At 36.9% G+C, this 72,089-nt stretch overlaps 5 protein-coding genes across 5 annotated transcripts; 2 read left to right on the top strand and 3 right to left on the bottom strand.

Annotated features, from left to right (window-relative positions):
• Positions 1-42,700: 42,700 nt before the first annotated feature.
• On the bottom strand, positions 42,701-49,321 carry LOC130630349 (uncharacterized). Its single transcript, XM_057443818.1, has 2 exons — positions 48,518-49,321; positions 42,701-48,437 (listed from the first exon to the last, which is right to left on the bottom strand). The coding sequence occupies exons 1-2, from the start codon at positions 49,033-49,035 to the stop codon at positions 47,885-47,887; spliced, it is 1,071 nt and encodes a 356-aa protein (XP_057299801.1). The 5' UTR covers positions 49,036-49,321; the 3' UTR covers positions 42,701-47,884.
• Positions 46,092-47,268, top strand: LOC130630023 (uncharacterized). The gene is made up of 2 exons (XM_057443420.1): positions 46,092-47,020; positions 47,067-47,268. The coding sequence occupies exons 1-2, from the start codon at positions 46,092-46,094 to the stop codon at positions 47,266-47,268; spliced, it is 1,131 nt and encodes a 376-aa protein (XP_057299403.1).
• LOC130630022 (inhibitor of growth protein 5-like) lies at positions 47,361-47,711 on the bottom strand. Its single transcript, XM_057443419.1, has one exon. The coding sequence runs from the start codon at positions 47,709-47,711 to the stop codon at positions 47,361-47,363; it is 351 nt and encodes a 116-aa protein (XP_057299402.1).
• A 4,454-nt stretch (positions 49,322-53,775) lies between the features above and the next one.
• LOC130630021 (ubiquitin carboxyl-terminal hydrolase 2-like) lies at positions 53,776-55,047 on the top strand. The gene has a single exon (XM_057443418.1). The coding sequence runs from the start codon at positions 53,776-53,778 to the stop codon at positions 55,045-55,047; it is 1,272 nt and encodes a 423-aa protein (XP_057299401.1).
• A 7,525-nt stretch (positions 55,048-62,572) lies between these two features.
• Positions 62,573-63,337, bottom strand: LOC130630020 (uncharacterized). The gene has a single exon (XM_057443417.1). The coding sequence runs from the start codon at positions 63,335-63,337 to the stop codon at positions 62,573-62,575; it is 765 nt and encodes a 254-aa protein (XP_057299400.1).
• Between the last annotated feature and the right edge of the window lie 8,752 nt (positions 63,338-72,089).

The raw sequence follows: 72,089 nt of genomic DNA, 5'->3' as shown, positions 1-72,089 counted from the left end.
GCGAGTTCTTATTTTATTCACTCGCCTTGTGGTGTTCAAAATGGCGGAACAAAAACGAGCACAGAAAACGTTTTAAAGAATGGTTAGCTGAAGTGAAAAAGTGAAAACAAATACAAAATCTATTAGTCGTACTGATTTAACGGAAGTAAAAAGATATTTATTGTCATGTCGTGAGGGAGGTGGATATTCAATCAGTCCAGTTATGAAGAAAAGAATAAACCGAAATCGGTTTACTAAAGCGAACTTCCCAAGCGAAGTGAATTGTGTATGCGTTTTAGATAGAGCGAAGGTAAGAGTAATTACATTGTACTTGGATTAAAAACAGGACGCAGAACAAAATAAACAAAGTTAGCTAATACGACTTTCTTAAAGTCATATTAGCTAACTTTGTTTATTTTGTACTTATTCTTTTACTTTACTTTTCTGTCTTTTGGCGTTTATTTTGTAATTATTGGTGCGCATTATATGCTGCATTAATTAAGCTAAGCTAAAGGCACATGTTAGGCCTTCTTTGCTAATGTATTTAAAAATATCTCTTTAGAACTGTTCAGAAAACACTGTTCAATTAGCTGAAGTGAAACGCGTAGCTGCTAAGGAGGATATATTTGACATCCTGCACAGGGTACATTACTTGCAGATGAATCATTCAGGATACCTTAATACATTTAACAAGGTACGGTTGGCAATTCTGCTTACCTTTAAAATGCTTAATATGAACTTAAACAATAATCTAAGATTTTTTGTTTTCCAGTTGAAAACTGAATACGCAAACTTGCCTTGATCTGCTGTTCAGAAGTTCGTTCAACTTTGTAGTACATGTACATTAAAACATTACCAAAACATTGTTGCACCTTTGAAACCGATAATTTCGAAAGGGTTTCTACAACGTATTCAGGTATGAATGACTCTGAAGACAATGTTTTTGATCAAGAACCATATGTATCATGTGTTGTAACATATTATTAAATCTAATTTCGTTTCATTTCAGATCGATTTAATTGACATGTCAACCTCAGCAGATGGTAGTTTCAAATGGATTGGACATGTTGTTGACTATTTTAGTAAATTTCATGTTCTTTTTCCAATGGAGAAAAAAGAAGCGTCTGAAGTTGCTTCCAATGTGGTAGTTCATGTCTTTACGTATTTTGGCCTCCCATACATAATCCATTCAGACAGAGGAAAGGAATTTGTGAACGAAATTATTAGGAACTTAGTGGAGCAATGGCCAGGCAGTTGCGAGTTGATAAATGGCAAAGCACGATCTCCTTGGGTGCGAGGATTAGTTGAAAGAACTAATGCCTGTGTCGAGGACATGATATCATGCAAACAACGGGACCTTCAAAGCAACAAATGGGCGTCTTGGCTACCACAAATTCAATGTAATTATTTCCTGTTATTTATTTAGCAGTTGGTCAACATGGTTTGACAATTAGTCAACTTGGTTTGACAGTTACGCAACTTGGTTTGGCACTTAGTCAACTTGGTTTGATAGTTAGTCAACTTGGTTTGACATTTAGTCAACTTGGTTTGACATTTAGTCAACTTGGTTTGACATTCAGTCAACTTGGTTTGACATTTATATCGTTTTACTGTGACTTGATAGTTATTCTTTTTCTTAGATTCACTGAGTACTCGCTCATCGCGAGCTACAAAAAAAGTCCATTCGAAGTGGTTTTTGCGCAACTCCCTAACACCATGGAAAGGTTTCCAATCAATTCGGTCGATAGTGTATTACAGGAAGAGGATATCCCTGACTTTCTAGAAGAAATAGATGAATTGGATGAGGCAGATAATGAAATAATACATGTTGATAATGACGGCGATGGTGGTAATAAATATAGCGCTTCTTCAGTTCCTCCTGTTCCTATGCCAAGACCTGTTCCACGAAGAGAAAAAGCACCGATGAAAAAACCGGTACCTGCCTCACGGAAAGTAACAACACTGGTAAAAAGACCAGTGCCTGCTCCCAGAGTGCGAAAGCACTCAGAGGCACAAGAAACAGACTTCTCCACAGATAGTGACATCGACTTTTTACCAGAGTTTGTTTTGGGCGAAAATCCTCAGAAATCATCAGAAGGTAGTCCTCCAAAGAAAATGAAACTTGAAACGCTTCTGGAAGAAGCAAAACAATGGGATGAACAAGTCAAACCCATACCTCAGAGTGTTTCTTCTAACGATGAAGCAGACGATGCAGAAAGCGATAGAAGTGACACTGATAATAATAAAATAATAGTGATCAATCCAAACCTGAAGAAAATTGACGTTGACATTGATGAACTGAAATCCTATGTGAAGGATAATATTCATCAGATTCTTAGCCTACCGTATGAGAAGGACAGCTTGCGGGATGATGTCGAATTACACGATTACTTGTTGCTGTATGACCAGGAAAGTGAAGTTATAACATCATTAATTTGTGAAAATCAACCTGCATTGAAGGTGTACAATACCCTTCTCATGGACAAGCTTTTGTATTTATCAGGTAAAGCATTGATGGCTTTTCTTGAGTTTAAAGAAACTGAAAAGAGCATTATAGAAGAGTTAGAAACATCACCACGTAGAACGGAGATCCGCGATGAAGTACGAAAAAACACTAACATCAACGCAATAAGAATGAAAAAACAGTTCTCAAAGAAAAAGCGGATTGTTGTTCGGACATTTGAAGTAGGTGATAATGTTGCTGTGAAAGTCCCTAAAATTGATAGGGCGAAAGTAGCAATGAAGAGAGTAGCTGCAATGATTGTCAAACTTAAAAACACAACACCGCCAATGTACAAAATCGCTTGCCAGCATGGCACAATCAGAGGATATTTTTCCATATCTGAAATTGTTTCGTACCCTGGGAAAGTTGTAATTTCAAATGAAAATGAGGAGATTTCATTACGCGAAGCCGCAAGACGTGACTCGATAAACCAGGACTCAATAACGTTTTGTAATCGCAAAAAAATGTGTGTGACAAAATTGTTTCTCTGTAAAAAAAAAAGAAAAAATATGTCACTCCAGATGTCAGCAGGGGAAGAAATGTGGAAACTCGGTTTCAAGTGAAGAAAAAAATAATGGATCAGTATCGCAGAAAAAACCTTTATCTAATCTCCCTACATTTGGTGGATCATCTGTACGCGACAACGAAAGAGTTTATCTTTCAAATACTTGTCCAGTTGACAATTGGCTTGCTCTTATAAGCATTATAAGTAGAAGCAAAAATATTTTGTTTAATAATTAGTTGGAATACACTTCTCTGCGATGTAAAGAATTGGCCGAAGTGTTAGAGTTAGCAGCACTTAATGATTTCATGCAATCGAAAATAAACCTGGCAGAGATGTGTGGAATTGAGGAATCGAATGCTACGTTAGACTTTTTTGGCGACGAAACCACCCGATTCACACGATTTCTGAAGTTTCTTTTGGATTATGACATCCAGTCCAAATGCAGTAGTGAGTTTTGTGAGTCAAAGAAAATAATTTACAAAGAGGTGGCAAGCCACCACAATGATGAACCCAACCTGTTAGGTCTTTGGAAATAAGCTAGAGGTTGTACTCCTCTAGAGAAAATGCCTCTAAAAGCACAATTCTCCTTTGTACAAGGATTTATTTGAAAAATATAAAAAAATAACATGTTAAACATTTGAAAAGATGAACAGAACTTTAACCAAGGGCAAGTAGGTTTCGACACATATTTCTGAACCTAAGTACCCTGGATGTCTAGCTGGGTCACCTCGAAGAGGTCCGCGGGCGGCCATCAGCAGAAACTAGACATCCCTATCTTCCTAAAGTAAACTTTGACCACTTTCTGTTCAACTGTGCTATTCTTTTTTTTTAACTCAGGTAATAAGTGGAGTCGTTACTCTCCAAAGACAAGACTGAGTGTAGTCAAGCCCCCTTGCTGACTCATTCGGTTAAAATATTCTTACCTGAGTTCTTCTAAAAAGAAAACAAATCACTCGTGACTGTTAATCAGGCGGTCATCATAAAAAATTACTGCTCTATCGTTGCAATGTATCCACCTGTGTACCATTTGGTCGAAGGCTATGGTTGTGTAGTGACCATTATTTAAGTTGCCGCAATGGTTGATAATAGCCCTTAATTGAAAATTTTTACGAAATTTCACTTCTCCATCTACGGTTAAAGGTATGGAAAGGATACCAGGGTAAGCAGTAATACGAGAGGCAATTTTTGACACAAGGCCGTTGGCACAGGCAAAACGTTTTAGCTGTAAAATGAGATGGGAACCGCACGACACTACCTCTTTTTCAACTAGAGCAGTTTGATGAGCGTTGCAAACATGGCATAAGTAGGCATTGGTGTCTGACAACTCCTCGCTTTTAAAGAAATTATCTAAGGAAGATTGTAACGTAGGGTGCAGAGAAAATTGGATGCATGGTGTTATAACTTCTGAGGAGCTGGTAATATGACATGAATTGCAAGTGGTTGATGTCTTGATGCCAATACTAAAAAGACTTCCAAGAAATGGAAAGTCTAATGACAGACCAGGTAGAAGATATTCAAGAACCTCGGTGACGTCGTGTTGAGCAAAGATATTAAATTCACTTCCATTCGCAGCTGAGATAAGATATTGCATAGCAAGGAAAAAATGGGAGGGATCAACTGGACTTCTAGAAACAGCCAAACTTTGAAGAACACCTACAAATGCTTCGCCTAACTTTGAAGTTATTTTCCTGACAGAAATGGCTTCTTTAACTTTTGGAAGGTTATAAAAACATTGTAAGATTGAGTTTTCATAACACGTGTTTCCCAAGTTTTTTAGACCGCTATTCCTAAAATCAGGGTTAGATGGCAATGCTACTGTTGTTTTGGAAGACCTTGAAGCAAGTTTTTCGGATTTTTTGATTTTACAAGATTTTGTGTGACTTGCGGAAGATTTCTCAGGGGTTTTTGATTTCTTATATTCCATATTTGTAACAGAAACTTCAAGAATGATTGGGGCCTTTTCAGGCTCAACCCAAGTAGTAGAATTTTGAGACATCCAGATGTAAAAAGAAGCACTCATGGAGGTAAAAGTTAGGTATTTTAATAGGGAACGTAAAGGCTTGTTAGGGAAACCAAGGCGACGAAAACAGGTCCTTACTGATTCTGAACAGAAACCCCTTGCACCCACCTCAATGGCAAAGAAATGCACGATCCATCCATTGTTTTTCATAGCATAACAGAGTGAAGAATATTTGTAAAGCTTTCGTTTGTGCCAATATTCCGTGTTCTCTTCAAATGGACAAGTCAGTTCTACCATAATTACAGTTTTGGAAGAACTGGATGTTAATTACACGTGTGGGCGTAGTTGTGTTATTGCAATGTATGGTGGAACAACTAAAACGGAATCTAAATCTGACAGTATTTTCCAATCGGAAGCAAGGTGAAGAAGGCCTGGACACTTTGTATGCCTCTTCTTAGATGGTGATTGACCGGCCGGAATGAAATTAATTTTGTTTCACTTGGAAACCTTAAGAGGTTCATATGATACCAAAAACTCTTTTAATGCCTTAACTAAAACTAATAAAACCGAGTCGTGACGGTATGTGTAAGGGAGGTCCTACAGGCACCCAATATGTGAGAGACATTTGAGGATGGTTTCTTGCACAGAATGCAACTTTTGTCTTTCTCAATTCAGCGGCAGCGAAAGAATTGTTCTCCAAGATAAATCATTTTTCACATAAGAGCAGCATTTCGTCCAATTGCCTTGCAAATGCAACTGTACAGCTCTGGCATGGTAAATATCTTCTTCATTTTCTTCAATGATATTGGACACAAGCTTTCGGTAAGCATAAATGCCTTTTGGTGGTATATTCTTGTGGTCTAAGGGCCCTAAGCCAGCTCGACCAGTCTGATGCAAGCCTAAAATCCTTTTGAAATTCAGCTGACTATCCGCCGAAAGAACTGCCTCACTAACTTTCCAATTTCCAGCTTTCAAATCTGGTACGCACTTAGACACACAAGGGTCGATAGAATCTCTTAGTAACAGATGTCCACTGATTTTGGCAGATTTGAGAACAGATGCAAGACTTTTCAGGGGAAGAGGACAAGGCGATGTCAAGGATTATAAGGAAATGTTAGAAATTGAATGATGTAGTTTTAACCATTTCCTAATGAAAACAGAAAATCTTTGCTCTAGTTTTGTGATAGTAGATAGAGAAACTTCATAAATTAATAATGGCCAGCGGATTCTGGGAATTAACAGATGGTGTAAAAACCAAACCTTATGGACCCCTTTATGAAGGGACCTGTCTATAGCTATAAGTTTGTCTTCGGCATCATTTAGAAATACTTGTATTGCAGCAGAATCAGACAAGGATGAGTTTATTGTTCTGCCTAAAAAACTAATTGGATTAGAATGAATGGATGGAATTTTTTCGCTGCCAACTGTAAACGGTGAACTTTGGACGACTTTTCCCTTATCAATAACAATGCTGCGTGATTTAGAAGGCCTAAACGACATGCCTACCGAATCAAGAGCTGTTGTACACCTGTTTAATAAATTTTGAGTGCTTGGAATAGACGTGGACATTAAGAATATATTATCCATAAAAGCTTTTATTGGGGGTTGGTCGGGGATTTTGTTTTTATTACCTTCAGTATCAATAAGGCTGGGGGTAACAAGCACATATTCAATATTAACGTTTATAGCTGCAAGAAATAGTATAATGGAAAGAGTACAGTTATGTTCTTTTGATTATTATTGCAATGGAACGAACTCGAGACACTTGTTTTGAGATATGACCATTTGACACGATGAAACGTTTTAACTGAATTATAAGGTGTGAACCACTGTTCATAAATTCCGTCTCTCGTGTTGCTGTTTGATGGGAATTATACAGAGGGCAAAACCACTTGTCATTTTCTGTCACAATCTCGGGTTCTAAGAGTAGGTTCAATGACTCTTGAATTGTGGGTCTTGGCTGCAATTCAAGAAATAGAGACATTTCATCAATAGAGTGCAATTGGAAACATGTGTCACATGTGATTGTAGTTCTAGTACAAAACTGGAACATGGTGGTAGTAAAAAGCGAGTCTGTAGCAAGTTCGCTTAGCACTTTTATTGAAACAACCATCAGCAAGTGGAGCAATTTAACTGGCATTGACTGGATCGAATTTTTATCCGAAAATGCACCTGAACACAGAGAAAAAACTATTATGGACTGTGTTAAACAAAAAATGACAGCTAAAGCTCCTATCTAAAAGAATGTCAACAGTAACAAGCAAAGTGATACTGAACAATCACCGTCTTCCTCTCCTCCGGCTATTTTGATTAGTAACGCGGGTACTAGTGGTATTTTAAATGTAGCCGATATTGACGCTTTGGACCTGTCGTGGAGATTGGAGAAGCAATGACATAACGACTTCTGAACACTGACTTAGGCATTTACCTTACTTGTATTTGGATTGGAGTCGTACTATTTTTCACTCAGTTTTAAATTCGCGCACCCCAAAATGTCTACTCTCGTTAAAAACTCTGCATATTGTTCTAAAACGATGGTCGAAATGTCTTTCAATTGAAATTTATTCGTCAAACTAAAGCAAACGTTGCAAATCAAAGGAGATTTTAAAAGCTATTAATTACAGTACAGTTTGGTAGATCTTTTCTTTTTCTTCAAACAGTTCTTTTCAACAGCATAAAAAATAATACAAAAATTATTCGAAAGGGTCCTCTTTGTGAACTTGCTCTCTAAGTGCATCGATGATTCCCGATCTGCGCCAACCGTTTATTATGATTTCTTTTCTTGTACGAATATGATCATAGTATTTGGTGACCCATTTAGCATGTAGAGGCTTGAGAATGCTGATTTTCAAGTCGACAGAAACATTTTCTGGTGCAATTCCATTAGCGATCTGGGCTTGCACTTGTTCAGCATACCACGTCTGTGCTTGGTCACGTAAAAATGATTACATGATCGATTGACAGTAAGGTCAAGTGGTTGGAAGTAATTTGTCATATTATGAGGAACTGGAACCATCTTTCCAAGATGTTTTTCGACTAGATCTTTGACCTTGTCAGTCCATTGTGCTTTGAATACATCTGCAATCAATAGCCATTTCTTTGATGAACGAAAACCAAGCTCTTTTTCCTTCTTTTAGACGTAAGGTACGAGAACCTTGTTGATGAGCTCAATTGATTTTTCTTCGTTTGACCAATGATTAATGCTATGTGTAATATTGAACTCTTCGGGAAAGTCGAATGTAGGACGGCAGCGGGCTGTTTTACCCTGGTAGATTATTTGCATCGGTAGGAAAACTTCAGAGAGACTGATTGAGAAAGTCCCTGTTACTTGACGATAATCAGCAGAGTTAGCTATCGGTACTAGCTTTTCGTTTTTCTTATCCATTGTATACTTGCTGAGTAAAATAAATGGCAATGGTGTCTGGTCAATGTTTATCACTAGATCGTCAGGTATATCGTGAGCATCGACGAGTTCTTTAATAGAACGATGAAAAGAAAATCCCATCTCTTTCAAAAAACCGGGAGACACGGGCTGTTTTGCTGTTGTTGCACGTCGCTTTGTAAAACCAATCCGTCGGAAAATTGATTGACACCAAAAAAAATCCAAGTTTATTTGACCTCCATTTTCCTTCAACAGCGAACGGTCATTTGCCAAGACAATCCCTTTTCCAATGGCTATAGCAATATTGTAATTCACTGCGCATCCAGCTTTTCTAATGTTTTTGATCATCTCAAGAACTTTTTCATCGATTTCGGCTGGAAGAAGGGGTTTAGCACCACGATGCTTTCTTGGCAGTTCTCTCATTTCCCCTTGATCTGTTTTGGCTTCTTTGTAGCTTTTGACGATACCTCGAACCGTAGATTCAGGGACTCCAAACTTTCTTGCAGCAGGTCGTATGCCATAAACTATAGCCCATTTCCCAATCTCTGCACGCTGCAGCTTGTCATAATCGCCATATTTTTGCCTTTTCTTTTTTGGTTGGGGCTCGCTGATCATCTGCAACTGTTTTTGAACCTCATTTTGTTCAGAATCTCCTAGACCACTAGCTTGTGCACTCTCTGAGACAGTATCTTCAATTTTCTTAAAATACTTAAAAAGTGCCATGATTACGTTTTCAACAGAGATCTGTTTTAGAAAGACAAAACCATAACACAAACATATCAATGCAATGACATCTTACGTTCGAAAAGAAATTTTCGTTCGATTTTGCAATGCAATTGCATCCTCGGATGAAAACAATCACGTTGCATTTTGACAAGTGATTTTAAAAATGGCTGAGGGAAACTGCGTCGGTTGTCAAGCTATGACAAAATATCTCTGCTTAAAGTGTGGTGACTTTGCCTGTAACAGAAGTTTAAATTGTTCTGTGCCAACATCTGAAAGTTACCCTGGGTGGACAGAATGCAAAGTCGCACTGTGCATGAAATGCGAGAAAGAAGAACATGCCTCTTTTTATCAGGATCACCATCTTGAAGATGGAAAAGATTACAATAAAAGCGAGGCTCAAGACCAAAGTGAAGTTGAAGGAGCACAGGAACTCGAAGACTTACATTTGACTTCAGATGATCATGATCTTGTTATTGATTGTGCTTCCAGAGGATTTCACGAGTACCGAAAGATTTGGTTACCAAAGTTAGGACAAAGGCTTACCGTGAAACGGGATAAAGCTAACCTTTTTGACCCATATTCCATAGGACTATACTGTCAAATCAAAGGAAAGATCGAGAAACTTTCAATTGTAGGGCATCTTCCTCGAGAAATTTCCCGCTTTTGCAAATTCTACCTTGAATACAACGGTGTGATCAATGCAACAGTACGAATGACAAAGTTCCGCAAAAGTCCTTTACCTCAAGGGGGCTTGGAAATACCAATTAAATTATGTGTTGGAGAAGGAGATTCAAGTAACGAAGTCTTCCGAAAAATGAAAGGGTTCATGCTCGAAAATTACCTTGAGCCAGAGAAAATCCCGCTGGAGATAAAGGTCGAGGAGGAAGACGAAGACGAAGAAGAAGAGGTTTCATTGTAATTTTAATTTTATTTAAAACAGAAAAGAAGTCACTATACCAGCTGAAAACTATCTCAAATTTTTACTTACAAAAACTGTTACTAAATTACATATCAATTTAGGGTTTCTTAAGCGACTTCCGAGTTTGTGATAGGAAAGCTATTCGCGCGGATTATTTTTCGCTCAGTCTTAATTTCGCGCACCTTAGGTCTGCGCGAATTCTAGTACAGCGCGAATTTTAATACAAGTAATGTATGTAACTTTTTTACAACAATGTTTGTGGACAAAACGACACTATGATGATGCGAACCAGCCAAAGAACCTTGGAAAGTGTCATTTCCGTCCAAAGAAAGTCTATTTTTGTTTTATAAAATAAGCAATTACGAATTAGAGACTTTCATGTTCTATGTTTGCATACGGTCCGCATTTGAATTCGATGTATGTCACGCCACCTTCTGAAGCCTGTCTTTGTTAACTCGTCAGAAAAAGTCTGCAGGTATACCCTACTTTTTTATTTCGATTTCAAGAGAACTTTATTCATAATTAATAGTGGTCAAATAAAATCAAGTTATATATATATATATATATTTTTATGCGTTCCTTATATTCAGGACATACACAAAACTCCGACAAAGAAACGCCGCAGAACGAACAATGATATGTTCAGGAAACGGAAAGACGATGGGAGTAAGAACAGTGACGAAGAAGAAGATTCTTGCGCGTCGAAATCGTTTAAAATTAAAGATGGAAATGGTGAAGAGATACCTGGGGTCTTCTGCGACTCTTGTACACGATGGTTCCACACATTATGTGTTGGCTTGGATAATTCAACGGAGGATGAATTGGTGGTCATCAACTTTGAATGCAAGGAATGTTCTAAGAAGAAATAAAGTTAAAATGAAATAGGAGTGACTACATCGCAATGTAGATATAACTAGCCTTTTAAGACAGAGATGTTAATGAAAAAAGGAGGTTCCTCTCCAAAGAATAAGAAGCAACTGGAAAACTACTGTATTCTCTTCTTTACAGGGATGTTCGATTAGATTTGATAAGAAGCCGCTAGAGAACTTCTCCATTCTCCCCTTAACAGGGATAATCGGAAAGCTAATGGATTTCGACTGTACTGAAACAAACACCTATTATAAAGGTGGAAACATGAGGATTAGTGAAATTCACTCATGCTTGGGATCTGGTGCGGGCCCTTGAGTAAGCATCCCCTGGCTATAAACAAGACATAAACTTTGAATCAAGTGAAACGTTATTATCATTTTATCTACTTATATCTCATTGATTTTAAGATCAAAAGATCAAAGCGGTATATCAAGAGTGTGAAAAACTGGACAGAGGATGACATGACTAACACACTGGCGGAGTTTTCTACAGGGCAGTACTCGAACCACCAGATTGATTCGAAATACGGGATGTCTGAGGGCATCCTACGACATCGCATGAAATTGAAAAGAGAAGGAAAGGAGATGGTTGGTTCAGGCTGCAAGTGTACATTTACCGAAGACGAGATAAAACAACTCGCTCGTTGTATTGGCTCAATGTGCGAGTTAAAATTTAGTCCGTCAAGGTGCGAAATAAAGGACTTGGTAAAAAACTACGTCACGAAACATCAAGTGAAAAACCCGTTCAAGAACGGTAGACCCGGTAAAAATTGGCTAAAGGGGTTCATGAAAAGAAACAATTTATCTCTAAAAAAGGCGAATGTGATATGTGCTGCCCGAAAGTCACCCACTGCCAGCCTATTTGTCATATATATTCTTATGACATCTTGGAAGATATCATTACGAAAAACAACCTAACTGCTAGCCAGATATGGAACTGTGACAAACGTGGCTTCCCCAGTGATCCTCAAAAATGTAAGGAAATGGCAAGTTGCTTACAAAGTAACTTGCAGTGCTGGCAGGGATAATACAACCACATTGGCAGTATGTAATGCAGCTGGACAGGAGCAAATTTCCTAAAGAAAGGCTGAACGCTAGACTTTGCAAACGCTACGAATTATGAAAGTCATTGTGGAAACCGGCAGACCTGTTTGATGACATGCGTTGTCGGTGTGTACGCCACAAAAAGGCGAAGGCTGTCTCTGACAGTAATTTGGATGATGATAATACAGATACTACCCTGACACCAAGCGCAAGTACACATTTTGCTGACACACCAAGCGTTAGTTTTGTATTTCCGCTCCTGACACTTCAACACCAACAGCACCAAATTGCGAGTGTCAAAAGCTAGGTTCAAAACCACTGCCTGTACCAAGTCGAGTTTGGGTTCCGGGCTGGACTCTCATTGAAGCACCCCTGGAGAAGGAAAAAGCGATTTGAAAAGTTGTTTCAAAAGAAGAATATCTGAAAGCTTTAAAGGACCAAGGACCACCGAGTGAAACACATGAAGAGATAGAGGAGGAAAGCAGCAGCGATGTTGAGGGAAGTTAGGCAAAGGGTCTAATCGACACATAGAGAAAGATTAACCCACCAAACAAAGAGGAAGAAGTAATACAGAAATGGTATGGCGCAATATACTGCACAAAGAATAAGACGTATCTGTATGTTGGAAAAGCATTGCACCGATTTGTAGATGACGAAACTAAGGTCGCTACCGGTCTTGAACTGGATTGTCTACAGCCACACATTAACACTGGTAACATTCTAGAAGAACATCCTGCTCAAACCACACGCGATATTGATATTTTTTCTATATTTAACATCATTGATGGTCTTCTTCTCGTTGATCCAATGAAAGGCGGTAAATGGAATATACCTCACTACGTCGAACTAAAAGAAAAGTTAAAGAAATTGCGCAATGAGTAAATCATCGGGCCGCGTGCGAATTTTTAGTGGTTTTGGACTGTATAAATTTCGCGACTACTTTATGAAAAAGGTTTACAATACAGCAAGCTGCACTGAAGTTTCTTGTCTACAAAGACGGTACATGTAAATAAAAGTGGGATTAGGCTCCCAGAAGAAGGTGCTGAATACACTTTCTTGCTTATTAAAAAGCATGAGTACTGTCCAACTTGGACCTATAACTATTCTCTGAGAAAATCTTAAGGAGAAAAAACAATCTTTCAAACATTACTACACAAGACAGAGCTAACAACATAAACGGACTGGTTACAGAGCAAACACAAATAGAAAAAATGTATATCTGAAAAATATATAATATAAAAAAGAATTAAATAAAAACACTCCTATGCGCCAAAACTTGTGACTCTGGCTGTAGCTTTCAACATGTGTTACAGGACCCCAACACACAGCCTTACACAGAAGGTTGTCATCACAGCACCAGCCTGTACATATTTTGACTAAGGACAATAGGGTTGTCAAGCCTGAAGACCAAGTTAGTAAACTTGGGCACCTTACTGAACTGGGGTAATAAGTGAGGTCGTTACACCCAAAGACAAGCTGAAAGCAAACCCCCTTGCTAAGCTTCTTTTACCAGAGAAGAGTGAGCTGAACTCTTTACCCTTTGGGTATTGACGCTAAACTGGTTCCAATGAACTAGCTGGGGTAATACAAAACCGCTCGGATTTACCTTTTCCTTCCCCATAACACTGGAAGTACAGGTTTTATAAACGTAATGATAAATGTAAAAGAAAGAAAGAAAAAGCGGATCAAAGAATATAACATGAATTGTTGTAGAGCATTTGCAAACCGCTCTATCGTTGCAGTGGTACCAAGGATTTGTGGCAGGATTCTTAACATAAGCCCAATAATGAACTGCGGTCAACGAACGTAATGAGTAGTTCTGATTAAACATTGTATCCGTGTCACTGACGAGAGTCACGTAAAGAAACACATTCAACAACTCTGTTGTCTTTCACCAGATGTTCACCATGATTCAAAAACCTTTTAAGATGCAGAAATAAGATTTGACTGCTCCTGCTGATTTGTGTTTCTCTAGTACTCTCTAGTACTATGTGCAAAGCATTGCTTACAAAACCACTTGTTTCCATCGGTTGGAATTTCCGATTCTAAAAATTTGCTGACACAAGATTGGATTTTAGATGTCATTGGCAGTGTTAAAATGTCCTGCATTTCGAAATTTACCGAGGTGCACAGGCATGTATTACAGCTTACAGACATTGAGATTTCAGTTTAGATTTTTGTCTGCAGCAATCGGGGAAAATCCCTTAAGTGCGTCCAAAACCACGAACACAATCTCTGCTACATTTTGCTGAGTATTAAATTGGAAGTCCACTTTTTCATCAGAGTGCATTTGACGTTCAAGACGTTTTTCTCTAGGCGCCCAACAACAGGCATCAAAACCTCGTATATTAACAGTGGCCACTGAATTCGCGGGAGCAAAAGATGTTGCAAGATCCAAAGTTTCCTGTCTGAGATAATCAATAATCCAGCCTAAAAATCGCACTGGCGAGCCATGAATAGATCGAATATAATGTGAGAAATCAATGTCGTTTTCAGAGCTACCTACACTAAAAGGGGTGCTATTGATAGATCTTCCCTTGATGACCACAAAACTACGGGATTTTTCAGCGCGAAATGTCATACTGGCCCAACTTAGAGCTGTGGTGCACCTGTTAAGTTGTACTTGTGTTCCAGCATCAGACGAAGACATGATGTTGATATCGTACATAAAAGCCCTTATTAAAGGGAAGGAAACTCTGCTAGAGGTGGTGTAGCATGACACAGATGTTGCCAGCGTATACTCCAAAATAACATTTATGCCTGATAAAAACAAGACAATAGACAGGATGCAGCCAGCGAAGATGCCCCTAAAGTGTTGGTGCCAATTGCTTGGAGCAGATTTGGAGAATGATTTGCTGTAGAGCCTAGAATAGTAATCCTTTACAATGGCAATCCAACTAGGAGATATACCATACCTTTCCAATGCAAAAAAGATTAATCTATGTGGTATTGAGGGATACGCACTTGCCATATCTAACCAAGATCAGTTCTTGCAGAGCGTGCATCTTTTAAAGCTGTCTAGATTGACGACATGTGTTGCCAACAGCCAGGGACATTCGCCATGCATCCATTTTGAACGGACGTGTTGATAAACTTATTGTTATGGATGACATGTGTTTCTAGTTGTCTTGAAAATATACTAAAAAATAATTTTCCTTCGACTATGTCGAAAATTTTGTAGGTTAGATGGTACAGGAGTTTTGGATTTGGGAATATAAATTTCTTTGGCATGACCTCATTGAAGAGGCACAACACAATTTTTAAAAAAACACTTAAATACATTAAACAAGAAGGATAAACTTTTCGTACATTTTTTGTACACTCTGTAAGATCTGCCATTTAGCACAGGAGCTGAGGCGTTCCTACGCGTATATAGAACACTTGCAAAATGAGAAAACTTGAAAGATGTGGCTGAGAAAGCTTTCTTGATCTGCAGAGGTAGTGGAAGACCTGGAAGAAGGGGAAGAGATGCTCGAAGGATGCAAGTTGAATGAATTTGCGTAAATTTTCGCTGCCTTGACTATATATTGTAAATAGTTCAAATAAGATGACATTAAATTGTAACGTTCCTATCTCAACTGACGATTGTTAAAGAAATACATAAAACTCTGAGTCTTGAGATTTAGGAGTTTTTCTTTCTTTTATTAAAAATCAATATTGCTCTACCCATTCAAAGCGGAAGGAAGTCACACGTGAGTTTCCCGTCGCCCGCTCGCATGGTTCTGGAGCACCGCTCGAAAACTTCCATTATTTTAAAAAAATTATTATTTTACAGAAAAATTAGAAACCTTCGCAAAAGAATGTGGACAAAGAGTTCTGTCGGCATTATATCGAAAAAACATCACATCGACCAAGCCACCACTAAATCACACTTGACTATTTACAGTAAAAATATACAGTATATTTACAGAAGAAAAAAAATTAGTGTCGGATTTTTCCCAAGTTGCGTTGAAACTTGAATTAGACATGTTCAATACATAAAAAAATCGAAAACGTGAAAAGAACATGAAACGAACACATTCTATGAATGAAAATGATTGATGATGACGTGACAAAACAGTAGGCTGTAATGATAATACTTGTCTAATGACAAACGGTAGTAAAATGTAGAAGTTTTGCATCTAAGCAAAATCTCCCTTATTACAAGGATTTTTATTAAATAAACCATTAACCATAGCAATTCGAAATATACCGGACACAATCACAAGCAGTTTTTATAGTGGGTCTTTCTATGTTGGTTTTAAGGACACCATTTATGAAGGTTCTACAGTTATACGTCATAGCATAGAGATATAATAAAAGAGAAAGAGACACAATGACTATTCATGTTATTGTACTAAGGCGCGTCCTTAGAACAGGTCGTGCATTCATGAAAATTTAAAGTTTCCGAAGCTGGATTGTTTCCTCTAATCCAATCATGTCAAAGAAATTCTTTCGATTGTTATTTCGCCCAATCAGGGTTGATAAATGTTCGCAAAATTTAGTATTTTGTATTAATTAACTGCACTGCATTAATTTTATTTTGAGCCATAGATAGAAAAGGATTTTTACCACATATAATGTAAATGATTATGAGATAAAAAGACAGCAAGCTGTGATGATGGAACTGGTCTAACGACCCTTGAAGTTAAAATTGTAGAGGTTACACCCTAAGATCAAAACGCAGTGCAAGGTTTCCCTTTTTGCAAGGATAGTCTGTAGATTCAAGGTAATTGAACCAAACAACCCCCTCTACACAATACAATACGTACAACCAACGGTTGGTACACAAAAACTGACAACATGAAAGCAGAAGACAGACATAATGACAACAATACAACAAAGAATTTAGTATAAAGATAAGTAAAAAACTATAAATATGAGCAGACAACCTCCCAAGCACCAGGACTTGTGAACCTGGCAGTAGCTTTCCATATGTGTTACGGGATCCCAACACTTAACATTACACGGGTAGTTGTCGCTTTGGACCAGCCATTTGCTTCGGACCAGCCGTAGGTCAGGACCAGCCTGAAGAAGGTGGAGTAATCTTTGTGGATGTAATGTCACGGAAACAAGAAAGATAAAAGAACCTTACATAGCTTCTTCCTAACATCAGGTAAAGCAGGATCGTTAACCTTGTAGACTAAGTGAGGCAACTTAGCCTCCCTACAGAACTGTGGTTATAAGTGGAGTCTTTGCACCCAAAGGCAAAGCAATTGCCAAGACCCCTTGCTAAGCCTCTTATAATTACTTTCTAGGAAAGTGGCAAGTGAGCCAACTCGTGCTTAACGGTAAACTGTATCTGAAACACACAACAGGGGTAATTTAAAACCGTTAAGAAAAAAGATCTCTCCGCCTTTTGATATAATTTACTCCTGTTTTCGTGCGTTATTCAGGTCAGCTGGCTTGACACTAATCACTGCCCTATCATCACATTTTAACCAGGTATTGACACTCTGATCTTTTATGAAGGCCCAATAGTGACCAGCTGCCAGTGTGCCGAATGATTATAGTGGTGGTTAATTTATATGGGTTTGGGAATGATAAATCATCCGCAGGAAGGAATGAACTTTCAAGGTGTCGCCACCGTTGGGCGAGGCAAGAAACATATTTATTATTTTTCACAGATCTTCCTTGGAGGTAGTTGTACCTCTTCAGTTGGATGATCAATATATCTCCACATTGGGCGAAGGCAGTTTCTCGGGTACTGTACTGTCTTGATGGAAAGAGGTCTGTGGACACATCTATGTGTCATTTCAAGACATGTATTCTGGTTGCAAAATACAATTAATGAAGTCTGCTATATTGTTTGAAATAGGGGGTGGCACAATGGGCATACTTTCCTCCCTATTAGAAGACATGAAGAGGCATGAATTACATGATATCGTTGTAATTACTATGTTGGTAATGATAGCAATAACTGATGGCGGTGTTAACTCGTTCAATACATGGTGTAGAATCTCAGGAACATCCTGCTGAATATTGATATTGAATGGGTTGCTTCCATCATTAGACATCTTTTGTTGTAAAGCTCTGAGAAAGGTGGAAGGGTCTACCACACCATGGTGGATTCAGACAACAGGCCGGCATGAGTTGGTTTTACTGGAGTGCTGTTGGTAGGTGATTCTGGGTCCGGGCGTAAGCGACCTTTAGACACTATTGGCTTGAAAAGCCTCTTCGTTTGGGAAATCCAATCTTTTTAAACAAATGGCAAACAACCGAGAGAAATGTCCACGCGCACCCACTTCGATTGCGAACAGATATACCTGGCACCCATTGTGCTCGATGATATTAACCAAAGGTTTCCATGTTTTCCTCACACGGGCAAGTAAGTTTGATTAAAATAATTTGCTGTTGTTGGAATACAGTACAAGATCTGGTCTATCCGATGTTATGGCAAGATTCGAAGAGAAATTAGTCCACTGTTTAAATCTGAATGAAATAACCAATGGCAAGATGCAAAAGGCCTATTGGTTTTGATTTCTTGCTAGAAGTGTGCCTACCGGTTGTAACAAATTTTATAATATTTAGGTGCTTTACAGGAGAGGAAATAGATTTAGAAAACGTAGTTATTAACTGTGAAAGTTCGCACAAGACGGAGTCGTGACGAAACTAGAATCTACCCCGGTTTTGCAGGCACCTAAATTGTTAGCTGTAGTGCAGACTTGTTTTTCACACAAGAAACAGAAGGATTTGGTACATATAGGCGAACGCCTTAAATTACTTGGCGAAGAAAGAACATCGTAGGTGGAGGTTAAACAGAACGACAACAGTTTTGGTGTTATGGCAAGCAAAGATTTCCAGGAGGAGTTGTTCCTAATATAATTGGCCGATCTGGTCGAACTTTCTTCCACCTGCAGTTGCAAAGCTCTGCCCGTATCCTTTTCTTCATCGATTTCTTTTGCAGTCACTGATACTATTTTCATGTAAGGGCGAGACTGTGTAAGAGAAGGTACCTTAGGTTTAGAATAGAGACCTAAACCGCCCTTACCTAGGTGGGGTGAACCCATATTTTCCTTATCTTCAATACTGCTTTAGCAATTCTAATTGATTTAGACACGCTCCATCTATCGGCCTTTCACGTTGGCACAGCCGTTAAAACCAATGGATCTTTCTCCTTTAGCAGCAAGTGTGCACTGATCTTAGTGGATATTTATTACCCTAATATTTTTCCGATGGAAAGAAAAAAAAGAAGAAAATAATTTACAAAGAGGTGGCAAGCCATCGCAATGATGAACTCAACCTGTTAGGTCTTTGGAACAAGCTAGAGGTTGTACTCCTCTAGAGAATATGCCTCTAAAAGCACAATCCTCCCTTTTTATAAGGAATTAAAAAAATATATATAAAAAAAATAAATAAAAAGGACACAACACATTTGAAAAGATGAACAGAACTTTAACCAAGGGCAGGTAGGTTTCGACCCATATTTCTGAACCTAAGTACCCTGGATGTCTAGCTGGGTCACCTCGAAGAGGTTCGCGGACGGTCATCAGCAGAAACTAGACATCCCTATCTTCCTAAAATTAACTTTGACAACTTTCTGTTCAACTGTGCTATTCTTTGTTTTAAACTCAGTTAATAAGTAGAGTCGTTACTCTCCAAAGACAAGATCATGTGTGATCAAACCCCCCTGCTAATATTTTTTTATATTTTTATTTATTTATTTTTTTTTTTTTTAACTGGGGTAATAAGACTCTCCAAAGACAAGACCTAGTATGATCAAACACCCTTGCTAACTTAATTTTTATTTGACTTTGTTTTATTTTGACTGGGGTAATAAGTGGAGTCGTCACTCTCCAAAGACAAGACTGAGTGTAGTCAAGCCCCCTTGCTGACTCATTCTGGTTAAAATATTCATATCTCAGCTCTTCTAAAAAGAAAACAAATCACTCGTGACTGTTAATCAGGCGGTCATCACAGAAAAATACTGCTCTATCGTTGCAATGTATCCACCTGTGTACCATTTGGTCGAAGGCTATGGTTGTGTAGTGACCATTATTTAAGTTGCCGCAATGGTTGATAATAGCTCTTAATTGAAAATTTTTACGAAATTTCACTTCTCCATCTACGGTTAAAGGTATGGAAAGGGTACCAGGGTAAGCAGTAATACGAGAGGCAATTTTTGACACAAGGCCGTTGGCACTAACAATCCTTCAATCACAAACAATACGACATAAGACAGAGTTAACAACATAAACGGACTGGTTACAGGTGTGACTCTGGCTGTAGCTTTCCACATGTGTTACAGGGCCCGAACACTTAGCCTTACACAGGAGGCTGTTATGACAGGACCAACCTGTACATATTTTAACTAAGGACAGCAGGGTTGTCAAGCCTGAAGACCAAGTTAGTAAACTCAACTGGGGTAATAAGTGGGGTCGTTACACCCAAAGACAACCCCCCTTGCTAAGCTTCATTTAAGTTTCCAGAGAAGAGTGAGCCGGACTCTTTACCCTCTGGGTATTGACGGGAAACTGATTCGAATGAACTAGCTAGGGCAATACAAAACTGCTCGGATTTACATTTTCCTGGCACTGGCAAAACGTTTCAGCTGTAAAATGAGATGGGAACCGCACGACACTACCTCTTTTTCAACTAGAGCAGTTTGATGAGCGTTGCAAACATGGCAGAAGTAGGCATTAGTGCCTGACAACTCCTCGCTTTCGAAGAAATTATCTAAGGAAGATTGTAACGTAGGGTGCAGAGAAAGTTGGATGCATGGTGCTATAACTTCTGAGGAGCTGGTAATATGACATGAATTGCAAGTAGTTGATGTCTTGATGCCAATACTAAAAAGACTTCCAAGAAATGGAAAGTCTAATGACAGACCAGGTAGGAGATATTCAAGAACCTCGGGGACGTCGTGCTGAGCAAGGATATTAAATGCACTTCCCTTCGCAGCTGAGATATGATGTTTCATAGCACGCAAAAAATGGGAGGGATCAACTGGACTTCTAGAAACAGCCAAACTTTGAAGAACACCTACAAATGCTTCGCCTAACTTTGAGGTTGTTTTGCTGACAGAAATGGCTTCTTTAACTTTTGGAAGGTTATAAAAATATTGTAAGATAGAGTTTGCATAACATGTGTTTCCCAAGTTTTCTAGACCGCTATTCCTAAAATCAGGGTTAGATGGCAATGCGACTGTTGTTTTGGAAGACCTTGTAGCAGGTTTTTCGGGTTTTTTGATTTTACAAGATTTTGTGTGATTTGCGGAAGATTTCTCAGGGGTTTTAGATTTCTTACATTCCATATTTGTAACAGAAGAAACTTGAATGATTGGGGCTTTTTCAGGCTCAACCCAAGTGGTAGAATTTCGAGACATCCAGATGTAAAAAGTAGCACTCATGGAGGTAAAAGTTAGGGATTTTAATAGGGAACGTAAAGGCTTGTTAGGGAAACCAAGGTGACGAAAACAGGTCCTTACTGATTCTGAACAAAAACCCCTTGCACCCACCCCAATGGCAAAGAAATGCACGATCCATCCATTGTTTTTCATAGCATAACAAAGTGAAGAATATTTGCTAAGCTTTCGTTTGTGCCAATATTCCGTGTTCTCTTCACATGGACAAGTCAGTTCTAACATAATTACAGTTTTGGAAGAACTGGATATTAATAACACGTCTAGGCGTAGTTGTGTTATTGCAATGTATGGTGGAACAACTAAAACAGAATCTAAATCTGACAGTATTTTCCAATCAGAAGCAAGGTGAAGAAGGTCTGGACACTTTGTATGCCTCTTCTTAGATGGTGATTGACCGGCCGGAATGAAATTAATTTTGTTGCACTTGGAAACCTTAAGAGGTTCATATGATACCAAAAACTCTTTTAATGCCTTAACCAAAACTATTAAAACCGAGTCATGACGGCATGTGTATCTACCCTGCGTAAGGGAGGTCCTACAGGCACCCAATATGTGGGAGACATTTGAGGATGGTTTCTTGCACAAAATGCAACTTTTGTCTTTCTCAATTCCCCACCTCACAAGATTGGTTGGGGAGGGAAGGGTGTCGTAGGTTGCTCCTATACAAAAGGAAGTTAGACATTGTGGCAGTGAAAGAATTGTTCTCCAAGATAAATCATTTTTCACATAAGAGCAGCATTTCGTCCAATTGCCTTGCAAATGCAACTGTACAGCTCTGGCATGGTAAATATCTTCTTCATTTTCTTCAATGATATTGGAAACAAGCTTTCGGTAAGCATAAGTGCTTTTGGTGGTATATTTTTGTGGTCTAAGAGCCCTAAGCCAGCTCGACCAGTCTGATGCAAGCCTAAAATCCTTTTGAAATTCAGCTGACTATCCGCCGAAAGAACTGCCTCACTAACTTTCCAATTTCCAGCTTTCAAATCTGGTACGCACTTAGACACACAAGGGTCGATAGAATCTCTTAGTAACAGATGTCCACTGATTTTGGCAGATTTGAGAACAGATGCAAGACTTTTCAGGGGAAGAGGACAAGGCGATGTCAAGGATTATAAGGAAATGTTAGAAATTGAATGATGTAGTTTTAACCATTTCCTAATGAAAACAGAAAATCTTTGCTCTAGTTTTGTGATAGTAGATAGAGAAACTTCATAAATTAATAATGGCCAGCGGATTCTGGGAATTAACAGATGGTGTAAAAACCAAACCTTATGGACCCCTTTATGAAGGGACCTGTCTATAGCTATAAGTTTGTCTTCGGCATCATTTAGAAATACTTGTATTGCAGCAGAATCAGACAAGGATGAGTTTATTGTTCTGCCTAAAAAACTAATTGGATTAGAATGAATGGATGGAATTTTTTCGCTGCCAACTGTAAACGGTGAACTTTGGACGACTTTTCCCTTATCAATAACAATGCTGCGTGATTTAGAAGGCCTAAACGACATGCCTACCGAATCAAGAGCTGTTGTACACCTGTTTAATAAATTTTGAGTGCTTGGAATAGACGTGGACATTAAGAATATATTATCCATAAAAGCTTTTATTGGGGGTTGGTCGGGGATTTTGTTTTTATTACCTTCAGTATCAAAAAGTTTGTTAGGGGTTGGTCTGGGATCTTGTTTTTATTACCTTCAGTATCAATAAGTTTGTTAGAAAATAAGAGCAAACCAGAATCTGATTTTTCTTGCACTTCTACCTTTACTACCGTAAGTGTCAAAAGTGAGAACAAAGTAGGACTGAATTCGGAAGTTGTATAGGCATTGAGCACAACGCAAATATAAATCTGACGAAACCGGGTGCAGAAAATAATAAAACGAAACTATCTGCTTGAAAATTTAATCGCATTTGCAGATTTCTGAAAGCATTCTAAAACTTAAAATTAACTTTAAAACGTGACTTTTAATCTAATCTTTTAAATCAAAAAATTTACAAAATAATAATGACAACATTGTATAGGGTTTAATTTGCTTGTTTAATCGTTTGAACAAGTCTCGCACATAGTTAGGTAACATTTTTGTCTATACAGTAAACTTCCAGCCTTCCGAAATGTAGCAAGATGACCTAAAACAACAACCCCCCCCCCAAAAGAACCCATAAGAAAACGACAAAAATTATTTTAACACATTATCCTAGTACAAGCATAATCACACTGAAATTTCACAAGTTACAACAATTGTTTCTATACACATAGGAGTGCACACATAAGGCCTAGTTTCGTTCTAATAAATATCATATATATTTTTTATAATAAGAAACATGATCATAAGAAAAACCAGGCTGATATTAGAAGAACTTTTAACTGTAAGTTATTAAAAAACAAATTAATAAATCGACCGGTTCCTGCTGAAAAGTATTTTAAGGTTTACAATCCAATGTTTCTTTGACAAAACTTTCTTTCGTTTCCACAAATTTTTTTAGAGGAGGAAAATTTTTCGATTAGTTTATTTATTGACCTTTTATATTATGGGTGGCAAATGTCATTCTTCTTATAAATTTATTAATAAGTCTAGAATGATATTATCGCAAAAAATAATAAATGAACTCTTCCCAAGGTTATTTATTATTTTGTTCCAACAATTTTAAGTTTTAAAAATAACCCCTGGCACAATATAACTTGACACTAACAATAATGCACCACAAGGATTTCCTGACACTGAAAAATTCACACGCATACTAATTCAGCCATACTGAACACAAAAGTTGCGAAAAACACAAAATTTGGTTAAGGTCATTGAAGAGTAGTTTGTTGAGTTCACAAAGGTGCAGGAGTTCATCAGCAGAAACTAGACATCCCTATCTTCCTAAAGTAAAATTTGACCAATTTTTTTTCAACTGTGCTATTCTCTGTTTTTAACTCAGATAAAAAGTGGAGTCGTTACTTTCCAAAGACAAGATCATGTGTGATCAAACCCACCTGCTAAATTTTTTTTTTTTTAACTGGGGTAATAAGTGGAGTCGTCACTCTCCAAAGACAAGACCTAGTATGATCAAACACCCTTGCTAACTTAATTTTTACTTGATTTTGTTTTTATTTTTGACTTGGGTAATAAGTGGAGTCGTCACTCTCCAAAGACAAGACTGAGTGTAGTCAATCCCAATTGCTGACTCATTCTGGTTAAAATATTCTTACCTCAGCTCTTCCAAAAAGAAAACATATGACTCGTGACTGTTAATAGAACAGAAAATTACTGCTCTATCGTTGCAATGTATCCACCTGTGAACCATTTGGTCGAAGGCTATGGTTGTGTAGTGACATTATATAAGTTGCCGCAATGGTTGATAATAGCCCTTAATTGAAAATTTTCACGAAATTTCACTTCTCCATCTACGGTAAAAGGTATGGAAAGGGTACCAGGGTAAGCAGTAATATGAGAGGCAATTTTTGACACAAGGCCGTTGGCACTAACAATCCTTCAATCACAAACAGTACGACATAAGACAGAGTTAACAACATAAACGGACTGGTTACAGGTGTGACTCTGGCTGTAGCTTTCCACATGTGTTACAGGGCCCGAACACTTAGCCTTACACAGGAGGCTGTTATGACCAAGTTAGTAAACTTAACTGGGGTAATAAGTGGGATCGTTACACCCAAAGACAGCCCCCCTTGCTAAGCTTCATTTAAGTTACCAGAGAAGAGTGAGCCGGACTCTTTACCCTCTGGGTATTGACGGGAAACTGGTTCGAATGAACTAGCTAGGGCAATACAAAACTGCTCGGATTTACATTTTCCTCCCCCACGACCCTGGAAGTTTTCATTTAAACCAAAGTTGTAAATAACTTTTTTTGGAAAATGGTATTGCGCCTCTATACACCTGTTCAGCTCTGTTTAACTGTACTAAGTGCTTAGCCCATTCTGCTTTTTTGGTAAAGGCTGTTACGCCTATGGGAATGAGCAACACAGTTTACCTGAAAAAGAAAATAATTTACAAAGAGGTGGCTAGCTACTGCAATGATGAACTCAACCTGTTAGGTCTTTGGAAATAAGCTCGAGGTTGTACTCATCCAGAGAAAATGCCTCTAAAAGAACAGTTAGGGTCAACCCACTGTGAAAATTAATCTCCCTGGACATAACATTAACCAGAATAGAAGAAAAAGTTGAAGAGTATCTATCATTAACCAAATCAGCATATAGAGAGGAGATCAGCAGTACATGTCATATGGGCACATCGATTTGTAATGGCAAAAGCAATGTGACGTTATTTCAGGAGATTCCAAACCCAATTTCAGAAGAACATAATCTGGTTGTGAATGATTACAAATATCAAAAGAGAGAAAACAAAATATGTTAAATCTAGTTAAAGAAACACAAAAAAGTTAGGAACTCTCTTAGGTCCACATCAGCTTTTAAGCTGCCTTTGTATTTTAACCTACATTACGAAATAAATCATTAGTAGTTAGGCCGTGGGCTATGTTCAATAAAAAGCTCTCTAAAATAACTTTCGTTGCCCATATTTGGTGAGCAATATTTTTTTGGTTAAATTAGCGCTTTGGGTTGTACTGGTTTATATTATCGATGTTACCAATTTCGATACCCCGCAGTTTTCGTGTAATTAAGGGTTTAAAAATGTGTTATCGTGTGATATAGTGCATTATCGATTTTACGCGTTTCTAACTAATAATAACATTACAACAAAGCCAAAACTTTTCTTTTTTAAAAAGTACGTACAACTAACTTACTTAATGCAAAAATATTTTCAATAACTGCATTTAACATGCGATTATTCCTTTATCGTGTGATATCGTTATGTATCGATACTCGATAACATGAAAAAGCAACATTTTGGCTGTAAATGGACAAAATTTTGTCGCCATTAGTTATTATATTCTTGCCTAAGCCTTTATGATTGTTAGACAGTATAATATTAAGAATGTTAAGTCTCAGAAGATCATAGCGATGATCTTCATGCTACCCGATAAAATAAAATGAAATGAAAACGCTGCTTTCATATGTTAAGAAACGTTAAAATCTATGTCCTCATCGCTCTCTGAGTTGTTATCAGATGATTCGGTGCTAGTACCATCAGCTTCAAGAGGCTTCGCGTTTTCACAGTTTTCACATAAACATAAACTGGAGCACTCGAGACCGCTTTTTCTGCAACCACAAGCATTGTTGGTGCATGATTTTTTGCATTGGCACGTTGCTGTTTGAAGTAATGCTTGTGTTGCAGGTTTTTGATCGAGCCATCTGATTACAAGCGAGCTGTTATTCAACGTCCAGTCATGGTCGGTTATGCTAATATCTGGAATGAACTGAACAGTGCGTCGTTTCCAGATAAAAGCTTGGTATATAGCTCTTAAAAGATGGTAGCGCAAGGCATGGTCTGTTGGTGGCAAAAGATCTTCGCTGCATTTTCCACGAGTGAAAAGGTACAATCTTGTACTATTGATTGTTGAGGAAAATAATTTACAAAGAGGTGGCAAGCCACCGCAATGATGAACTCAACCTGTTAGGTCTTTGGAAACAAGCAAGAGGTTGTACTCCTCTAGAGAATATGCCTCTAAAAGCACAATTCTCCCTTTTTACAAGGAATTAAAAAAAATATTAAAAAATAAAAAATAAAAAGGACACAACACATTTGAAAAGATGAACAGAACTTTAACCAATGGCAGTTAGGTTTCGACCCATATTTCTAAACCTAAGTACCCTGGATGTCTAGCTGGGTCACCTCGAAGAGGTCCGCGGACGGTCATCAGCAGAAACTAGACATCCCTATCTTCCTAAAATTAACTTTGACCACTTTCTGTTCAACTGTGCTATTCTTTGTTTTTAACTCAGGTAATAAGTGGAGTCGTTACTCTCCAAAGACAAGATCATGTGTGATCAAACCCCCCTGCTAATATTTTTTTTTTATTTATTTATTTTTTTTTTTTTTTAACTGGGGTAATAAGTAGAGTCGTCACTCTCCAAAGACAAGACCTAGTATGATCAAACACCCTTGCTAACTTAATTTTTATTTGATTTTGTTTTATTTTTCACTGGGGTAATAAGTGGAGTCGTCACTCTCCATAGACAAGACTGGATACTGTCTGAGAACCGTATAAACTGAAAACAAAGACAGCAGCTTTATTATAGCTCTCTTCCGTAGCACCGGCTACATCTCTGAGGGTTAAAAAAAAATCTATGTAAAGTGGCTTGGTTTTCATTACGTCAAAGCATTTCTTTTTTCCTTTTCCATGAAAGAAACTAACTGAATCGCAACCTGTGAAGGCGTGATGTTCATATGCTATTTTCGTTAGATTTACATTAGAAGAAAAAGTAGGAGTTTCTTTTTTACCCAATTTAAAAGACTTTAAATCATTTAAAGGAACATCAAGACTTTTTCTGATCTTTTTATCGATGACACACTTGTTTGATTGTCTGTGACATTGTTTTGAATCATGATCATGTTGGTGATGTGTGTTTGCTTCTTAGTTTCCTCAGCAAAGTCAGCATTGTCTACAGCAACGGTAAGAAATTTTTTGCGATCGACGTTTTCTGATAAATCAGACGAGCGCAAGCTTGCTTTTTCTGCAATGCAGTATCATGACATAGCACAGAGGAGTAGGAAGTGCAATGGCCGAAACCGTTTAAAATATTAATCAACTTGGAGCTACCAGTTAGTTGTCTTACAGCCATCGACAAGGCCATTGATTTAGGTGTAACTGTTCTCCCATTTGTCGCGTTATAAATCAGATCTTGTGCTAGCGACAAAATGATTCGATCGTCTTTCTAGTCCTTGATGTTAATGCGTGTCTCAAAATTAGGTTCGTCACTCATATTGAGTAGCCAGGCCATGAAATTGTACAGTAATGGAGGAACAAATTCTCGAGCATCTCTTTTTACGATGAACGATTGTGACGCCTTGATGACATTGCACAAGCAAAATGCTGCATGGTAGAGATAGTTGCTCGGAATCCCTTGGGTCGCGTTATCACCCCACTCACTTTCGTCGCTGGAAGAACTCTCTGATGTTGTACCTTCACTTTCTGTTAGATCTGCAGATTCTAACGTGTCCCCGCCTCATATTCTTTTACATAGACAATGTAGCTCTTTCTGCGAAATTTTCGGCGATAGAAGACGAGTTCAGGGAAGTCTTTTTGTAACTTTAACCGCAGTCTAGAAGCTTTATTGCGGAGAGAGAGCCATTGCTCGAACGGAGCTACTTTCCTCGTTCCCATAAATATATTAGAGCGTAACGAATTTCCGCGTTTTCTCCTAGTACATCAAATTTTAAAACGTCCGATTTTTGACCCACTTATCCAAATATTTTTTATGGTCATTTCTTCCGTGAAAATCCGGTTGGTCGAGACACGCCGTTTTCAGTTAAGATCAGGTCGGCATACAGCATTAGCCACGTGATTCATAAGTTACTCTTACTAATATCACATGACATTTCCTCAGATACATAGCGCTTGAAACAAAAATTTAGTTGATGATAGCTTGATAGGGTAGAAGGGTATTTTGAGGAAAACGAAGAAAGGGTATGTACAGCTAGTAGATCACTATTTCTTTACATTGATGAACCCCTTCTTATCCTTACTGCCACCTAAAGCTAGCTAGTATAAAACTGCCCACTTAGCTGGCATAATAACAGAACTTAGATAACATATAGCTAGCTTACTTTAACCGTTTAGCTAGCTATAAAAAAAGGGCTATAGCATAAAACTAGCTACAAAGCTAGCATAAAATTAACTACATAACTGGGATAAAACTACCAATGTAGCTAGCATAAATTTTGGTGAGTGAGGTAATTCTACTCTGTAGCTAGCTAGCTAATATCTATAGCTAACAAGCAGTACTGTTGTAATATTTTAAACAATCCCCCCCCCCCCCCCAATTAAAAAAAGAGCCACCCACAAAAAGAATAATTTGATAAGAATAAGAAAGTACAGTTTTTCACCCACTCAAGTTATCACATCCCTTTTAATTTAAAGCAAATTTATACTTTTAGAATAACATTAGCTGTTATTTAGCAACATACATGGGGGCATGCAACAAGACACCTGATCTACTCAAAGTAATTTTAGGTATGACTTAGGTATGAGCCATCGACAAATAATTTTTATCTTTTTATTGACGTATGGACGATTGATACTCAACCCATTACCTTCTCCCCTGTTATCTTTTCGACAGCCCGTTGAAATAGGAAGCAAGAAGGATGAACAACATTATTTTACAGAACAATTTATGGCTTACATTTTTTTATTATTCTTTTTTTTTTTAGAAGAAGAAGATTTCCTTAAGAATCACGTAGAGGAAAACAAGTCTATTGGCGCTTACACATGCGAGGAAAAAGAATTGTATATGAAAATGACCACTTATTGACACTTAACACGTTTTGACGTACATTGTGGAAAAGCTAATTTTGCCTGATTCATGTTATTTGTTGGCATTAACACTTCAGTGTGCGTAAAGAACTTATTATGAAGGATTTCAGTTTTGCTGGGTTGTTTTGCAAATATTTTTATTAAACCTTTGTTGTGGTTAACAGTGTAATATATGCCAAGAAAGCTATTTTTTCTTAATAGTAATATATTTGTGTATTTGTTGCACTTTACAATGCACAGAAGAATTAATTTTTACAGACTTCGATTTTACCTACTTTGTAGAATGTTTGTTAAACTTTTGTTGTTGAAGGATCAATGTAACATGCTAAAAAGGCTAATTTCGTCCAATTCAGATGTATTGTAAACTTTTTTTATTTGAATGTGTAACATGTTATGCCATTTCTTTTAATTTAAAATGATACAGTGTTCCCAAAGGACTCATTTTGATTTTACTCTTTCTCTGCTTTGTGGAAATTTTGCTAAATTTATGTTATGCTTACCGCAATGTGAGATGCGTCAAAACAACTTTGTCCAGTTCAAACTATAGTCATTGCTTTTCAAAAAATGGTAATGTCAATGATATTACCCTCAATATGAGAGCATAATTAGGATGAGTATATAAGTGTTTATTACACTACAGGATATGAAGTTTTGTGGTAATGTGGACAGGCCTTTCCTAAAATGCTTTGTATGGTGCCCTGGCTATTGCAGTAATCGAGGTAATAAGAGAATGCAAGGGATCTACTCGCTGCAAGTTGAGGAATGTTGTTCATGCTTGCCTCGTAAAATTTTAACCAAATTTTAACAGAATAACTTTGATTGGTCGCAAAAAAGTCTAAATTCGTTGTGGGCATTTAACAAGTTTAACACTGCATTGGTCTCTAATTCGTACGAGTACGACGAATCCGGTTCAGTTTATTACGGCGGATGGAAATTTAACAAAGTGATGCCGACGAATCCTGATTCGTCAGATTTGATCACGTGCTTCGATTTTATTTGACCAAAGCGTTTTGTGTCCGGGCGTGATTGCGCTTGTACTTAAAGTTCCCGCTTAAATTATTTTATTCAAACCCTCTTGAAATTGGAAATTTCGGGTGCGTGTTTTTATGAAAGTTTCTTGACAACAAGCCTTGGATTATTGGATAAGTTATTATTTGATAATTTTGGTTTATTAAATAAGTTATTATTTGATAACTACTTTGGATTGTGTTTGAAACTTCTGTGTTTTGTTTATTTTTTTTGTTTGCCTGCTTTTGGATAACTTCTCTTGCCGACAGGTGGTTGGGGAGGCCACAAGTTTGATAAACTTTATATAGTTAATTTTTAAAGTTATTTTTTGGTTTATTTTGTTTGCCTGGTTGGATAACTTCATTTCCCCGAATTTAGCCTGCTGAGTTACTTTAGATTATTTTTGAAAGTTTTGTGTTCTGTGCAATTTCTTTTCCCCGGAAGTTAGCTAGCTGATATTTCACAGTGTCTCAAGGATCCCAAACAAGCCTTATTTTATTTTGCCCACAAATCATGATATCAATTCAAGCATATCGATCCACCATTGGTGCTTTTTATACCGCAGCTGCTAGTCACTGCCATAACAATACATCAATAAATCATAACCACCACAAGTTATCAAATCATAAATTGGTTTTCGACACTACTAGCCAAGATTATTTTTGCTTTTTAAGAACTTTCATTTTAATGATTTTTGTGTCATTGCTGAGCTGTAATATAAACCTTGTGTCATTAAAATTACTGTTGTTGTTGTCTGGTGACGTTGAAAGTAATCCTGGGCCTTTTACCAATAATGATATTGACTTCCAGATTGCATGTCAGGAATCATATGCCACACATCTTTTTAACAACTCAAATTCCGCCAATCAAATAGTTGCACATGCTAGAAGTATTGGTCTGTCGAATGTCACATATCAGGAAGTAACAGCAGGTGATGGTAATTGTTTCTATAGAGCAGTGATACAACAACTTAATAGACCCGAAATTAGGGAGCGTATCCCCAATGCACTACATTTTGAGGATCACCTCCAACTTCGTGCGGCTGTTGTTAATTTTGTACGAAAAAATAACGATATGCCAGTTTTTGTAGTTAGTAGAACTGTTGAAATAATCAGCCCTGAACAATGGGAACATTTTTTACAAGCTCAGTCAAGACCAACTGTGGACGTTGAAGAGATTTTTATACGGGCTGCAGCAATAATGTTAGGCATCAATATTTTAATAACATCAGATACTACCACTGCTGAGCATCCCTATACTGTTATAGCTCCTACTTTTGAAGAAACTGATGAACTTTCTGCTGATCAACAGGCAGCACAAATAATAAATGAAGGCTTCTTTATTTTGCTTGGAAGGGTTAATAATAATTACTACCAGTCATTAATATTTCATAACAGTGTGAACACCTCTGCTAGTAATTCTGCAAGTAGTCCACCTAAAAAAACTACTCGGTTGTCATCAGAACATATCATTCAACCTAAAAATATAAATTGTCAAAAAACTCATTTGGGAGCGAACAGTTTCAGCCAAAGCCAGGATTTTCTAGTGGCAAAAATAATGAGTTCTATCATGTCAGCCAATAAATTAAAGAACAAATTTTCAGCTAAAGAGTATGCTTTAAAGCAAAAATGTGTTGATTCAAATATTACATATGAGGAACCAAAAGTAAACGAAATAACTACTGAAACCAATAAAAGACGTAACCGAAAAACTCATAGACTAAAACGTTCACAAACTCATTCTACTTTTCGAAAAACAACAGTTTCACAACCAGTGTCTAAGAGTAGTAAAGGGAATATATTGCCAACAAATTTACCAACCCCAGAAACGAAAACTGCAAAGTCAATATCAGTGAATTTACCTGTCAATCACCCAATACCCTCTAGCGTTACTATCAACCAACCAGTTAGCCAGAAAGAAATATTTCAAACAGAACTTTCTACCATTCATCCAAATCCTGATGTTGTTGCAGCTGTACAAAAGTTTGAGGAGGGCAAAATGTTACATAGTTTAGCCTCTTGTAAAACTTGTCTTGAAATCCGACCAGTATTTCATGCTACCTCACCCATCAATCAAACTGCAAAAAATGGAACAAAACCAATTTCTCTCAAACCTTGGAAAATTTCAAGTGATGGAAGGTGTTCCAGATGTCATACTGAAAGTATTCGTAATTCAAAACAAAATATGGTGATAGCTGCCAGATATTCGGGTATATTTAGTGTCGACAATGACGATTTGGGTCCAATACAAGATAATATTCGTCATAACGATATGCATTTTTCACCTGTACCGCCGTATCTTCAAAACTTGACAATATTAGAAGAAGCACTGATTCGTCGTATCACCGTTATTATGAATGTACACCTCTTGCGTTATGGCATGCTTGCATCTAAAGGTCATTGTATTAGTTTTCCACAAAGAATGCAAATTGCTACTGAGTTACCGTCATTGCCAGCAAATGTGGGGATAATTGTTATAAAGAAAAAAGGAAGCCGGAATTCAATTCAACAATATACTGTGAAAAGAAGTAAAGTTGACAAAGCTTTGCGTGGTTTGTGTTTTGGTTTTCCTGAAGGTGGAGTTGACCAGCCAGATATTCTAAACAAGCATCTATATAATGGCCCTGACCACATTAATCATAAATTAAGAAGACGTTACTTTCGGTATTTACCTAACGAGTTCTACAAGGATGTCTCTATCAAAAACGATCGCATTCTAAATTTACCTGAGATACGCTCAGAATTACCTGATTTACCTGTTGTTGAGTTACCGCATATCACACCTGAAGGAGACAAGGGTCCTGTCGAAAATCAATTCCAACAAGATCTTCCTGATGATGATGAAAGTATCACTCGATCAGGTTTAGTATGCCCCATTGAACCTAAAGATGCTGACAAAGAATTAAGAACAATATTACAAAAGATGTTAGGATCAGAAGAAGCAGTCAATCAAGCTCTACAACAAGGCACAGTTGCTAGTGCAAATTTGGAATACACCCGAGAAAGGCCAATTCGTGAATTAAAAACTCCAGGCTTTTTTACAATGGCATACCCTACTGTTTTTATCAATGGTCATTGTGACTTTACTGTTCCGAGGTTACAAAAAATCAAATTTGAGGACTACATTGAACATATATACCACTGCACAGATAACCGTGTAACCAAACATCCTTACTTAAAATTTTTCTTATTGAACATGCGATTGCGGATGCAAGCATTGCAACAGGGTAGCTTTGTTGTTTCTCAGCAATTAAATGATGCTCATCTCACAATTGCGGAACTGAGAGAAAATTTGCAAAACAATGATGATTCTGTTCCGCGGAAAATTATCAGCATTGGTAAAAACTTGGTACATACTGACCCTTACTGGAGAGAACAAAAAAAGAAGGTAGATGCCATGTTGTTTTTCAGACGCAAGGAGTTTGGTGATCTGCCAGCCTATTTTGATACTAATGGTTGTGCAGAATTTCATTGGAAGCCCTTACACGAACTGCTGATACAGTATCATGCATTAATAAACAATTTAGATGAACAGGTTGTGCGTAGCCAGGTAGAAAGTGATGGAAAATTCAAACGGGAATTAATCTTGCATAATCTTCACATTGTCACACAGTACTTTGATGCCATGACTATAAATTACTTTGCCATTATCAACAAGGAAGTATTTCAATATGATGATTATTGGTGGCGCTATGAATTTGCTAAAGGCAGAGGTGAAATTCATAGTCACTCTATCATATCATCCTCTAAACATGCACAAAAGGTTAAAACAATAATGGATAATTTATCTGATGATGCTACTGACTCTCAAGCATCCCAAACTGCTGCACATGACCTTCAACAATGGTTACAAACTACAAATGAAGATAGAGATGGAATATTTTCTCCCCAATTTACTTCATTACATCCTGCTGGAGGGACTGAAATGATAGACGATGTCACTGGAGTTACAACGTGGGTACCAAACAAAGATAAATGGGCAGTCCCGGAAGGAACTCAAGAAGCTCTTGGCTATAACCCATTGACACAACAACTTTCAGATGTTGCAAACCATGAAGGTGGTATATAAGAACAGCACATTTATCTTGTAAATAGAATAGGACTACATAACTGTAATTCTAGTTGTTTGCGTTACCGTCGTAAAAAAAAGCGAAAGGGATACTGCTCCACAAAAGTACTGCCGCTTTCACTTTGGTGATGTCGATCCACAAACCAAAAAAACAAGTGGCAAAGAAATTCACCCCTTTCACCCAATCATAACAAAAGGGGAACATCCAAGGTATGAAGGACCTATAGATCACAGCCGCATGATAATGCATGTCAAGACGCGTTTACTTAGTTGGCTTGCAAACTGTGACAGTCAAGTAATTATTGACCAGGATCTTATTGCCCTTCAAAAATACATTGCTGGCTATGCTTGCAAAGGAGCAGCTTCAACTGAAGATTTTGTACATATTTATCGACATTTAATAGAAAATGCTGCTGATGGAAGCACAGTAAAAAATTTAGCTCAAAGGTTGCTTCAAAAAATTACAGGGATGGTGGATGTGCCAGCAGCTGCTGCTGATTTTATTAATAGTGGTGGTCATTTGACTAGATGTACTCGAAACTTCCGTTACATTGGTCTAAGTGGATTCCGGACCTTAAATACATCTGGTGAAGATGAAACTGTGACAAAAAGCAGTACACTTGACAAATTTTTAAGTGATAAGCGAAGACAGACTGAACCTGAAATCACTTTATGGGATTGGAGCTAGAAATGCAATTGCACTTGTAAGATGGATCATGTCCCAGTATTCACAGGATTATCAACAAAACCTGTTTGGCCTGTTACAGAGGACTTTGCAAAAGCCATGCTCATGATATTTACTGTTGGAACATGGCGCATTGTGGAAGAATTAAAGGGACAACAGGAGTCGTTTGCTGGCGCATTGGCTGACTTAGTTGAATCTGATAACTGTCCGCCAATACTAACTAATGCATTAAAAGAAGCCAAAAAATCTTTTGACTCGAAAAAAAGAAAAACACAATATCATGTACGACCAATTAATGATAACAACACTCAGCCTTCATCACAATCATCCCAATCTACCATTGCAAGTTCTCAAGATTCAACTTTTGCAAATATGAACATAGGTAGGGCAATAATGAGAGATATCGCTAGAAATCATGTTTCTGATATGGACGAGCCAAATGTAGAACAGATTCTTCCTGATGGGGGATCTTTTTTTGATTGGAATAATTATGCAATTCAATGTTTTGGTTGTCAATGGCCTAATAACGCTGATACTTGGTTGAAATCTGTATCTGTAGAAGCTGAAAGAAATGAATTTACTCACGGTGATGATTGCACATTACCTGTGATAAATGTCCTAAAAGCTAATGAACTACAAAGAACAGTCATTGGAATAAATCTTCAGCATTTGCTACTAGTTGCAAAAGGAAATTTGCCAACAGGCACCAAGCCATTAAATTTGTTAATTCAAGGCACAGCTGGTGTTGGAAAAACATTTATTATCACCGCTCTCACCAGAATTGTTCGTCGTTTATTAAATCGAAATTCTGCTGTTATGAACTTGGCCCCAACTGGTGCCGCATCTGTTCTTATACCAAATGGGCGAACTATACATTCCATGACACCACCACCACATAAATTAAAAAAAGATAAGGATTCAAATTGTGTTCAGCTCTCTGATTATCCATTAGGTGATACATCTTTGAGGAAATTGAGAAAATATACAGGTCTGCATGAAGACAATGGACTTAAGTTATTTCAACTGAACATTGATGAGCGTAGCATGCAGTCTAAGCTTCTTGTAGCCTGGTGCAGTCAACGATTATGCGAGTCAACAGGTGATTTTGATAATTATTATGGAGGAATACCAACTGTCAATTTCTTTGGTGACCTTGGCCAACTTGGGCCAGTGCGTGCTTTAGATCTTCATCAACCTCCTAAATATGATGATTCAACCATCAACTTAGCTGGTTATGCAATCTATCGCTCATTTGAAAATGTTATTGTTCTTACTGAAACGATGCGTCAAGGGCCAGATCAGTTACCTCTTTTACAGCGGCTTCTTCGTATACGTAATGGTTCAATTACCCAACAAGACTGGCTAGATATTAATAGTCGTTATGAAGGCGCCTTGTCACAAACTGAGAAATGTAACTTTTCACATGACCGTGTGCTCACATTAATGGAAACATGCAAGGAAGTTAATGAAGAAAACCACAATAAATTAGCTAACCTTGGTGTACCAGTTGCTGTTATTCCATCAACGGGTCGTGGTAAACATCATTCATTAACTGATAAACAATTGGGACAAATTCCATCACGGTCTTTGATTGCGGTTGGTGCCAGTGTAATACTAACTAAGAACCAAAAGGGTCTTACTGGACTTGGCCTTAATAATGGTGCAATGGGTAAAATGATTGCAATTCTTTATGCTCCAGATACATCACCGCCTGAATTCCCTATTGCTGTTGTTGTCAATTTTCCAAATTATAAAGGACCAGTATGGCTTGTTGAACATGCCACATGGGCACTAATTACTCCTGTGGAAGGATTATGTGAGTCAGATTGTTGCGTTAGAAGTGGATTACCATTAATGCCAGGTTACGCTATAACAATTGCAAAAAGTCAAGGTATGTCTATTGGAGATGGTAAAACTGCCACACGTATGCGTATAAAGTTACAACAAGGAATTGAAATGGAGAAAAATAACCTTGGTACAGCCTATACTGCCTTTTCACGTTGCGAGAAGGAGAAAAATTGGGCCCTTGTTGAACCACTTACCCAGGAGAGACTCTTGTACATTAATTCACACCCACGTATGAAAGCAAGACAAGAAGAAGAAAAGCGATTGAAATTGTTATCAGGTAAAACAGTTGAGAAGTTTAGTATTACTACTCAAAGATATATTGATCTGTTAAGGGAACTTGACGAATTTTGCAATGATGAAATTGAAGATGCAGTTTGTCCATCTCAATCTACTGTTTGCACATGTATTGTATGTAAATCTACACTGTAATGATAATCAGGATCGAAAACCTATATATCACCATTATATTTAAACCACAAAGTTGTCTATTTATCGGAATGCCAGCCAAATTATCGTGATTAATTCACCAAAAGAAACTTTATTGCATAATTTGGTGATAATTTAGTTAATTATGGTGATACTGATGGTGGCATCATTTCTAAGTGTTGGAGTTTGCATTGTGAGTGTGTAAGCAAAAACGATACGATTTGGTAATTTTTTTATTATCAAAGTTGAGACGATTGCTTGCTGCTCACCAAGGTCATTTAGACTTTGTTGCACCCTCTCTTAGCACTGCTCTGCCTATGTCAAAGCAAAGACAAACAGCCTTGTCCGCATATCAAAATACCAGCCAAATTATCGTAATCATGTATCATAATTATATCATGCATATGTCGCATAATGTATTCCATTATTGTTGCAAAGAAAACATTCCAGCACGCTTATTATAAAAACTTAACATTTATGGAGGTGGAGTGGAGGTAGGAGGCTTAAAAGCAACACATAGTATGTTGCTAGGACATTTGTGAGAAGATTATCGTTAATTAAAACCACAAAGTTGTCCATTTATCGGAATGCCATCCAAATTATCGTGACCATTTCACCAAAAGAAACGTTATATATTGAATAATTTGGTGATTATTTGGTTAATAATGGTGGTAACCTTTCTAAGAGTTGGACTTTGCATTGTGAGTGTGTGTGCAAAAAATAAAAAAATTAAAGTTCAGACAATTGCGGTAGTTCACTAGGCTGATTAAGACTTTGTTGTACCCTCTCTTAAAACTGTGCTCTACCTGTTATGTTACAGCTAATGAAAGACAAAGAAAGGACTAATGGTTAATATATAAGCTGTTCTTCCTAACGAAAAAGATTTCGTTCCGTCAATATTACGTTTAGTGTTACAAACTTTTGGTGTGATAAAGATGGCAAGCATTCATGTATGTATCTAGTTCCGTCAATATTACGTTTCATTTTAAATGCTTCTTTTAACGCACGCCGTACTTCTAAAGTCTTCCTTTGTTAATTAATTGTTAATTAATTGTTATTTCTTTTTTATTTATTTAGAAAAAAAGGATTCGCCGAACAGGTGGTAAAAGACTGCACGAGGACATAACCTCTTTAAAAAATGAACTGGTAAGTGTCATTAATCTTAAATAAAAAAACTATTTCGAAAAACAATTTTTTAATTATGCCATTTTGTTGCCAATACATTCGGTTTTTTCATTTTAATGTAGGCTTTTGTAAGAAGCAAAATAATCAAAGTTGAAGAGGAGTCAACCTCGTTAAAAAAACAATTGGTGAGTTCATATTTAGTATTTACATTTTTATTTGCAAATACAACAAAATGTTTTCACCTTAAGTATCAGCAGAACAAATAAACCGAATATTTTACATAATATACCTGCTAACTTTTGATATATCATGCTTTTTATAGAATGAAAATATGGCAGAAATAAAAACATTAAAGGAAAAGTTGGTAAGTAAAATTTCTTTTAATTAAATTATCTTAAGGCTGAAGTTAATTATTTCGCTAAACAAAAACAAATAACAATGTGATAATATATAAATATAAACAATGGGTATTCGTCTTTCTCTATTTTAGAACAACCAAGCAGAGGAAATTTCAACTTTGAAAAACAATGTAAGTGCTTCTCGTGTTGCTCTGCCTTTAATAGTCGTCTTTATTTTAGAGAACAATTTGTAGTTTAAATTGTTGATTCTTAATTTTTTTAGAAGAAGATATTAACGTGGCAAGGCTTTAAGAAGCACGTGGACGAAAACAGGTCTGTTGGCGCTTACGCGTGCGAAGAGAATTTTCACCTGTGGCGTGCTTCCGGGGGAAAAGACTTTTTCACCCGGGAGGATGCCGCACGTAAAAAACACAGACGTAAGCGCTAAAAGACCTGTTTTCGTCATTTGTATATATATTGTATATATGTTGTTCCATATATTTATTGAATATATTTATACTTTGTTAAAAATTTTTTCTTTAAACTGCAAATCAAATCACCAGATGTAGCCCCCAAATTTGTACCTTTATGTGGTAAAAAAATAAAGAAATGGAGGGCGTGAAAGATATAATTTTAATAAGAACTTCCTTCCGCTAAATACGCAATGTGATTAACTCTGAGGTAAAAAATTAGCGCGAAAAAATTAACATAAGATGGAAACCAAGCTTAGCGTTCACTTGTGTCTTGTTTTTTTCCTGAGTATTTTCATCAATGTTATGACGCGTAGTTTACTTCTTTCAAAAATGATTTTTTTGCCTAATTAATAAACCGGGGGAAGAAACCTCGACCTTCAGGGTCTTTGTCTCTTTTTATAACGCCGTTCCTCCTTATATAAAAAAAAGCCCTGGGATGGAGGTTGGGGATATCATAGGCTCAGTAAAGTCCTGGGGACGAGGTTGGTATACCTGTTTGCCTTTACGCTTTGCTTTGTTTGTATGACTTTTTGCGGAGCATAGTTACCAGTTGCCGTCCTTGGATCATTTCTGTACCTTGACTTTAGAGTTATGAAATACCAATATTGTTAATGAAATTTATTGGTGCCAAGTTATCTTTTAATCTCAAATTTATCAAACAATGATAGTTTTTTGACGTTATGACACCTGGATATTTTCTAATGCTCCCGGAATATGATACAAGCTTAGAGAATACATAATCTTTGAGTTGTAAAGGGACGAATTTCTATTAAGGCACTTGCCCGTTCCTTGCCGTATCCCTTGCCTTTACCTACCCTTCCCATGCCTTTTCTGGTGGCTGCCATGCCCATGCCTTGCCTACCCCTGCCTTACTGATTCCTCTTCCTGTTTCCTTGTCTGCCTTTGCCGTGCCCTTTGCCGTGCCCTGCTTCCTTGCCTGCCTTTGCCGTGCCCTGTCCTTGCCGTGCTTCATGCCTTTGCCTTGGCAACCTCTCCGCAACACTTTCTATACTAGTAATTGAAAGAATTGCTACCCTGTCTAGCAGCAATATATCTAAATTTTCTAACCAGAGTAGTCATATTGACAATCTTTTTTTCTTCTATTAATTTCATTTTGACATAAGTTTCACAAAACATCTCATAGCAAGACTCGTACTGCGTCAAATTCTTTTGTTGATTTTTAACATAACGTTTACAGCAGGGTTTATGATATTGTACTTCGAGCGCAACACAATCTTTTTCTCTCAACACTGTCAAAATTCAGCCGCAGCCTTTAACTGACCGCATGTCAGAGTCTCAGCTCGTGAAAGAGTTATACGAGTTCGCTTGCCACTAATCTAAAAATAAATTGTTTCGAATATTATTCGATCATTCGATCGTTCGAATAATGTGCTATAAATTTAATATTCTTACTTTTTCAGTTGTATAAATGATATTCTTTTCACAAATAATACACTCCGAGGCTAGAACATGCTTCGATCTTTCAGAAATTTTCGTAGGCTGAGAAATTCTGCAACTTTTTCTTGCAGGAGGTACAATATCATCTTTTGTTTTTTTGACTGCATAATTCTATGGAAAAATCGAATTACAGAAAGAATACATATAAAATATAGCTATACACAATTAAACTAACTCTGCAGCTGAAATCTTAAACACATATCTTAGAAATTTCAAGTTCCTTTTGTTTTTTATCTTTCGTTCGTTATAATTTATTGATGTTGGTAAACAACTGATAACATTTTCTGTGATAACACAGAGGCGGAAATTCCTTGTTTTCTAGTTTCTTTTCTTCACTCTTGGAAAATACATCGTAAGAAGGTTGGGCAATTGCACACTCTACGCTATTTAATCCACTCTTTCCTAAATTCTATAATTTGACGCAATCCTGCACTACTACAACGTACGAGGGTTCCGTTTACTACACAATCCAAATGAATAAAAAAAAAGCTTTCGTTTTCCATTTTTCTTTCGCGCTCATTCAAGTTTGTTTACTTTGTAAATCGCGTGGTGAGCATTTTTTCTCAAAATGAAATTTTACCAACTGAAAATCGCAGTGGGCAAAATAGATTTTCGGTCATTCCGTATTGTAGCAGGTGGTTCTTAGATCACAACAAACTGCTAAATAAGGCGGAGAAAGACTTGTCAGATCGTCGAAAAAGCTTGTCATTATAATTGTATTTTTTGAAAAAACTGTGGGTTTACAGATTTGGTAATGTTCTGCCCAATCTTAGGACACCGAACGATCTTAAGACACAGAATTGCCCAGTCTTAAGACTTGGCCGGCCGGTCTTAAGACTAGGCAGGACGTCATAAGATTGGGCGGGAAGCCAGGTTAGGCCAATCTTCGGACGGCTTCTCAGATTTGTGTTTCTGAACAGGATGGGGTGCGTATGCGCTATTCTTGGAACGCAGGAGCCCGTAACGAAACTTAAACACTATCCCTTACTGCAGCGGTTTTACCTGTGAATACTTTTTTTATTTATTCATTAAAAAAAAGTTTAGGCAGAATTTAATTTAGGCAGAAGAACCATTATCTAATGGAAGTTGAATAAAGGATAAATAAATGAAATAAATAAACACTATTTATTTTAACACATCAAATTTCGGGTTTAGAAGCAAAAAGCTAATTTGCCAGTACTGTCTAAAGATTGGGCAGGCCGATCTTTGGACACAGTGAAAAAACAGCACATAAAGACCTCGACCCAGATCTCCTTAGTTTTGACCAATATAACACACTATCTCAAGCATTAAAATGATGGCGAATAGATGCTATGAAGTATTTTCCATGCCAAAAAAAAGTTCTGTCGTAAGATTGGGCAGGCCGATCTTTAGACACAGTAAAAAAAACAGGATAAAGACCTCGACCCAGATCTCCTTGGTTGACCAATATCACGCACTATCTCGAGTACTGAAATGATGGCGAATAGATGCTATCAATTATTTCCCATGCCAAAAAATAGTCCTGTCCTAAGACTGGGCAGGCCGATCTTTGGACACAGTAAAAAAAAAACAGGATAAAGACCTCAAACCAGATCTCCTTGGTTGACCAATATCACGCACTATCTCGAGTACTGAAATGATGGCGAATAGATGCTATCAATTATTTCTCATGCCAAAAAAATAGTCCTGTCCTAAGATTGGGCAGGCCGATCTTTGGACACAGTAAAAAAAACAGGATAAAGACCTCAAACCAGATCTCCTTGGTTGACCAATATCACGCACTATCTCGAGTACTGAAATGACGGCGAATAGATGCTATCAATTATTTTCCATGCCAAAAAAATAGTCCTGTCCTAAGATTGGGCAGGCCGATCTTTGGACACAGTAAAAAAACAGCACATGAAGACATTTACACAAGCACAAAATTGATCGCGAATAAATGAAAATCTTTAATGAACCTGCTGCCACCAATTACGCACAAACTTAGAGCCCAGGTTCGCATAAAAATTCTTTAAAAAAATGTAAGGGGGTTGAGAACAAAAGGCAAGGACGAGGTACGACCAAACGTTCTAATTACCTGTTAGTTTATGATAGATAAAGTCGTACTTAGACCTCCTGCTTATTTCTTATACAATATAAAATACAGTTAAAAACGAAGTTGATACAAAGAAACAAATAAATCCCTTTTTGCAAGTGTTTAGGCAACAGATACAACTGAACTGCGATTAAACACACATGATGTCTTCGTTAAACAGTGAAGAGACATTTTAAAATTATTTAAAAAAATATCAACTAGCTGACGGTAAACGGATTAAAAGTTCCGTCATGACACGGCAAGTTGGGGAAAAAATTGTGAAGTTTTAAAATCTGGCAGGGAGAATGTTGATAGAAAGTTTAAATTTTTTGTCAAAAAAAATAGGTTTCAGATATTTCAATACGAAGCACTTGGATTAAGAGATATCTTAATAGCTCCATGCAAGAATGCGGTAAGTTTTTTACTGTTGTCTTTTTTAATTTTTCCTGTTAATTTTAAATTTTCTTATTTTATCTTAGGTTATAGATGGTGTATCGAAAGGTATACCTGATGGTTTCGCTCGTGTAGCGTACGTTGAAGACTTTCACAAGATTATAGAGGAAATACATTGCAAAACATTAATACACTCAGGTGTAAAAAAACACAGGCAAAGGTATGTATTTGTTTAAATAATTTTTTTAACAAAAGCTTAAAATATTTGTGACATTGATGACACTTTTTTAGATATCTTCTTTATATTAGGGAATACCAAGATGCGTCGTCGAAGAATTTATTCGCCTATGTGCTACATGTCACTTAAAACAACATCAAATTACATCTCCTCCTTTACAACCAATTATATCAAATGATTTTATGAAGCGTTTACAGGTAATAGAAAGTGTAGATTAATTCATTCACGAGTGTTCATAAGAAACACTTTTTTCGTTCAGCCTCAATGTTTCTTAACTTTACAAAGTTTTTATCCTTTCAGGTTGATCTCATTGACATGATGCATTTGCCTGATGGTGATTACAAATATATTTTACATGCCATCGACTACTGGAGCAGATTTAATTTTGTTGCACCTCTAAAAAGCAAAGAAGCAATTAACATTCGTGTGGAATTGGAAAAGATTTTCTGCTACTTTGGTCCGCCCAGTATCTTTCACTCTGACAATGGACGTGAGTTTGTGAACAAATGCCTACATGAAATGCTAGAGTCATGGCCATCAAAAGTGCAAATAATACAAGGGAGACCACGACATCCTCAAAGTCAGGGCATGGTGGAACAAGCCCACATAAACGTGGAGACTAAAATAGCAGCCAAAATAACAGAATTATCTGAAAATGAATCTGCAGAATGGAGCAAGTGGCTGCCACATATTTGTTGTAGGCAACTTGACTTTCAGTTGTATAATTATAAAAATATAACTTGCATGAAAACCTTACATGTATACTGTGTATTTCTTATAATATATGCCATCAATACTCAGAACCACAGTGCTACTGGTATATCACCGTATGAATTGGTCTTTGGTCAGCGCCCTCCTTCTGCAATCATCCCAACCACAGGAAAATCTTCTATTATACATGATCCAAACTTGGATAACAACGAGAACATAGATTTCCATTCACTGCCAACAGATGAACAGCAAAAGCACATGGTAGCTAAAGGGGGAAATACAGGTATCAATTACAGGACAAATACAAGTGGTTAATTTTTACATTCAAAAACAAAAATATCTTCATATACTTTTTTTATTTATTTAGATGATGCAGATCTGCCTAACAGAAAAACTGATAACTCTGAACTTTCTGCAGCTGTGGAATTAGAAGAGGAAAATGTTAACCAAGTTGCTATTGACAATGAAGAAGATGATTTTGTTAGTAAGTTTGAAAAAATATTACTTTGACTTTAATACTTTCAGTTTAAATTTTAGTAACTGATATTACTAATATCAACTAACTATATTTTTTATGCTTTTAGCAACAATAAACCGTCATAAGAAAGTGCGTCAACCTGCATCGAAAAACATTAAATGCGCTCAAAATATCATGAAAGTCAGGTTTGAGAAAAAACACAAATCTAGGAAAGCATACTTTGTTGTTCGAGATAACGTTTCTGTCCGCATTCCACCAAAGGATAGGACAAGCACAGACCTACTTCGTTTGCCATGCGTGGTTATTGAAGTGACAGGTGAAAAAATGAAATACTATAAACTTTTATCTGAGTTTGGGGTGCTGAATTGTACTTACAGAGCTGGTGACTTGGAAAAGTATGAAGGTCACTTTGACATAAATGTGGAAGAAGCAGAAAATAAGTGTATTTCTCTGCGAAGTGCAAGTATTATGACAAACAGTAGAAACATCACAAAGACAGCCTCAAGGTAAAAAAGTTATGTTTTCACAACACAAACCAATATAGACGAATTTCAATGTTTACATTTTTCGGCACTTCTGCGCATGCGCGGCTTGCCGTAAAAATCGACAGGCAAAACATTAGCCGCGCCTTCGTTCTTTCATAAGGAAGTTATCGAAGAGGGAAGACGTGTTGTGATAGTTAGAGAGAAAAAACTTAAAATTATTTAAAATATTCGTCGTAAACGTTGAAGTACTGATTGTGGAAGGATGCCTGATAGTTGATGTGTACCGAATTGTACGAACAGACGCAAGAAAGGCGATGGAAGTGGTGGTTTTTTTCGAATTCCTTCGAAGAAATACCCAGACGTCAGAAAAAGATGGTTGATTGCGATTGGCAGGGTGGATTGGCCAGAACAGCTAATTGGAAATGCTAAAGTATGCCATCTGCATTTCACATCTGGTATGTATATTCATTTCTCTTGTCCATAAACGTTTGAAACTCCCTCTTTCCCCCTCTGGGTGAGGCCTCCCTGTCTCGTATTTACTACCGCACTGAGATTCTTTCACTCCCAGTAAGTCAATGTTTTGCACATCTAGTCACTGTGAATATATGGAATATTCTATTCTTTTTGTAGGAAAAAAATCAAAGGACCCACTGAGCCCTGATTTTGTGCCATCAGTTTTCGACTGAATTGGGAAAAAAATGAGTGAGGAAAAAAAGAAAGAGAAACAGGATCGATTCCAACGTGCACGTCTGAGAGTTAAGCAGCGCTCAAATCTTCCTGTTGTGGAAGAGCCCAGTGAAGTTTTGGAACCAGAGGAGGAAGAGCTAAGCCCACAAGATATGGAGATTGAAAAATTAAAACAAAAAGTGACAGAAATAGAGAATGTTGTTAAAGAAAAAGAAAATAACATCAAGGAAGTGACTCGGAAATACTGTAGCATCCAAAATGAACTTGTCAACAGGATGGCTGAAATCCATCAGTTAAAAAATAAAAACAATTTGTCAAGAAAATTCCAACTAAATTATGGACATTTGAAAAGTCACAAAAATTATTTTTATTTTTATACTGGATTGGACCAAGCACGCTTCAACTGGGTATTTGCAATTATCAAAAATAAAATGAAACGTATCAGCAGAATATTGACACCGAAAGATCACCTTGTTGTTGTCCTGGTAAAATTGAAACTTGGCTTGTATAACAAAGATATCGCTTTCAGGTTTGGAATTACATGCAAAATGGTCACCAAAATTTATCGAAGCTTGCTTAAAGTATTATCAAAATCTTTACTTTTTTTAATTGTGTGGCCTGAGAAGGAAGCTATACGTAAGCATATGCCGAAGTGTTTCAAAAAGTACCTAAGTTGTCGCTGCATCATTGACTGCACTGAGATATTCATACAACGTCCATTAAATCTCAATGCCAGAGCACAGACATGGTCTAATTACAAGAATACTAATACCATCAAGTATTTGGTTGCATGTTCTCCAACAGGAAGTGTTAGTTTCCTATCAGAAGGATGGGGAGGTAGAGTCTCTGATAAGGAAATAACAATAAAAAGTGGTTTTTTGGATTTAGTCGAAAATGGAGATCTTGTTTTGGCTGATCGAGGATTCCTTATCGAGCAAGAGTTGGCAACACGAGGCGTGGTATTAAAAAATACCTGAATTTACCAGAGGGAAGGAACAAATGTCAGCAATGGATGTAGATCGATCTCGAAAAATAGCCAATGTTCGAATCCACATTGAGAGAGTTATTGGACGTTTGAGAAAGTTTGAAATTTTGAACACAACCATACCTATCACTCAAGTAGATTTATTGGACGATGTGTTTATCGTTATATGTGCTTTGGTGAACTTGAACAAAGGCATTATATAACATATATTATTACAGAGAATTTGATACTTCGCACACAACTAACATATTGTTATATTTATATTACATATATTACTTTGATATAATGTGACACACTATTTTTTTTTAATATTATTCTGACAGGTAGAACATAGCCAAGTTTTCGGTGCTCTTGTTATCTTCACACAAGAATAATGGAACCATTCTATGTCACATGAGCCTAAATTGTCACAACCAATCATAGGTGGGAAGGATGGTCTTCTGCGTATGCAATACACCTTTTCTTCATTTAGTAACTTGGGATCACTTTTCCGAGTGACAAGCTCTGGTAACAAAACCTTTTCGAATACAATGGCCAGTTTTTCACGAAGTTTCCGACAAAATGGTTCATTTTTTGTAACCCTGATCAGAAAAGTATCATTTTCTTGCTTTCCTTGTGAAAAAACAAAGAAGTCACAATAATTCATTTTAGTTACTAACATTTGATGTTGTACTTGGAAGTAATAAGCATGATTTTTTTTGAATTTCCCAGCTTTATCAATGGGACAATTTTTATCGTTTCTCCATAGCTTCAAACTTTTTTTATATTTAAATGGGCATTTGATCTCAACTAAACTCTGACCATGACATTTGCACTTCACTAATCCATCAGGAATTTTTTCAAGTTTTCAAACTGTATATCAAAGCACGAGGATTTGTATTGATTGTAATTTTTTTGAGCAATGTTATTTATTTCTATTTCATTTTTATTTATGGCAGCGGAGTCGTATATGTATGTCAATGGTTCAGGAAGAATGTTTTTTTCATTTTCATCCGCAGTTTCTGTTTCGCTATCATCATGGTGTGTTGTTTCACCTAAATCCAGACTTATATTTTTAAGTACAACTGCATCTGGAGCAATTTGACTGAGTGAAATCCACTGTTGTTTTTCCTCTTCTGTTACGAATTTCAAGGGATCCACTGATGTGAATCCTTTCAATTCACCTTCAAAAGGTTCGTCTATAGTAGGCAGGACTTCGCTTTTTTTTGGTCTTTTGAAGTTTATGTGCTTCAGAGGTGCAGGGTGTGCTCTTTTTCTAGATTTTTTCCATGAGCATAATTTGCTTGTGCAAGCTTTTTTGTTTAACTCCAATGTAGCACAAGCAACCAGTTTGAACAAAAGGGCAGCAACATGACTGCATGCCGAGCCAAGGCTAAAAGTAAAAATTTTATTAGTCACTTCAAAAAGAAAAAAAATTGTTAGTGAAGAAGGAAAGCTAATGTGAATTTTTACCCAGCAACGCAGGTACAATTTGCTGAAAGTACCCATCCACTTGTGTGTAAAATGATCCATACATCATATAGTTTTTGCTTTTGTCCTTGTCTCTGACTAGGTAGTACGGAGGATTTAATGTAGCAAAATTCAACGTCTTTCAAGAGGTGGCAATAAACATCTTGAACATGCCCAGAAAGATAAAAGTTGTAAGCTTCTAAGGATTTATAAGCTTTCAAAGATTCATTTGTAAATTCACTGGGTGTATGGATGAGATAGACATACAAATCCATATGCGTAACATCGGGTAGCAATGATACATCGTCGCTCCAATCTTCTCCCTTCAGTGAAAAAGGGTCGCGTAGGAGTGTTCCGTTGGCAAGCGTGAGTTTTTTTGAATAATGCTGTTTATCTTCACTTACTAATTTCGAGAAGTATTCGGTCGACATATTGGAAGTGAAGACCACGAGGCGGCCGCTTTCGTTTTGTCGCATTATACTCTGTACAACTCTTGGTCTGTGTTTATACCTCGCGTACATATTTTGGGCTGTATCAATTACCCACAAAAATTTCCAAGGCAAGGATATAAAAACGTCGCAGTTTAAACGCAGCTATTTAGTCGAACACAATGCAGGACTTGCTTACTCGCGTACTCCTGGTGTGTAGGCTTGTAAAGCCGAAGTAATGGTCGAGAATAAAAGCCCGCGATGGAGAATATCATTAAAATCTTAGTAACGGAGTTCATAATGGTAGTGCAAGTTTCGATCGAAAATTTTGTTTACTTTTTAAGCGATTTAAAACGATCGTTTAATAAGCAATTACCCTATTTGTTTACTATCTTGCCTGCCATTTTGCCTGTCGATTTGCGCAGAGGCTTGGGAACTGGTTATGTGACGTCACACGGAAATTCGTCTATACATATATACATATATACATTTTTACATATAAGTAAAGTTTCATATCAAACGTACCTGATATAATATGTCAGCTTTTTAAATTAGGAAGAAAATTCAACAGTTTATGGTATTGTAGAACTTATATAGCCTAAAATTTTACTTGTTCAATGGCCTTCTCCACGCGTTCTAAGATTGGGCATGTGCGTCAGAAGATTGGCCAGGCCAGTCTTAAGACAGGGCGCGTTCCAAGATTGAGCAGAACATTAACATCATTTTTTCTCATATAGAACATTGTTTCTATAAACTTTTGGAAGAAAATATCGGTCACCAAATTTGGACAACGAAACTGAACGATATTGTTGCATAGCCCACGGCCTAAGTGACAAGTAGTATAGATTGAAGAGACAAATAAGTTAACTACGCATCTCACAAGATGTCATTTGCTACACGATTCTGTCTATATCACTCTTTTCCTTCATATTCAAACAAGACGAAACAAGCACCTTTAAAATAGTTCCCATGTATCCAAAACATATCTAAGTAAATAAGGGATAGATCTTTTTTTAAAAAAAGAGTGAGAATTGACCAGTCTCCCATCCCTCAAGCTATGCTGAACCGTAAAAAGCAGTGATGCCGTATTGGCTAATTCCTAAAAATCTAAACACTGGTACCCTTTCCATGCCTTTTACCGTAGACGGAGAAGTGAAATATCGTTAAAATTTTCAATTAAGAACTATTATCAACCATTGCGGCAACTTAAATAATGGTCATACTAGGTCTTGTCTAGGTCTTGTCTTTGGAGAATGACGACTCCACTTATTACCCCAGTTAAAAAAAATATTAGCAGGGGGGGGGGGGGGGGGTTATCACACATGATCTTGTCTTTGGAGAGTAACGACTCCACTTATTACCTGAGTTAAAAACAAAGAATAGCACAGTTGAACAGAAAGTGGTCAAAGTTTACTTTAGGAAGATAGGGATGTCTAGTTTCTGCTGATGACCGTCTGCGGACCTCTTCGAGGTGATCCAGCTAGACATCCAGGGTACTTAGGTTCAGAAATATGGGTCGAAACCTACCTGCCCTTGGTAAAGTTCTGTTCATCTTTTCAAATGTGTTGTGTCCTTTTTATTTTTTATATTTTTTTTAATTAATTTCTTGTAAAAAGGGAGAAATGTGCTTTTAGAGAGATTTTCTCTAGAGGAGTACAACCTCTAGCTTATTTCCAAAGACCTAACAGCTTGAGTTCATCATTGCGGTGGCTTGCCACCTCTTTGTAAATTTTTTTCTTCCTCCTAGAGATTCTTGAGTATGTCATACCAGAGGTGTCTTTAGCCTTTCCTTTTTTTGGTAGATTATTCAACACTCGTGTTAAAACTGCACTACTTGCAGTGCTTGCATAAATATTAGCACCTCTGAGCTAGTAAGTCCATTTCATCAACTGCCCTTGACATCGACTGTACAATCTTCAATAGACAACTTTTTGGAGAGCGAAGAATTGTCAGGTGTCAACTCGTACTTCTGTCACTACTGTAATAGTTACCAAACTGTAACAGTTGAAAAAGAGGTCGCAGAGTGCACTTTAATTTTGGTTCTGCTATTAAAGCGCTTTGCCTATAAGAAAGGTCTTGTGTCTAAGGTTTGTTCCCCTTGTCACATCTTACCCGGGCACCGTTTCTATGCCTATAACTGTAGACAGTGAAGTCTCTTGTTGCAAGTACTACAACTTAAGGGCTGTAATTAACTCTGGAAATTTGAACAATAGCCATTACACTTACTGTTGCTTATAACCAAGTGCATGGTAAGTGGTTTAATTGCAACGACAGAGCAGTGGTCCCTTGCAAACAGAGCTTGCTAAATGGTGTACACCCTTACATCCTGTTCCTTGAAGAACTTAGGTAAATTGCAGTCAGCACCACAACTTCCGGTTTATGTCAGCAAGGGGGTTTGACTATTCTTATTTGTTTATTATTTTTTTTTGTAGTCTTGTCTTTGGAGATTGACGACTCCACTTCTTACTCCAGTAGTAGTGTGTATTTTTTTTTTCGTCAAAGAGAGTTACAAGATCGTTTATATATACAAGTTCGTATCGTTTAAAAGTAAATAGAAAATATATACATACATCAGCTAGTAAAATAAAGATCTCAAACCATACGATGAAGTTTAAAAGACTGACTGGAGCTTGCAGAAAGCAATTTTGCCTTATCACCAAGCCCCCCCCCCCCTTAAGTTTCGTTAGAGTAGAGAGTTATTATTCCTTGTTGTTGTTTAAAAAGTAACTTCGTTTTCAAATTTCGCAATAAAATTTTTCACACACTGCTTAAAAACACATAATGATGTTAACTTTTTTAAATCTCTGTCTAAAAAGTTATTCCATAAACGTGGTCCTCTTTTAGATATAGCAAAACTAGTTCGCTGCGTAACAATTTTTGGCTGCCTTAGATTATTTTCACGAAATCTAGTCGGAAAATTGTGATTTATTAGCTCAAAACTATTGTGGAATGTTTGTGGTGCTAACTTGTTTTTAACTTTAAACATGAAGATTAAGTGTTGATAGATATTTATTTGATAAACGTTAAGCGCCTTTAAATCTTTCATTAAATGCCATGAGTGAGTGCCATGATCCTGGTGGTAAATTATCCTAGTTGCTTGTTTTTGTTTGCTCAGAATTGGTTTTAATTTGGTCCTGTGTGTACTTGCCCATGCAATGTTTGCATAGTTTATGTACGAGTGAATTAGTGAGAAGTATATGTTTTTTAAACACATCTGGTTCAAAACAGATTTAGCTCTACAAAGAATACCAATATTTTTCGAGATTTTGTTTTCTACCAATTCAATATGTTTATTCCAAGTAATATTTTGATCTAGGATTACTCCAAGGAACTTACTTTCTGTTTCCCTTTCAATTTCTATATTGTTTATTGCTAATTTTGGTAGTTTCAAAGGAATGTGATCTCTTCTACTAAATTTGTGAAAAAAAGTATATTTCGTTTTTTTTATATTTAAAGATAATTTGTTTGCACGGAACCACTCATTTATATCGATAAGTTCCGTATTTACAGAATCGAACAAATCCTTTATGTTGCTATGAGAGTAAAATAAATTCGTGTCATCTGCAAACATTATTGGATCGAGCAATTTTGTAGCTCGTTTCAAATCGTTTACGTATATTAAAAATAAAAGTGGGCCTAATATCGAGCCTTGAGGTACTCCACAAAGTATGTGTTCATAGTCAGCTTTACCTTTTTCATAGCTTATAAACTGTTTTCTTTGAGAGAGATAACTACGAAACCAATTGAGTGATATGTTTCTGATACCATAAGATTCGAGTTTTTTTATTAGAATTTCGTGATCTACGGTGTCAAAGGCTTTTGATAAATCTATGAATACACCTATTGTATATTTATTTTCATTAAATGACTGGAGTATTTGGTCAACAAGTTGGACAATTGCATGTTCAGTAGCATGTGCATGTTGAAATCCAAACTGTTTTTCATATAAAATGTTATGCTCTAAAAGAAATTTATATAATCTATTGTACATGATTCGTTCAAGTAATTTTGAGAAACAGGGCAGTACGGATATTGGTCTAAAGTTTGTTGGTAACAAGTCGTCTCCAGTTTTAAAAATTGGAGATACTCGTGCTATTTTTAGTTTCTCGGGAAAAATACCTTCTTTTAGAGATATCGAAAAAATGTGTTTTAGTGGTTCAAATAGTTGATCTTGACAGTTCTTAACTACATTCGAACTGATATCGTCATATCCTGGACTTTTGTTAATTTTAAGAGAGAGGAAAGGATCAGTTATTTCTTTATCAGTCAATGTTTCTTGCTTCATGTTTTCTTGATTTCTGTTTATATACGCGTCAAATTTTCGCTGAGTGTTAGGAATTGCTGATGCAAGTTTAGGTCCGACATTAACGAAGAATTTATTGAAAATTTCAGCTATTGTTTTAGCGTCTGAGGTGGAAAATAAATACAGAACCATCATGTTTCCTATGTCACAAAGAAATTTGCACTTCTGCTCACATTCTTGGTGCTTGTAAAACTGCTCTTTCCCAGGGTAGATATACCTTTAGACACGATTCTGTACTTACCCATTTGGTAGAAACTTTGAAAAAGTTCATTTTTGAGCTTCCTTCTGAACCTCCTAAAAATTGTCAAAAAATAACCTTTCTGAGAGCCGGGTCAAAGGCACATACAAAATCTAAAGTGTCAGGTATACTGCACCTTACCAAAGATTGGAAGATTGTTGCTGACACACACTCGAACTATGTGTTTCCTAGCCATATTGCCATTTCTGAGCTTAAACCGGACCTTGTGTTATATTCAAATGACCTTAAGCGCGTTATTATTGTAGAACTCACTTGCCCATGTGAGGAAAACATGAATGCTTGGCACTCCACAAAAGTTGCCAAATATTCCTGTTTAATGAATGTGATTATGGTTAATGGCTGGCAAGTTGATTTCTTCGCAGTGGAAGTAGGAGCAAGAGGATATTGTGCAAGAACCACCACTGCCTGTTTAAAAAGAATGGGTTTCACCAACAAACTTGCTTATTCCACTGCAAATGATCTCGGTAAAATCAGTATGAGGTCTTCTTTTTGTATCTGGCTGGCACGTGAATCCAATGTTTGGTCAACTGACTCCTTAATGCAATTACCCAAATCCAAGCAGGCTTTGCCCATTGTGGAGACCAAGGGTGTTTCATCTCGCCGAAAGGGGCCATCTAAAAAGGTTAGCCAAAATAAAAATGACACTCAACCAATTAGTGTCTATAAAAACATCGGTTTTTTAAACAAAGGCAACACTTGTTACGCCAACGCCATTTTGCAAGTATTAAGTACCATTCCAACACTCTGGTGCCAGAGTGGGTCAGAATCGTTTCATTTATCACCTATTGCGAGGTCTATTTCGCTTAACATGGCGAAGCTGAAGCAATCATTGTCACCTGTTGACCCTTCGAATTTTCTCTGGGCCCTTGAACGTCAAATGCACTCTGATGGGAAACTGGACTTCCAATTTAATACTCAGCAAGATGTAGCAGAGATTTTGTTTGTGGTTTTGGACGCCCTTAAGGGATTTTCCCCGATTGCTGCAGATAAAATCTCAACTGAAATCTCAATGTCCGTAAGCTGTAACACCTGCCTGTGCACCTCGGTAAATGTCGAAATGCAGGACATTTTAACACTGCCAATGACATCTAAAATCCAATCTTGTGTCAGCAAATTTTTAGAACCGGAAATTCTAACTGATGGAAACAAGTGGTTTTGTCCGCAATGCTTTGCACATAGAGAGAGTACTAGAGAAACGCAAATCAGCAGGAGTAGTGAAATCTTATTCCTGCATCTTAAAAGGTTTTTAAAACATGGTGAACATCTGGTAAAAGACAACAGAGTTGTTGAATGTGTTTCTTTACGTGACTCTCTCCTGCAACTACCTCTCGTCAGTGATACGGACACAATGTTTAATCAGAACTACTCATTGTTAGCAACAATTAATCACTCCGGTACATTAACCGCAGGTCATTATTGGGCTTATGTTAAGGATCCTGCCACAAATTCTTGGTACCACTGCAATGATAGAGCGGTTTGCAAATGCTCTCCACCTATTCTCAACAACAATTCATGTTATATTCTTTGTTACGTTCGCTGTTGATCCGCTTTTTCTTTCTTTCTTATACATTTATCATTACGTTTATAAAACCTGTACTTCCAGGGTCATGGGGGAGGAAAATGTAAATCCGAGCGGTTTTATATTACCCCAGCTAGTTCATTCGAACCAGTTTGCCGTCAATACCCAGAGGGTAAAGAGTTCAGCTCACTCTTCTCTGGTAACTTAAAAGAAGCTTAGCAAGGGGGTTTGCTTTCAGCTTGTCTTTGGGTGTAACGACCCCACTTTTTACCCCAGTTCAGTAAGGTGCCCAAGTTTACTAACTTGGTCTTCAGGCTTGACAACCCTGCTGTCCTTAGTCAAAATATGTACAGGCTGGTCCTGTCATGACAACCTCCTGTGTAAGGCTGAGTGTTGGGGCCCTGTAACACATGTGGAAAGCTACAGCCAGAGTCACAAGTTCTGGCGCACAGGAGGGTTTTATATAATTCTTTTTTTTATATTATATATTTTTGACATATACATTTTTTCCATTTGTGTTTGTTCTGTAACCAGTCCGTTTATGTTGTTAGCTCTGTCTTGTGTCGTATTGTTTGTGATTGAAGGATTGTTTTTTCTCTTTAAGATTTTCTCAGTGAATAGTTATAGGTCCAAGTTGGACAGTACTCATGCTTGTAATAAGCAAGAAAGTGTATTCAGCACCTTCTTCTGGGAGCCTAATCCCAATTTTATTTACATCCACCGTCCCTGTAGACAAGATACTTCAGTGCAGCTTGCTGTATTGTAAACCTTTTTCATCTTATTGTTGACCGCAATGGTTTCAACCTGACACTGGGAAAGACTAGTGACACTGGGAAAGACTAGGGACACTGGGAGAGACTAGGGACACTGGGAGAGACTAGTGACACTGGGAAAGACCGGTAAACTGTTTGCAACTGGATCGACATGACCGTTTTAAAGGACTCGATTGTGTATACTGATTTTGATTTTATTATAACCGGACCCTAATCCACGGTACGCGTCAACGGATGAATGGCTAATGGGTTAATTAGTCGCTAGCGAATCCTCACAGTCTTGGTGCCGCTGTGAAAACTATAGCCTTACCCTGTGCGCCAGGCAACGCAGGGCTGACAATCTTATCCTGTGCATAATCAACCCCTATAGTTATGACTTCTTTTATACCCAACTTCGAAAAGAATCATTGCAATAAACAAAATGATACAGTACTCCAAAAGCACTTGATGAAAAGCTGTAAAGTTGTTTTGGAGGATGTTTGTTCTCTCAGTGGTGCTGAAAAGCTTAAGATCACAATCTCTACTTCGGTTTCATCCCACAAAAGTAAATTGTGTCACACGGAAAAAAACAAACTTCAGAACCTCGATGAGAAAGCCCCCATTCTATGGGGTAAGATGAATGATAAGCGTTGGAGTGACTTAGACAGTGCTGTGCATAGCAAGCTAAAGGCTTGTACCAATCTATCCATTTCTGAGAAAGTTAAAACACTCGAAACTTTAATTTACGAAGAGGCTTCAAAAATATTTGGTTGCCGCTCCTCAAATAAAACAAAAAACATTGCCAGTATTAACAGGCGTACAATACGTTCCATTAATCTGGTTAAGGAGAAAAATGTTCTGTTAGCGCAGATTGCCTCATCAACCATCAAGGAGGAACTAACTGCCTTGCAAGAACTGTTGCAACAAGTTCGAATAAAAATAAGGGTGATGCGTCGAGGTGAGAAACGAAGAAGAAGAAAGTGGAGCTTTAAGAACGCCCAAAAGGTTTTTAGGAATGATCCCTACAAAGCAGGAAAGGACCTGCTTAACCCTAAATCAGATATTCGTCTTTGTGTTGAACAGTCTGTTCTGGACAACCATAAATTATCTAGCTTATCTGATAATTTTCACGACTCTTCTCTTCCCCTTCTTCCAGGTCTTCCACCACCTCCGCAGATCAAGAAAGCTTTCTCAGCCACATCTTTCAAATTTTCTGATTTCGCAAGTGTTTTATATACGCGTAGGAACGCCTCAGCTCCTGGGCTAAATGGCATATCTTACAAAGTGTACAAAAAATGTACGAAAATTTCATCCTTCTTGTTTAATGTATTTAAGTGTTGTTTAAAAAATTGTGTTGTGCCTCTTCAATGGCGTCATGCCAAAGAAATTTACATTCCCAAATCCAAAACTCCTGTACCATCTAACCTAAAAGATTTTCGACCTATAGCCCTCCTAAATGTCGAAGGAAAATTATTTTTTAGTATTTTTTCAAGGCGACTAGAAACACATGTCATCCATAACAATAAGTTTATTAACACGTCTGTTCAAAAGGGGTGCATGGCGAATGTTCCTGGCTGTTGGGAACACATGTCGTCAATCTGGGCAGCTTTAAAAGATGCACGCTCTGCAAGAACTGATCTTGCCACCATTTGGTTGGATATCGCAAGTGCGTATCCCTCAATACCGCACAGATTAATCTTTTTTGCTTTGGAAAGGTATGGTATATCTCCTAGTTGGATTGCCATTGTAAAGGGTTACTATTCTGGGCTGTACAGCAAATCATTCTCCAAATCTGCTCCAAGCAATTGGCACCAGCACTTCAGGGGCATCTTCGCTGGCTGCACCCTGTCTATCGTCTTGTTTTTATCAGGCATAAATGTTATTTTGGAGTATACGCTGGCAACATCTGTGTCATGCTACATCACCTCTAACAGAGTATCCTTACCTTTGATAAGGGCTTTTATGGACGACATAAACATCATGTCTTCTTCTGTTGCTGGAACACAAGTACTCCTTAACAGGTGCACCACAGCTCTAAGTTGGGCCAATATGACATTTCGCGCTGAAAAATCCCGTAGTTTTGTGATCATCAAGGGAAGATCTATCAATAGCACCCCTTTTAGTGTAAGTAGCCCTGAAAACGACATTGATTTCTCACAGTATATCCCATCTATTCATGCCTCGCCAGTGCGATTTTTAGGCCGGATTATTAATTGTTCTATCTCAGACAGGAAGTCCATCAACGAATTGGAGGAAAAGCTGATAGAAGGGCTTGGTGTCATTAATAAGTCCTTATACACTGGAGCGCAAAAACTTTGGATCTTGCAACATCTTTTGATCCCGCGAATTCAGTGGCCACTGTTAATATACGAGGTCTCGATGTCTGTTGCTGGGCGCCTAGAGCAAAAGGTTTCAGTGTTCATACGAAAATGGCTGAACTTACACCGTTCCATTACAAACATTTCCCTATATGCTGACTCCTCTCCTTGCCCTCTGCCCATTAAGAGCCTCACTTCTATTTTAAAATCCGCAAAGATTAGCGGCCACCTACTTTTGCGTCACTCCAAAGATCCGATTCTGTCAACACTCGATCCATCTTTAAAGGCAGGTTCTTGGAAGGTGAGCGATGCAGTTAACATAGCTGAGGGTGAATTAAAGTACAAGACCATAAGGGGTCCTGTACAGCGTGGACGAACCGGTCTTGGCATTTGTAAAGTGGAAGTAATACCACCAAAAACCACTCACAAGTACAGAAAGTTAATCGCAAAAACATCGGCTGAGATTGACGAGGAAAGCTATCTATCTAAGGCACTGCAACTTCAGGTGCAGGGCCAATGGACAAGATGGGAGAACTACGTAAAGTTTGATCTTTCATGGAAGAACATCCTAGCAACTCCTCCTAATCTCTTATCTTTCTGCCTGCAATCCACTTACGATGTTCTGCCATCACCAAGTAACCTAAGGAGGTGGAAAATAAATACAGAACCATCATGTTTCCTATGTCACAAAGAAATTTGCACTTCTGCTCACATTCTTGGTGCTTGTAAAACTGCTCTTTCCCAGGGTAGATATACCTTTAGACACGATTCTGTACTTACCCATTTGGTAGAAACTTTGAAAAAGTTCATTTTTGAGCTTCCTTCTGAACCTCCTAAAAATTGTCAAAAAATAACCTTTCTGAGAGCCGGGTCAAAGGCACATACAAAATCTAAAGTGTCAGGTATACTGCACCTTACCAAAAATTGGAAGATTGTTGCTGACACACACTCGAACTATGTGTTTCCTAGCCATATTGCCATTTCTGAGCTTAAACCGGACCTTGTGTTATATTCAAATGACCTTAAGCGCGTTATTATTGTAGAACTCACTTGCCCATGTGAGGAAAACATGAATGCTTGGCACTCCACAAAAGTTGCCAAATATTCCTGTTTAATGAATGTGATTATGGTTAATGGCTGGCAAGTTGATTTCTTCGCAGTGGAAGTAGGAGCAAGAGGATATTGTGCAAGAACCACCACTGCCTGTTTAAAAAGAATGGGTTTCACCAACAAACTTGCTTATTCCACTGCAAATGATCTCGGTAAAATCAGTATGAGGTCTTCTTTTTGTATCTGGCTGGCACGTGAATCCAATGTTTGGTCAACTGACTCCTTAATGCAATTACCCAAATCCAAGCAGGCTTTGCCCATTGTGGAGACCAAGGGTGTTTCATCTCGCCGAAAGGGGCCATCTAAAAAGGTTAGCCAAAATAAAAATGACACTCAACCAATTAGTGTCTATAAAAACATCGGTTTTTTAAACAAAGGCAACACTTGTTACGCCAACGCCATTTTGCAAGTATTAAGTACCATTCCAACACTCTGGTGCCAGAGTGGGTCAGAATCGTTTCATTTATCACCTATTGCGAGGTCTATTTCGCTTAACATGGCGAAGCTGAAGCAATCATTGTCACCTGTTGACCCTTCGAATTTTCTCTGGGCCCTTGAACGTCAAATGCACTCTGATGGGAAACTGGACTTCCAATTTAATACTCAGCAAGATGTAGCAGAGATTTTGTTTGTGGTTTTGGACGCCCTTAAGGGATTTTCCCCGATTGCTGCAGATAAAATCTCAACTGAAATCTCAATGTCCGTAAGCTGTAACACCTGCCTGTGCACCTCGGTAAATGTCGAAATGCAGGACATTTTAACACTGCCAATGACATCTAAAATCCAATCTTGTGTCAGCAAATTTTTAGAACCGGAAATTCTAACTGATGGAAACAAGTGGTTTTGTCCGCAATGCTTTGCACATAGAGAGAGTACTAGAGAAACGCAAATCAGCAGGAGTAGTGAAATCTTATTCCTGCATCTTAAAAGGTTTTTAAAACATGGTGAACATCTGGTAAAAGACAACAGAGTTGTTGAATGTGTTTCTTTACGTGACTCTCTCCTGCAACTACCTCTCGTCAGTGATACGGACACAATGTTTAATCAGAACTACTCATTGTTAGCAACAATTAATCACTCCGGTACATTAACCGCAGGTCATTATTGGGCTTATGTTAAGGATCCTGCCACAAATTCTTGGTACCACTGCAATGATAGAGCGGTTTGCAAATGCTCTCCACCTATTCTCAACAACAATTCATGTTATATTCTTTGTTACGTTCGCTGTTGATCCGCTTTTTCTTTCTTTCTTATACATTTATCATTACGTTTATAAAACCTGTACTTCCAGGGTCATGGGGGAGGAAAATGTAAATCCGAGCGGTTTTATATTACCCCAGCTAGTTCATTCGAACCAGTTTGCCGTCAATACCCAGAGGGTAAAGAGTTCAGCTCACTCTTCTCTGGTAACTTAAAAGAAGCTTAGCAAGGGGGTTTGCTTTCAGCTTGTCTTTGGGTGTAACGACCCCACTTTTTACCCCAGTTCAGTAAGGTGCCCAAGTTTACTAACTTGGTCTTCAGGCTTGACAACCCTGCTGTCCTTAGTCAAAATATGTACAGGCTGGTCCTGTCATGACAACCTCCTGTGTAAGGCTGAGTGTTGGGGCCCTGTAACACATGTGGAAAGCTACAGCCAGAGTCACAAGTTCTGGCGCACAGGAGGGTTTTATATAATTCTTTTTTTTATATTATATATTTTTGACATATACATTTTTTCCATTTGTGTTTGTTCTGTAACCAGTCCGTTTATGTTGTTAGCTCTGTCTTGTGTCGTATTGTTTGTGATTGAAGGATTGTTTTTTCTCTTTAAGATTTTCTCAGTGAATAGTTATAGGTCCAAGTTGGACAGTACTCATGCTTGTAATAAGCAAGAAAGTGTATTCAGCACCTTCTTCTGGGAGCCTAATCCCAATTTTATTTACATCCACCGTCCCTGTAGACAAGATACTTCAGTGCAGCTTGCTGTATTGTAAACCTTTTTCATCACCATTTGAAATCAGTCTCTTTGGGAATGAACTTACTGTCTTTTTATTCCCAATAACTTCTTTAATAATTTGCCATGTTTTTTTAATGTCAAACTGATACTGTTTTAGTCGATTTGCATAGTGTTGTTTTTGTGATTTTAGTTTAATAGATTCAAATAAGGTTTTATATGCTTTATAATTTTCCTTGTTCAACATAGTTCTCTTTTTAAGGAATTTATCGTATAATTTTTGTTTCCGCTTTGACGACTTTATGAGCCCTCTTGTCATCCACGGACTTAGTAAAGATTTAGATTTTGCTTTTATTTCTTTTCTTGGAAATGTTTTATTATATAATGAGAGAAATAATTTAAGAAATTCGTTGTAGGCTATGTTTGCATCACTTATGTTTTTGATATAGGACCAATCTACGTTACTTAATTTTTCTTTGAAAATTGCAATTGTTTTGTCTTTTATATTTCTTTTATATATTATTTGCGAGTCACTTGCTGAGATCGCGTGATCACAAAAATTGGAAAATGGTCCGAGATATCAGTCTTTATGAAACCTGCACTTGTTTTATCATCTAGATTTATATTAGATAACACGTGGTCAATTAAAGTGGCACTCTTTCTTGTTACTCTAGTTGGCTTGTTAACCAGAGGAAAAAAACTTCTTTCGAAAATAAAATGTGTAAATTTTTTAACTTTTGCATTTGTTTCGTGATCTAAGAAGTTTAGGTTCAAGTCACCTACAATATAGGTTGGTTTATTATTCAGAACAGCAGGTCTGAGTAAATCTTTCAAGTAGTTATGAAATGGTTTATAATCGCCAGCAGGTTTCCTGTATACAGCATTAATAATAATGTTTTTGGTGGCTTTATTGATTATTTCTACAGAAAGTGATTCAACATGCTCATTATTAATACTCAACTCAGGACGCACTTTGAACATTACAGAATTGTGAATGAAAATACTAACTCCTCCTCCAGAACTTTTATCTCTAATTTGATGTTTTGAGGAGTAATTTGGCAAACTGTAAAGAGAATTTGCCCAATTATCTTCACAACACCATGTCTCTGTTAAACATATTATTTTAAATTTATGTTCTGAATTTGACAGAAAGTTTTTAAATTTTTTTAAGTTCTTTTTTATACTCCTTATATTTAAATGTAAAATAGAAAAAGAAGTTTCATGATGTAGATTTTGTTTTGCTTCATCTACGGTGAAGTACTTTGTATCTGATAAAAAAGTTTTGTTTAGATTTACGTCAGGGTCTGTTGAATTATCTAAGAGGATACTTTGCGAATTAAAAGTTCCGAAAACTAATTTTTCAAAATTTTCTCCTATGGTTTCAGCCATCTTTTGAAAAAGCAAATCTATTGTCTTATTGCGTAATGGAAACATATTTATGTTTTTGGTTTGAAATCCCTAGAAAATAATTTGTCATATTTTAAAATTGCATATTTACCAAGTTCCTTAAGTCTCTGAACTTCAATCCATTTCTCCTTTCTGATAAGCCTTGTTGCCGCAGAGAAATCTTCATAAATATAAATACCAGTATTTTTAAGCTTCTTTGCATTCATCAATATTGCTTCCTTGTCTTCCCAGTTTAACAATTTAGCCACTATAGTTCTGGGACCTTCTTTTTCCGTCATTGGTCGAACTCTGTGTATTCTTTTGATTATTATATTTTTCAGATTCAGTTTCTGTTTCAAAAGATTTTTTACCTTCTGTTTGCAATCTTCCCAACTTTCTTTCTCATGTTCTGCCAAACCATCAATTCGGAGATTATTTCTTCGCGATCTATCCTCCATTTCACGAAGTTTTTCCTTTAAATCCTTCAGCTTTTCATCCCCAGTTTTTATGTGGGTTTTGGAAATTTCAAGTTTGTCATCCACCATGTTTTGGTGAACTTGAAGACTATCTGCAATTTCTGTTTTTTCCTTGGAAAGCAGCTTAACTTCTTCCTTTAAGTCATCGAGTTCTGGATTTAGCTTGTCCAGTCTTTGGTTCATAATAACTGTGTTGGAGCTTATTATTTGCAATAAAGTCTTTTCCAGTTCATTTATCCTCCTCTCACGTGCTTTTCTATCTTCATCAAACATTTCTTTAAATATGTTTCTAACCAAAGAAATTGACACGTTCATATCAACCACATCTTTTTGTGCCATCCTCATATAATTGTGTTATGTAATATAATATAATATGTGTTATTATAAAAAGTTATAATAAAGTTTTTTATTTTTTATTTTTTAGAGAGAGAATAAAAAACACGTCTTTCTCTTACGAATTATACAGTCACACAAGATTGTACAGAATAGGACAGATGAAGAGTTATGGATGAAAGAAATATCTAGTTTCTGCTGAAGACTGTTCGCAGACCTCTTTTAAGTGACTCAACTAGACATTTTGGGTACCTTAATTAAGGAGTATGAGTCGAAACCCTTGTACCCTTTACAGAAGTCCTGTCCTACTCTCTCTGTTTGTTTGTTCAGTTTTTGTGCCAATGATCTTCTTGGAAAAAGGAAGAATGGTGTTCTTTCACATGAGCATATTCTTTAGAGGAGCAAAACCTCTAGAATTTAAATTCTAAGACTTAACTGTTCCAGTTTATCATTGTGCGTGCAGTTTGTAAATTTCATTCTTATAATGTTGGCAATCAATGATTTTGCTCAAACAAACTTCAGTAGTACAATTGTCAGTCAAGTTTTGTGGAAACGACAGTTCGTTAATAACACTAGTCAAAACAAATTTGTCAGGGTTGTCAGTTGTAAAAATATCAAGATTGTCGAATTGAAACTTAGTAGACTTTTTATCTTCCTTAACAACATCATCAAGCCTTACGTTCTTTGACCCAACAGCATTTTATTTTACAACCCGGTTATGAAAAAAACAAGGTACCTGCAAACCAGGGAACTACAGAATAATCACTGAAATCATTGACCATATGAGTAGGGATGTCTGCTGGATCAACCCGCCTGACACATGAAATTATTTCTCCCTAGGAACAACATTTCTTACATTTACAAGTCGATTTTCCACCCAGGTTTTCCATGACTTTTCTGTACCCCTTATCCAGTACAAAGCCACTGTGGAATCTGTCCAACAAAAGGTATCCTTAACATTAACACGGTTATTAAAAGCCAACCTGACATCTTTTAAAAGTTTTTAAAAGGTTTTAAAAGTTTTAAAAGTAACAAGAATCACACACCCTAAAAGTTCCAAACGAGGAATGGACATGCATTTTAAAGGGTCTACTTTGGTCTTTGATGCTAAAAGAGAAACTTTCACTCCAAAATTGGTCACAATACGTAAATAAACTAACCCACAATAAACTTCTTTAGAGGTATCACCAAACCCATGTAGTTCTATGGTTTGTATTACTTCACTAATCTCAACACACACAAACCTTTTAATTCTCACCACATCAACCCTTTCTAATGCTGCTAGAAAGTCATTCCACACGGTCATTATTTCTACAGGAAACTCACCATCCCAATAAATTTTGTCCTTACATAAAACTGAAAAATAACTTTCATACGAGCAGTAATAGCTGAAATCAAACCCAACGGATCATACAATGAAGCTGAAACACTTAAAACATTTCGTTTAGTGACATTCATGTTCTTACATTTCTCCAAAAATTCTTTAAAGTTAAAAAAAAATCCTCATCCCATTCCAAGCCAAAGACACATTGATACACACTTTCACTTGGTAACACTTGTGTGTCAATAAACGACAACTCCTCTTCATCATCTAAACTTCCAAACATTTTCTCTCATCAAAATGCTTTTGCGATTCCGAACTATTGGAAATTCACTTCCTTAAACAGAAACCACCCTCAGACATCATCTTCTTAGCCTTGTCATAAAAAATCTTACATTCCCCAATAGTGTTACAACCTGTTGTTTTATCATCAACATACAAATCTTCAATGAATCGTTCAACAAATTTGTTATCATCATACTTATCCATATGATGTCTCACTGTGCCATTAAGTAAAAAAAGGACTGGAAGTGACTCCAAACACAACACGTAAAAACCTATATATAGTTAACTTTAATTCTTACGGGTAATCCACATCATACCAGAGAAATCTCAGAAAATCAGTATGTATACTCGAAATGCCACCATTTAAAAAAGGCTGCTTTATATCAGCAAGAATTTGTTTCTTCTGAATTTTAATAATCGAGACGATATGTAATGGTTTTCTGGGTTGCCGCCGCTGGGTTCCAAGTCTACCTTTCTAAGGGGCGGTTTCTTGGTCAGCCCAAGCATTACGATACGATTTATCAAGTGTTCATGTCTAAGGTCAAAAAGCTTTTCTGTTTCCAGGTTTGCTGCTTTTTATTCTTTGTCACAACCTCTCTATGGGCTGGGTTCCAAGTCTACCTCTCTTAGCCCTGGGCTCTGTGTCAGTAGGTAAAAGCAACAACGATACGATTTGCAGCTGTCGACTTTTTTTTTCCAAAGTTTAACAAAAGTTATTGGTTTTGGCGGACGGTGTCAATGAATGTGGCTGGTGTCTTGCAGGAGGCAGGGGATGCTTACTCAAGGGCCCGCACCAGATCCCAAGCATGAGTGAATTTCACCAATCCTCGTGTTTCCACATTCATAGGTGTTTGTTTCAATACAGTCGAAATCCAATAACTTTCCGATTATCCCTGTAAAGGGGAGAATGCAGAAGTTCTCCAGCAGCTTCTTATTCTTTGGAGAGAAACCTCTTTTTTTTAATTAAACTTTCCGTCTTAAAAGACTAGTTTTATCTGCATTGCGATGTAGTTACTCCTATTCTCTCTTAAAAATTTTGATCAATACGGTTTGTCCCAGAATAAAGACACTGGTTAAGTGATGGACCATTTTTATTGCAAGATGCATCAAACACTGCTCTAATTTTGGTTGTGTCTTTATCTTCCCGGACAACTGGTCTGTGAGGAAGATAATGCACACTACCTAGTTCCTTCGCTACCTCATCATTAGGATAGTCCTTAAACACTTTATTATATTTGTTTACTAAATTATTTGCTTTTAATCGTTTACTTAAATAAAATAACCGGAAACATTAAAATTATCTGGTATTACATCATGTGATGGTTTGAAAGGCAGTTTTATGATATATCTAACTCCGTCAAATTTAATATCTTTAACAAACTGAGTCGTAACACAATCTCCTGGAAGACCTATTAACTCAACATTCCAAAACCTATTTTCGCTTTATAATAAGTTTTATTTATTTTATGTACTCCTTGATTCAGTTTGAATCAGTTGTTTTTATTGTTTCTGACTGTAGCTGTTCTCATCATTGTTTTGTTTAATGTCTTCTGCGGACAAGTATTTGTATTCGAAGTTTGTTCTTCTTTGTTCTTGTGTACTGTATTACTTTTATGTTAGTCAAAGTGGTCAATGCATATTTCGCCAAATCCTTGCAACAAGGAAGATTTTAGATTAATTCGGAATCTTTAGAGGGTACAACCTCTACATAGACGTAACCACCTGTTTTGTCACCTTATCATCAACAAAAGGGAATGTGTATAAACATGTTTGACTGAATAACTTTTAGGTGTTCAATTAATGTTACCATAAAGCTTTTCATTTCATCGCTTGGTTTTTGTTGACTTTGCAAGAGTAACTAAGAGTAACCCGGAACAATTTCCCTTCTTTTTTAATTCTCGGCTGCCGTTCCCTAGGTTCGTATTCCTGTTGTGACTTTTCCCATAAGTAAGCAGTTTCAGACCCTGCCCGTTCATTTATTTTGTACCAGGCTCTTTCTTCTTGGTGTTTCCTTTTCTGGTCTGGTTTTCTAGTCTTGCCCATAGTCTCCTTTCTGCCTTAACAGCCTTTCTTTGTTCCTACGTTCCTAAGTTTTTCTAACAAGTCAAATAACCAGCTGTTCTTAAATTTCTTAACTTTAAGATTTTTTAAAGTTACCAAGAAGTGTATTGTATCTGTCTTTCACACCTCATTTTCTTTTATCCTGCGTCTGGTTTTATGGCTACAAAAGTAAAGCTTTTCTGCAAAGAAGTATCAAGCTACATAGTCCACAACAATGTGTTGCTAAAAAGGTAACAATAATATACTTAGGTTTTTCCTTGCTAGCTTCACACAAAGAATGTTAAAAATGATAAGCAGTTTAGCCAGGTACATTCAGTTTTGGAATTTTTTTACAATATTTTCTTTAATTCCAAAGTCGTTGTTGTGCGTTAATCTTTTTAGCCACAATAAGTTCAGAAGAAGAAGAATATGTTCTGATTTACATTATAAACCAAAATATTTTCAGACGGACAAACTTTCGGGGTTTTTTGAGATCGGAAATTTTTTTCGTCCGAAATTTGACTTCTCGGAATAATACTAAAAAGATTTCTAAGCCCCCCTTTCGCTATGGGGAAACGACGATCGTATAAAGAATTTTGCCTTTTTTCGGATTTGCCTAAACTGTTTTTTCCATAAACATTCCAGCTTCGGCTTGCTAGGTCACGCATGAACGTAGTTGCATAACAAATTTTAATCCTTTTGTTTTCGACAAAGTTTTCGTGTTTTTTTTTTTTTTTAATTGTTTTATCTATAAATGGTATCTGATTCGTTTATTTAACAATTTTAGATAATTACGAAACAGTCAAACCGGAACAGAAAGTTTTATAAAATGGCTCACACCACTTTTTAATTAATTTTATAAATAGGAAAACAAGTGTTATTTCTGAGCTTTGACGTGAGAGTGTTAAACAGGAAAATTTACTTTGTACACTCGCTGTTTCTTTTGGAAGAGAACGTTGCGTGTACTAAACCAGCAACTAAAGATACCATCATTGAATAAAGCAGAGAACATTATACAAGTAAAAAAGATAAAATTACCAAAAAGATTGCAGAAAATAAATATAAGAAACTAGAAAAGTATAGAGCGTACAAGCTGAAGAAAAAAAAAAAGATTGGGAAATATGCGTTTAATCGTGAAATTAAGTCCGCTCTCCTGTGCTTAAAAACAAAAAATCCCGAATTAACTTGACAAACAATCAGTCTATTTCCTAAAGCTTATCGGGAACTAAAAAGTAAAAGTATGTGTAAATACCTTGTATTCTACCAAAAGATTTAATAAAAGAAACTATAGACTGTAGCTGCTTTACCTCTTAAAGGTGCGCCAGTTTCCTCAGGTGTGTTTAATGCGATTGCGGAATGTATTGTTATGGCGCATGACCAAAGTATTCTGATTGAACTTGGAGGATTTCAAGATTCTATACAAGATGGAGATATGGGAAAGAAGATGGCAACGACTTCAAAAGCTCGGGTGTTTTAAAGGAAACAAAGTTGATTTTTGACGAAAGATAAAACAGCTACAAGCATAGCATCACATACCTAAAGATTTTAACGCTGTTACCGTTTGTCGCTCTAGCCACACGAAAAAGGTGTCCTAATTGTCGCTAAAGGGATAAAAAGAAGATTACAGGTACTGTCATGGTTTCTAAACCTGGTAACTTCTATCGTTGATTTTCCTGAAGTTTTCGACATCACGTTCACTCCAAATCATTGAAGCAACGGAGAGAAAGCCACACAACACATTTAGAATATTGTTTTGCCGTAATTGAAAAAGCAGGCTAAATCTTTCAGTGCAAAAAGTTCTTTTTATCTTTAATGTTTCCAAGAGACAGACAACAGCCACTTTTCAGGAGGTTGTGGAAAGTAATAGTTGTGTAATTGTAGATTTGACTGTTAACAGTCCAGTCGCGAAGTTTCTGAAGCAAACATTTAAATCATAATACGCATTTCAGATTACAGATCAGATTGACAGGAGAAAGAATGTTTACTACCTTTAAATTCTGCTTAGGTTATTATTTTTAAAACCTATCATCTAAATTGGGTCATTGGCCTGTACGACCATTCGCAAAATAGCCTAGACACAATTCGCAAAGGTTTTGACAAGGCTGAAATAAGCGAGACTTTAGAAATCTTGATTGATTGTATCCCGTTAAAGATATTCATTGTCAGCAAACGTATGTTAGCTTCCTTTTTGATTTAGTATGTCGGCTAAGGCTTGTCTTTTTTTCACCGCAATCAAGAAATGCGACTTTGGGCAAGTCGTGCAATGAATATTTAAAGTAATCAGAGGCTTACAAATATATTAATATTGGAGTCTTTGGTGAAGCCTTGCTAAAAACTTGCGAGTAGTAAAGCTTAAAATGTCTTAAAAATTATTATTCCATAACCCATTTTAATACGCTTTATTTTATTCCAAATTTCATAATTATTTATACGGCTGTCCTAGTAGGTTACCTTTAGTTTTTTTCTAAGAACGATGTTCTTTCCCAGCTTTCGACATCTCTTTCCATTCGCTTACTATTTCCACAACACTAGTCTGCAGTGGTGCGAGTGTATCCAGTACTTTATTTCTTCGAGCTTTTTGATATTTTCGTTTGATTTCGTACTTCAACTTGTCGTATTTTTACAGTGTGTTTGAGTTTTCCAAAGACATGTTGTATCATTTTCCCCTCATTTGTTAACAAAGTATTCGTAATATCTTTGCTTTTATCTTTTATTTTTTCGCTGTTGAACCGTATTTTGATTACAATGTCTGCTACATTCAAAGTCAATAAACTTCTTTTTCCAGGTTCATATCAGAAATGTAGGGATGTTTTCTTTTTTTCTCTTGTATATCTAAGCATTGATCATCCAACTCTTCGAACTCAGGCTCAACAATTTCTCTTTTTTACTGAAGTGACTTTTCAGAATCGTTTAACTTGAATAACCAATTTCGTAGTTGTTAAAGGACTTACAACGTACAGCAAGGGAGGATCGAGTTCGGTATTTAAGGATCATGGAATGCATAATTACTTTGTTGGTATGATTCGCCATGAAAATTGATGAGTTATAAAAGTAAAAACAAACAAGTTAAAATAAAGCAAAAGCTTTTCGGTATAAAACCATCGTCAGTACATATAAAATGTTACTATGTTACAATTATTCAGTCAGTATATACAAAATAAAAATCATAATGGTCCTAAGAAATCAAACGAAATAAAGAGAAAAATAATTAACTGATTTAGAAATTTAGAAATTTAGAATTTAGAAATGGCGTGACGTGATCAGTTAATTCTTTTTCTCTATATTTTGTTGGGTGTAGTGCGCTGCACTCTGTAACTGTGTTTAGTGCCTTTACAAAGTTCCCAAAACGATAAATGAATTATATTGGGAGTTATATACTGTTTATCTTATATTTTTGATCAAACAGCGTACAAGATGATACGAAGAAAAAAGGTTACAATTTTTTATAGAAGGCTCTTGTGATGATAACATTGACGGTTTATTTAGTAAGTTATGTTGCACTTTTTGACTTGCTAATGAAACTGATATTCTTCTTCTGACATGAGGTGCAAAAGTAACGCGCTCTGCTCTACCTAGGGTTTAATACGCTCCTCACATACGGACAATGCACAACGAGCATACCAGTGCATCAATTTTCTGGTGGTAACATCCAGCAAATTGCCACTCGTTAAGGAGTTCTTGATCACTCATTCACTGAAATAGCAATGGGCTGTTGATTGGTTGAAAAAGGAGGTGATTAATTAGATGCACCAGTAATTTTCTCTCATCATAATTTATGTAGTGGTGGAGGAAGATTTTGGTGAATTATATTAATTTCTTTTTCGAAAATTATTTTATTTCTTTCACATTACATTAGATTTTTCGATGACGTGAGATTTAATTTTAGTTCATTTTTTATTGTAATTTTTCCTTTACTCTTTTAAAAAATAAAAGGTCACATTTTAAAACATCTAAAAACGAACAAGTGTGTTCAAAAGAAATATTAGGAAAGATGCGTCTGAGATGTGTTTGTGGCATATAGAACAGAATGTTGATCTGAAGCATTGTTATGGTCATAGTAATAGGATCTTCGTTAATTCGCAATTACAAAATAGTCTTTTGGTACTAATTGTGCACTAACGAATTAGAGTCTGCTAAAAGTCATTGGCCTTTCTACACGACGAAAGGATTTTGTGCTGTCCCAGTATACTTGTTGTACATAGCAACGCAATAATAGTTGAACTTTAGCATACCATTATGTGCTACACCGAAAATTCGTCAAATGAAGTCGATTTTATGTTATAATATATGTATTGCATTGTCGTGTGCAAATGAAATAAAGTCCATTATTGACGTGTCTTTTATTGTTTCAGCTGAATGAGGCTTTTTACTGGCTTACTTAAATTAGTATGACGACCCATAAGCATGCATCTTTTCAAAGAACATTCAGTGCTATTTTTCTATTAGCAACACAACCTACTTTTGCGCTCTTGTTTTTCGGATTTAATGTCAGCCTTTCTAATTTAATTTTGTCCCCGTAGGCAAAATAATGCCGACGTGATAGGATATGTCCCTGCTTGGTTTGTTAGTACATTGACGTTCGCATCGGCTATTGCTGACCCTTGACGTGAATTATAATGGCTAAATGTATACACAGTAATGGAAAGATGAGTCATTTAATTCGTTAGTTGTTATTCTGTTATATGTTTTATCGGATGATTAGGATGAGGTGCCAGTGTTGTCAATTTTTGTAAAAAGTCATTTACATGGAGTTTCTTGTCGCGAGTGAAATTATTTACCTGAAATATGACTTTAAAATACAATAAAATCTCGTCGTGGTTCGTTTTTAGATCGAGGTTGTGAATACGTACACCGTTACTTTTTTGCGTGCATGTTCGCTTTTTTATGATATAGTTTTGGGCACATCGTGTTTGCAGGAACATTTGAAGAAGGGGGAGATTAAGGCAGCCTTTGAACAGAGTTGTGTTTCAACAATTTCATTTTAGTTTATTGTCTAGTCTTGCTAATTTTGACATGATTTCGCGGAAAAAAAAAATTTAAATTTCGCCCAAAATTATCTTAACATGCTTAAGGTTTAGCATGAGACCCTACGCGAAGTGCAATGTAAACGAA

This window comes from Hydractinia symbiolongicarpus, chromosome 2 (genome assembly GCF_029227915.1).
Source record: "Hydractinia symbiolongicarpus strain clone_291-10 chromosome 2, HSymV2.1, whole genome shotgun sequence".
NCBI classification, from domain to species: domain Eukaryota; kingdom Metazoa; phylum Cnidaria; class Hydrozoa; order Anthoathecata; family Hydractiniidae; genus Hydractinia; species Hydractinia symbiolongicarpus.
The sequence above is the reverse complement of the archived record's forward strand: the minus strand, read 5'-3'. Positions and strand labels throughout refer to the sequence as shown.

Excerpts from the sequence above, each read along its gene's own strand:
- LOC130630020 (XM_057443417.1), bottom strand. The coding sequence starts at position 63,337 with ATGGCACAAAAAGATGTGGTTGATATGAACGTGTCAATTTCTTTGGTT.
- LOC130630022 (XM_057443419.1), bottom strand. The coding sequence starts at position 47,711 with ATGAATTATTGTGACTTCTTTGTTTTTTCACAAGGAAAGCAAGAAAAT.
- LOC130630349 (XM_057443818.1), bottom strand. The coding sequence starts at position 49,035 with ATGTACGCGAGGTATAAACACAGACCAAGAGTTGTACAGAGTATAATG. Across the intron at positions 48,438-48,517 it reads AATTGTACCTGCGTTGCTGG|CCTTGGCTCGGCATGCAGTC; the intron begins GTAAAAATTCAC and ends TTTTACTTTTAG.
- LOC130630021 (XM_057443418.1), top strand. The coding sequence starts at position 53,776 with ATGAATGCTTGGCACTCCACAAAAGTTGCCAAATATTCCTGTTTAATG.
- LOC130630023 (XM_057443420.1), top strand. The coding sequence starts at position 46,092 with ATGAGTGAGGAAAAAAAGAAAGAGAAACAGGATCGATTCCAACGTGCA. Across the intron at positions 47,021-47,066 it reads GGATTCCTTATCGAGCAAGA|AGGGAAGGAACAAATGTCAG; the intron begins GTTGGCAACACG and ends TGAATTTACCAG.